This window comes from Leptodactylus fuscus, chromosome 10 (genome assembly GCF_031893055.1).
Source record: "Leptodactylus fuscus isolate aLepFus1 chromosome 10, aLepFus1.hap2, whole genome shotgun sequence".
Lineage (NCBI taxonomy): Eukaryota > Metazoa > Chordata > Amphibia > Anura > Leptodactylidae > Leptodactylus > Leptodactylus fuscus.
This window is the reverse complement of record NC_134274.1, coordinates 65,507,759-65,579,847: the sequence shown is the minus strand read 5'-3', so window position 1 is coordinate 65,579,847 and position 72,089 is coordinate 65,507,759. Positions and strand designations below refer to the sequence as shown.

At 44.7% G+C, this 72,089-nt stretch overlaps 1 protein-coding gene across 1 annotated transcript; it reads right to left on the bottom strand.

Annotated features, from left to right (window-relative positions):
• Positions 1 to 34,263: 34,263 nt before the first annotated feature.
• LOC142182744 (membrane-spanning 4-domains subfamily A member 4A-like) lies at positions 34,264 to 69,350 on the bottom strand. The gene is made up of 7 exons (XM_075257424.1): positions 69,323 to 69,350; positions 61,052 to 61,209; positions 52,023 to 52,139; positions 48,002 to 48,064; positions 46,314 to 46,424; positions 43,652 to 43,771; positions 34,264 to 35,140 (listed from the first exon to the last, which is right to left on the bottom strand). Exons 2-7 carry the CDS (start codon positions 61,187 to 61,189, stop codon positions 34,904 to 34,906), a joined length of 786 nt encoding a protein of 261 aa, XP_075113525.1. The 5' UTR covers positions 61,190 to 61,209; positions 69,323 to 69,350; the 3' UTR covers positions 34,264 to 34,903.
• Positions 69,351 to 72,089: the final 2,739 nt, after the last annotated feature.

The window sequence follows — 72,089 nt, the reverse complement described above, 5'->3', positions numbered from 1 at the left end:
CAATGGTGCTTGTATTAAAGCCCCTGTCATACTAATGTAATTCATGTAGATGTCACTTTTTTTTACTGATAGATTCCTTTTAAAAATATAAAGCTATATGTCCCATGCAACAAATGCTATTAAAAAACATGGAATTGTTGTTTCTGGTCACCTTGCTTCACCTCCAGAAAGGAACAAAAAAGTGATCAAAAGGTTGTTTGTACCAAAATGATATCAATAAAAACTACGGCTCAAGAAGTCCTTGCACATGGATAAAAAAATTACTGTTTTTTTTTTTTTTAAAATAAAAAAGGGTTTTCATAAAACATACCCAAATGAATATAAATTAGGTATTACCATAATCATAATGACCTGCTGTGAACATAGAATACCCCCCCCCCAAAAAAAAAATAATGACAGAATTGCAGATGTTTTTCATGTACCGTAATCTCCCCTAAAACATTAATAAAAGCTAAATAAAAATGATTCTATCTAAACATAAAACCTTTGTATGAAAAAAAGAGGAAGAAATAAGTAAATGGCTTTTGAATGAAAAAGAAACTAAAAAAATCCTGACATCCTTATGGACCATAGTACATCATTAAGGAGTTAAACAAAAGAAAAACTAACCGACAATGTATTGTGCGGTATACTCACAATGTGCTTTTGTTCTGCCTCTTGCTTTCTCATGTGCCAGGTATCTCCTAATGTCCACTTTTGTGCTGTAACCTGCCTTATCAGAAGAAGTGTCATTTTATGGTTGTTACACACCTATTAATATATAATCCTTAGCCACTGGTTTCCTGCAGTCTTCTCACCTGAAATATGAGCTTACATTTCCATAACCATCTAAACCGGCTCAGAACAATATTTCATGACTTCATAAAGTTTCTCTTTGATAAAGGAAAAATTAAAGTGATGTACAATACATGGAGGATGAAATAAAATGAATGTTCACCTCAAATCAAAGGTAATATGTCCAGACTAAGTGTGCTTTTAGCGAAGTTTCAATATTCGCCTAATTAAATTGCCAATTATTGTTTTATGATCATGTATCTAATCCTTATAGGGACTGCTTGACCATATACAGATTTGATAAATAACCAGGTCTATGGCATTGGTAGGCCAAAGCACCGACCATGACTCCTCTATTTTTCTGCAGCTCGACTCCAACTCCTTCATAAGGCTGACAGAATCTGCAAAGCTCCTCTAATCTCTCTATCTTATCAAAATTAATTCTTGTCTGTCTGTCTGTCTGTTCTTTATGCACAGCCAAACGACTGGACCTATCTTGACCAAATTTGGTACAGAGATACTTCAGGTATCCGGGAAGGTTTAAGATGAGACTTCAACATGCTTGGAAGTACCGTTGCTGAGATACAGCATTCCAAACACAATGCCCCCCTTAGCCAATACAAACCTGCAAGGCTTTCACTCATGTTCCAACTGCAATACACACGGTCACTCCACATGCACAATACAACACTGATATCCAAACTGAGATACATGCATCAGAGGATTAGATACACAGATCAGTACACAGAATCACAGCCATAGGATTAGATACACACGTCTGCACACAGTTCCACACACTGAAGGATTAGATACGTGCATCTGCACATAGTTCCACATGCCGAAGGATTAGATACACGCGTCTGCACACAATACCACATGCCGGGGGATTGGATACATGTGTCTGCACACAGTACCACATGCCAGAAGATTGGATACGCGCATCTGCACACAGTTCCAAACACCAGAGGATTAGATAGGCGCGTCTGCACACAGTTCCACATGCCAGAGGATTAGATACGCGTGTCTGCACACAGTTGTACACGCCATAGGATTAGATACACACATCTGCACACAGTTCCACACGCCATAGGATTAGATACACGCCTCTTCACACAATACCACACAGGGGAGGATTAGATACGTGCCTCTACACGCCAGAAGATTAGATATACGCGTCTGCACACAGTACCACATGCCATAGGATTAAATACGCGCGTCTACACACAGTTCCACATGCTGTAGGATTAGATATGCACCTCTTCACACAATACCACACAGGGAGGATTAGATACGTGCGTCTGCACACAGTACCACACGACCAAGGATTCAATATGTGCATCTGCACACAGTTCCACATGCTGAAGGATTAGATACGTGTATCTGCACAAAGTACTACACAGGGGAGGATTAGATACGCACCTCTTCACACAATACCACACAGGGGAGGATCAGATACGCACATCTGCACACAGTTCAAATCGCCAGAGGATTAGATACGCATGTCTTCACACAGTACCACATGCTATAGTATACACGCGCATCTACACACAGTTGTACAACGCCATAGGATTAGATACACGCGTCTACACACAGTTCCACACGCCGTAGGATTAGAGACACGCCTCTTCACACAATACCACACGGGGAGGATTACATACGTACATCTGCACACAGTATCGCGCTTTGGAGGATTAGATACATGCCTCTGCACACAGTACCACATGCCAGAGAATTAGATGCGCGTCTCAGCACACAGTACAACACAGGGGAGGATTAGATACGCGTGTCTACACACAGTACCACACGCCAGAGGATTAGATATACGCGTCTGCACACAGTTCTACACGCCATAGGATTAGAAACACGTGTCTGCACACAATCCCACATGCTGTAGTATTAGATACGCGCGTCTGCACACAGTACCACACGCCGGGGGATTGGATACATGCATCTGCACACAGTACCACATGCTGTAGGATTAGATACGTGTGTCTGCACACGTTTCCACATGCCAGAGGATTAAATACACGCGTCTGCACACAGTTGTGCACGCCATAGGATTAGATACACGCGTCTGCACACGGTACCACATGCCATAGGAGTAGATATGCGCATCTACACACAGTTCCACATGCTGTAGGATTAGATACGTGCCTCTTCACACAATACCACACGACAAAGGATTCAATATGTGCGTCTGCACACAGTTCCACACGCTGAAGGATTAGATACGCGACTCTTCACACAATACCACACAGGGGAGGATTTGATATGTGCGTCTGCACACAGTTCCACACAGTGGCGTAACTACCACTGAGGCAGCAGAGGCAGCTGCCACAGGGCCCGGCACGTCAGGGGGCCCGGGCCCCCGACGTGTCAATTTGAAATAATTTTTTTTTAACTTCTGCAAGCTCGGCCCCCCTCCCCTCCTCTCTGGTGGGTGGAGGGGGGGTTCTGGTCTTCCAGGCTGTACCATAGTGAATAGGTCATTAGCCTTTGCGGGGTGTTCGCTTTCCACCCCGCGCAGGCCTGAACAGCCTCATGGATTGGCTTCTCCTCAGCCAATCCATGAGGCTGTTCAGCACTGACACCAGCACGTGACGCTCTGTCACGTGCTGACGTCAGTGCTCTGTCAGGAGCGTGACGAGCATGACCTGCCCCGGTGTCTGTATTCCGCGTTGGAGGGTCCGGATGACCAAACAAAAAATGTAATATACCCGTGCGAAGCCGGGTACTCCTGCTAGTTCACAATAAAAGTTAATTGAATTCCTATGAAAGCATACAATACCAAAAATAATTAATAGTTTTATTTTGAAACTATTGTTTGACTCAGTAACTTTTTTTTTTTATTATTCTCATTCCTACTCTACCGAAAACTGGCCCCAATTCCACAATTCTGACTCCAGAGATCTGTTCATAATCTTTGGAGATTGATATCTAGAGATGTTTCATGTTATCAGTTTTGCTAGACCATTAAGCTCAAACAGCATGTTATTTTACACGATAGAGAGATTTCTTTTTCAAGACAGCTGGGTTATCAGGAATTGCTATCCAGCTTTGAACTGCTAGGATTGACTCATTTAACCCCTTCCCATCGCAGGCATTTTTCGATTTTCGTTTACAGTTTTTTACTTCCCCCCTTCCAAAGCCCATACCTTTTTTATTTTTCCATTTTCAGAGCCATATGAGGTCTTTATGTTTGCGGGACAAATTATTCTTCGTGATAGTACTATTAATTACTCTGTATAATATACTTGGAAGCTGGAAAAAAATTCTGAATGGGGTGGATTTGAAGAAAAGTAGATTTGTGCGACTTTCCTATGGGCTTCGTTTTTACTGTGTTCACTGTGCATTCAAAATGAAATGTCACCTATATTCTATGTTTTGGTACAATTCTGGGGATACCAAATTTATATGGTTTTATTTAAATTTTAACCCCTTAACAAAAATCTAAAATTGTGCCAAACTTTTTTTTTTCTAAAAGTCGCCATATTCTGACACCCATAAGTTTTTTTTATACTTCTGTTTACAGGACTGCATAGAGCATATGTTTTTGCGGGGCTGGGTTTACTTTTCAGTTCTACCATTTTGGAGAATTGTTATTGCTTTGATCGCTTTTTATTAAAATTTTTATCAGAGGCAAAACAGTGAAAAAATTTCGGTTTGGCACTTTTGGCTTTTTATTCCCACTATGGTGTTTACCATAAAAGCAAAACATAGCTTGGTATATAGATTTGTAGACCAAGTCTTTTTGGACATTGTAAAAATCTGGCATTTCTATTGCAGGCTACGGAGTGATGACACAAGGTAGGCGCAACATATTGGGCACTGAAACTGCATATTTCTTTAAAAATTTAAATTTTCACTTTGTACATTGATTTTTGGTAAGCACTCAGGCTCAAACTGATAATAACCCTTGAGGAATTCCTTGAGGGGTATAGTTTCTAAAAGGGGGTAACTTTTTGGGGGGCTTCCATTGTACTTGTACTTTAGGGACTCTACAAATGCAAACAACTATACCCGTGGGGCCTTAGCCCAAGGGTCCATTCACACAGAGGAAAAAGGTGCTGAATTTGGTGTGTAATTTTAGCGCCGAAAAAAAGACTCCCATTGACTTCAATGGCTTCCATTTTACGTGTGTAAATGAATTGTAATTTTTAACATTTTAGGCTTACACATAAGGTTGCATGCACAACGATGATTAAAAAATGGCAAATAAAAACAAATGAAACAGTGCACTTTTAATGTCTGTCTCGCATCGATGCAGCACCAGTTTTCATGGATCCCTCTTGTAGATCATGGGAAGTGTGTTTAAAAACAGTTTAAAAAAATGGACTCAAATGTGAACTCATCTCATAGTCTGTTATTGTTCTTGAAAAGAGATGCCACACAGCCATTTTTCATGTGCATGTAACAAACCTATGTCACACTAGCGTTCAGCTCTCCAAAAGATGCAAAGCTTGTCCACTTAAAAAGTGGTTACCAGTCGGGTCCATAGAGTCCTCCGGGTTTTCTGAAGATTTTATGCTGAAACTGGTGAAGAGAAAATTCCTCCTAGCCAATTCTAGGTGGAATATGTGAAGGAGTCTCCTAACGAAGGTCCAAGATGAACAAAGCCTTAGTTGACGGTTTACCCCTTTCTGGTAAGGATAGAATGACATAAGCAAATTGGCATAGATTTTTTTTGTGCGGTTTGATATAATAACATGTAAACTTTATTACGTACAATTACAGCAATGCCCAACATGTATAGGTTCCTTTTGGATTTACTACTGTTTCATTAAAGAAAAAACTTATTTAGAAGAAAAAAAATATTTGTTTCTGAGAAAACAATTAATGAATGTATTATTAGTCTGTGATCCTAATTTATGTATTTTCTATTGATGAAGCTATTTTTTTGGGATACAATGGGAGTCTTATTTTTACACGTGTATTTTGCCAAAATACACGCACGTTTACTCCGTGTGAAGGGGCCCTTTTAGATTAAGACAGGGACAAAGTGACTTGCACTGTGGAGTTTTTATTGATTGTATATATTAGATACTAGTGATACGGCACTTAGTTATTAAATGGAAATACTGTATATTTATGTAGTATTGCAGAACAATCTTTATGTCATTACATACTAAGCTTCTATCTTTACTATGCTGCTCTGCCTAGCCTTTTGCACTTTGATCACTTTATTGCTGTGCTAGAGGAATGAGTACATGTAATCTTACATATATATCATATACATCACTTATTTTTCCTCACCGGAAAATCTTAAAACCACCTACCAAGTCATAAATTCCACTAAGTAGGTGGACACTGAGTAATATTTAATAGTATAATGATAAGGACAGAAATACACGTGCAGTGCGATCTGTGTGAGGCTCCATTAACACAGAGTTTTTTGGTGAAGAAATAATCTGCTACAGGAATTAAGAAATGTTTTATCCCCCTACGCCCAACAGCAGCACAAGATTCCTACCCCTGTGTGCTCTTAGGACAGGCGGAACTTTTAATTAAACTAACCAATTTCCCCTTTAAGAGGCCGGAGAGACCTCCCCCCTGTGTTTTTTTCTGTTCTGTGTGACTGGACAGGTGGTGGAGGGGAAGAGGGTGTTTGTAAATCCTTCTTCCTCTTTCCCTTTTTCTTTCTTTCTGAGAGAAAGATTTAGGTTTTGTCTTACTTGCTCTCCAGGGTGTTCTGATTGTTCAGCTGTTACGGCTCATTCACTGCCCAGCAATAAGGTAAGCTGAGTCTCCAGCTTTTCCTCTGTGTTTAGTGCAGAAACTAAAAGCACTTAGACTACGTAAAAGCACTAATACCATACCTCCCAACCGTCCCGATTTCCGCGGGACAGTCATGATTTGGGTGACATGTCCCACGGTCCCGGTTGGAGGGAGGTATGTCCCGATTTCAACTCAGATCTGCGTCCAGAGGACGCAGATCTGAGTTGAACACATATGCGGCTGAAGCAAGGAGCTGATACAGGTCAGCTCCTCGCTTCGCCGCTGCCCGCCTCTCTTCCTGACACATGCGGCTGAAGCTGCTCGCGTGCTCGCTTCGCCGCTGCGTCTCTCTCTCGCTGACACATGCGGCTGAAGCGAGGAGCTGACCTGTGTCAGCTCCTTGCTTCGCTGCTGCCGCCGGCTCCTGGCTTGTAGACGCGATGTACAAGCCAGGAGCCGGCGGCAGCGGCGAAGCGAGGAGCTGACACAGGTCAGCTCCTCGCTTCAGCCGCATGTGTCAGCGATAGAGAGACGCAGCGGCGAAGCGAGCATGCGAGCAGCTTCAGCCGCATATGTCAGGGAGAGAGGCGGGCAGCGGCGAAGCGACGAGCTGACCTGTGTCAGCTCCTTCCTTCAGCCGCATGTGTCAGTGAGAGAGGCGGGCAGAGAGCGGCGAGGGAGCGGAGGAGAAGGTAAGTTTAATGTGGAGGTGGAACGTGAATCTGGGGGCAGATGAAGGAGAGGACGGCTTGACACTGGGGGCAGAGATGGAGAGGACGGCATGACACTGGGGGCAGAGATGTGGGACATGAATCTGGGGGCAGATATGGAGGGACATGAATCTGGGGGCAGAGATGGAGAGGACATGAAACTGGGGGCAGAGATGGGGGACATGAATCTGGGGGCAGAGATGGAGAGGACATGAATCTGAGGGCAGAGATGAGGGACATGAATCTGGGGGAAGAGATGGGGGACATGAATCTGGGGGCAGAGATGGAGAGGACATGAATTTGGGGGCAGAGATGGAGGGACATGAATCTGGGGGCAGAGATGGAGGGACATGAATCTGGGGGCAGAGATGGAGGGACATGAATCTGGGGGCAGAGATGTGGGGACATGAATCTGGGGGCAGAGATGTGGGGACATGAATCTGGGGCAGAGATGGAGAGGACATGAATCTGGGGGCAGAGATGGAGGGACATGAATCTGGGGGCAGAGATGTGGGGACATGAATCTGGGGGCAGAGATGTGGGGACATGAATCTGGGGCAGAGATGGAGAGGACATGAATCTGGGGGCAGAGATGGAGAGGACATGAATCTGAGGGCAGAGATGGGGGACATGAATCTGGGGGCAGAGATGGAGTGGACATGAAACTGGGGGCAGATATGGGGGACATGAATCTGGGGGCAGAGATGGGGGACATGAATCTGGGGGCAGAGATGGAGGGACATGAATCTGAGGGCAGAGATGTGGGACATGAATCTGGGGGCAGAGATGTGGGGACATGAATCTGGGGGCAGAGATGGGGAGACATGAATCTGGGGGCAAAGATGGAGGGACATGAATCTGGGGGCAGAGATGGAGAGGACATGAATCTGGGGGCAGAAATGGAGGGACATGAATCTGGGGGCAGAGATGGAAGAGGGACATGAAACTGGGGGCAGATGAAGGGTGTATATGAAACTGGGGGAGAGATAGAGGGGGGACATATAATTTACGGGTGACTGTAGGAGGATTATACTGTGTGCGGGCACATGAAAAATTAACGAGTGGGCGGAGTCAACACAAAATTGGGGGGGGGCTAAATTTGCCACGGCGCGCTAAGCGCGCCGCACATTTTGTCCCTCTTTCGGTTCTTCAAAAGTTGGGAGGTATGACTAATACCTATTACTATGGGCACATAGTAATACCTATTACTATGCTCACAATCTACAGTCCCTATCAGTATGTCTTTAGCGTGTGGGAGGAAACCGGAGTACCCGGAGGAAACCCACACAAACACGGGAAGAACATACAAACTCCTTGCAGATGTTGTCCTTGGCGGGATTCGAACCCAGGACTCCAGCGCTGCAAGGCTGCAGTGCTAACCACTAAGGGGATTATACTTGCTAGTTCCCCATCTTGTGCTGCTGTTGGACGTAGGGAGAATGGAGGATTATATAGATAATCTGTTTTCCCTTATCCCAAACAGCAGCACAAGGCTCCCTCCCATTACTATATTATTTGTTGTAATGTTTTTTCTGTAATATTTGTATTGCCTTTTTCATACTTTACGACTAACACAGGGGGGAGGTCTCTCTGGCCTCTTATAGAGGAAATTGGTTAGTTTAATTAAAAATTCCACCTGTCCTAACAGCACATAGGTGCAGGAATACCCCATCTTGTGCTTCTGTTTGGGCTAAGGGAAAACAGATTATCTATATAATCTTCCATTTCCTCCAGCACAGTGTATGTACCTTGAAAAAACCACTAGTGGTTTTTCCACACGGTTTTTACTAATTCCATGTGTATTTTCCGCCTTCCATTGAAACTCTATAGGAAGGCGTTTTTTCCACGTGGATTCTGATACGGATTCAATGCTAAAATCCTCGCCAAAAAACTCCATGTGAATGGACCCTGTATCGGGAGGAGTTGAGCAGATTGATATCTAGTTTCGTGTGAATAGATTCAGTATAACTTTATTCTGTATGTATATAATTCATATAACTCTTGTCACGGGGTGACTAATGCTATACAGTCTCAGAACACTTCTCACTGACAAGTGTGTGATGTGATAATAGCAGTGGTAAAAGGAGATGTTTCTGTAATGAAAAATTCTATTGTAGTAATTCTTTTTGACCACAAGATGCCGCTGTGTTAGGTAAAGGAAAAACCAGGAAGTGACGAGTTGAGGAAGTGGACTGCTGTAGTGGGGGAGAAGAAGCTGGCTGTGAGCAGTGAGAGAGCTGAGGGACAATCCATTGCCATCCGCTGCCCTGCAACGCTTGTTTCAGGCCAGGGCCAGCTCTGGAGAAGCCCGAACCTGTTGCTGGTTCCCATGTCAGGAGAGTTGGAGACGATTGCTGTGCAGACGCCGCGGAGCGGATGACAAGAAGGACCAGCCCTTGTGACACCGTGTTCCAGTTGCCTGGAGGCAAAGAAATTCCTGTTTCCTTCGGAAAGTCCATCTGACTGTTCGCCCCCTTGCTAACCCGGGTAAGCGGAGCTCCGATTCACCTTTCATAAGGGTGAATAGTGTATACACGCAGTAAATAGTTTTTTTTTTTTTGGCGCCAAAAACCTAGCATAGACTGGTTCCGGCCATTTTGCTTTAAAGCGAGTTCTATCCAAACGGAGATACAGCACGTGTTGTCCTGCTATTCAAAAGAGACACTATATCCTGGATTATAGTACCAGAAGTATGTCATAAGAGGAGTTATTTGTTTCACTAAGACTTGTGCAGCTAAGCACCAACTTCTGATAAAACAAAACCGGTTGCTGAAGTCTTCCCTGCAGGGTTGGGGTAGTGTGTTGAAATGTGGATATTGGGGAGTGGGTAAGTTAAATAGTAAACTGTGATATTGTTAACCCCAGTGTGACACCGCAGGTGATCTTCCTCTGCATACTTACATTGTTTTGTTAGCTTGGTATTAATAGGTAAATTGCAGCTGCTATATATATGTAGCCGCTAGTTAAAGGCATAGTTCACTAGTTCTGACATATTAGGTCACGGTGCAGTGTCACTCAGGGGTCTCAGCCCTCGGCTGAGTGTCTTGTAATTATTGATTTCATCAGGCCTGTTAGCCTGGAGTTCACCCCAAAAGGGTATAGAGTAAAATTTATATTTCTTACTTCGTGTCTGGTGTGGTTGTGCCTGTCCGTGGAACCGCTGTATCCTAAAAGTTCCTGCAAGAGCCCCGGTAGCCAGTCGGCTGCCGTGTCTTTCCCTTCCTCCTCCCCCCTTACATTTTTGGCGTAGTCGGCAGGATACGGTGCCACCATGGACATGGACAACGCATCTGGGGACGCGCCCTTGGTGGACGCGGACCGTGTGCCTAATGGCGGGGTGGCTGTAGGTGCTGTCCTCCCGCCTGTTGCACCTACCCTTGCACCGACAGCCCCAGTCAGGTGTTTACCAGCAGGTGCCATCTTAAACCAACTGACTAAATTTGACGGACATAACATGTTGCTGACCGATTGGACTGAACGACTGAGGAGTGCGATTAAACTGTGTAATCTAGCCCCCGAACTCCAACCGGAGGTAGCGATAAATGCTCTGGAAGGGAATGCCCGACGGACAATCACATTACTGCCAGAGTCCCAGAGGAGTACGGTGACAGACATAGTAAACAGGTTGGAGAAGGTTTACGGGAACCGTGCCCCGTCAGTTGATTTACTTGCCCGGTTTGTTAATCGGAGACAGAGGGAGGGGGAGACCGTCCCTGAGTATGCTAATGAACTACAGGGGTTGTTAGCTGATGTCCGGAGGGCCGAATCCCACGCCCAGCGTGCCCCTGAGGAAGATGACGAGCTGTTGAGGGACTATTTTATTCGGGGATTATGTTTGAGTACGGTGAGGCGGGAACTACAGAACCGCGTGCTGGCGGACAAGACCCTGACCTTTGTCCAGATTCTGGAGGAGACCATCGCCAGGACTCAAATGGAGGAGCCAGAGGTGGGTCAGGTCGCCATGCAGAGAGCTGGAAGGGTGATGACCAATGCTGTAGGGGGTGAGACAGAGGCCCAGATGAGAGAAATGCAGCGTACTATAGATGCGCTAACCCAACAATTGAGCCAGGTGCAGAGTAGGGTACAGACTCCTGCTGCTGGGAACCCGTTACCAACTCCCTCAGACGGGCCCCCATGTCAATGCTCAGCAAGACCCCCCATGTGGCAAACAGAGGAACCACAGGGAAGGCCATCTCCATCACGGCCGTGGTATCGCTCTCCTCCTGACCCCCAACTGCGACAAAGGCCACCACCTCGGGAGTGGGACTATAGCAATGTTCAATGTTGGCAATGTCAAGAGTTCGGGCATATCTCAAGGAACTGCCCAGGACCGAGAAGGGCCAGGCCCAGCAACTCCCCGCCGTTAAACAGGAGACCTCCGCGATAAGAGGGCGCACCGCGGGGGTATCAGGGGGCCCAAGTGCTCCAAAAAGCCCACATGATTTGATCGCAAAAAGCCCCGTGCTGGAAGTGAGTTTTGAGGGAAAGAAGGTCCCCTGCCTAGTGGATACGGGTTCTGAAGTGACAACAATGCCCTTAGACTATTTTGAACGGCATCATGGCCACCTTATGCGACCAAACACCGGAATGGTTATCCGACTGAGAGCGGCAGATAATGGAACTATCCCTGTACATGGGGTAGTCTGGATGCGGCTTCGGGCCTGTGGCCAAGAATTAGGAGTCAAGGGAGTTATCCTTGTCAAGTCTACCTACTTGCCGGAGGTCCTGGTGATTCTAGGCATGAATGTGTTGCGAGACCTGAACCACGTGCTTTTCACCAAGAAAGGACCGGAGTACTGGAAGCGGACTACGGCACATAGGCCAACACAGCAAGTTTTCCGGCAAATTGTCCAGACTTGCCGAATCCAGAAGGGACTCCCTGAAAACCACCGGCTGGGGGCGGTGTATACCCCGAATGGTGCGCCCGTAAAAATACCTCCCCGGCAGGAACGGACATTGATGTTGCCTGTGGGGACCAATCTGAATGTGGACGGATTGGATGTCGAGCTGGAACCGGTAGAGCGGTGTGAAGAGATAACTGGTGTGATGTTTGGGCGAGTGGTGGCCACAGTCCGAAACGGGCGAGTGCCGGTGCGGTGCGTGAATCTACAGGATCATGAAGTGACCCTACCAAGGAGAGTCAAGGTCGCCAGAGTCTTCCTACACCAGGGTGAGACAGCCCGGAGAAGACCCTTTACTCTTAGGGAAGAGAGAGGGGACGTTTGGACCTTGGCGGTACAGATGGATCAACCTGAAAAACCCACGCCCGAGTGGAATGGGAGGAAGATCCTGGAAATGATGGGAATAAACCGTCCCTCTTTGAGTCCAGACCAAGTACGGCTAGTGGAAGAGACCCTATGGGAGTTCCAAGCTGCATTTTCTAGGCATGACGAAGACTTTGGCTGTACGTCTGCTATCGAGCACCGAATACCGACCGGGAACACGGCCCCAATCCGTGAAAGGTATCGACAGATCCCACCAAACATGTACCAAGAAGTGAAGGAGATGTTACATCAAATGTTGGATAATGGCGTGGTACAACCAAGTCAGAGTCCGTGGGCTGCCCCGGTGGTGCTGGTCCGAAAAAAAGACGGCACCTTACGCTTCTGTGTCGACTACCGGAAGCTGAACGCAAAGACAGTGAGAGACTCTTATCCCTTGCCGCGGATCGAGGAATCCTTATCCGCATTGGGAAAGGCGAAATACTTCTCATCCCTAGACCTGGCGAGCGGATACTGGCAAGTGCCAATGGCAGCAGAAGACAGACAGAAAACAGCGTTCATCTTGCCGATGGGCTTGTATGAGTTCAGAAGGATGCCCTTTGGATTGTCCAATGCCCCCGGCACGTTCCAAAGACTCATGGAGTATTGTCTTGGTGACCTAAACTTTGAGTCAGTGCTCATCTATCTGGACGATATTGTGGTCTTCGGATCGTCCTTCGAACAACATCTTCAGAGGCTGAGACAAGTCCTGAAGCGCCTGATGGAGCATGGGCTCAAGGTCAAGCCCAAGAAGTGCCAGCTGTTCCAGACACAGATTGAGTACCTGGGGCATATTGTCTCTGCTGAGGGGGTGCAACCGGCAAGCAGCAAGGTGGAAGCGGTACAACGCTGGCCTGTCCCAAGAACCCTCAGGGAACTTCGCGCATTCTTGGGCCTAGCTGGATATTACCGGCGCTTCATAAGAAATTTTTCAAAGAAGGCAGGACCGCTGAACGAATTGCTGAGGGGGACCTCCCGGGGGCCAAAGAACCAGCCCATTCCATGGGGAGAGAAACAACAACAGGCGTTCGAGGAGTTGAAGGAAGCCCTGACGAGTGCACCAATACTCGCCTATGCGCAGTTTGACAAGCCCTTCATGTTATACACAGATGGGAGTCTCCATGGCCTAGGTGCGGTGCTCGCCCAAGAACAAGATGGCCGTGAGAGGGTCATAGCCTATGGAAGCCGGTCCCTGAGGGAGACAGAGAGGAACTTTGACAACTATAGTTCATTCAAGCTGGAACTACTGGCCCTAGTGTGGGCCATGACGGAGAAATTCTCAGAATACTTGACAGGAGCGGAAGTGACTGTTATGACCGACAACAATCCCTTGGCGCACCTAGACAATGCAAAGTTGGGTGCTTTGGAGCAGCGATGGATGGCCAGGTTGTCCAGGTACAAGTACAAGATCAAGTACCGATCCGGTAGAGAAAATGCAAATGCGGATGCCCTGTCTCGAGTGACGCCGGATGACTCCGGACGAGATAAGGATGGAGAGTTGGAAGACTCAGAGGTTCCCCACTTGGGTAGAATACCCTTGTTTGTGATACTGGCATGGACAAGTGGGGTGGTGACAGACCGACCAGTGTTGCTTGGGAAAACCCATGGAGATTGGGTATATGCTCAGAATGATGACGTGACCCTAAGAAAGATCAAGCAGTGGGTGATGGCAAAGGAGTGGCCTACCCCGATGGAGCGCAAACGCTTGCCACCTATGGGGGCAAGAGTAATGCAACAGTGGGATAGACTGAAGTGTGAGAATGGGTTACTGTACCGTAAAGTATATTTAGAGACTGAGTTGGAGGTGAGATGGCAACTAGTAATACCAAGTACCAGTGCCAGGGAAGTTGCCCGTGAGGCTCATGTGAGAGGGGCCCACTTTGGTCCTGATAAAACGTTCAAGTGGCTCCAGCGATTTGTCTATTGTCCTGGTCTTGAGCAGACAGTGCAGGACGTGTGCCAAGCCTGCAGGGCCTGTGAGCTCGCTAAACCCCCAGAACAAAGGGCCCCCACTCAGACGATTAGGACCACTGCGCCGTTGGAGGTGCTGATGATTGATTATGTCCTGATAGGACACTCCAACAGCGGACATCAGTACTGTTTGGTAATGACCGATCACTTTACCAAGTTTGCAGTAGCAGTAGCTACGAAAGATCAGACTGCCGAATCTGCCGCCAGGGCTGTGTGTAAGCACTTCATCCAAGTGTATGGGTGCCCCACTCGTATTCACTCAGATCAGGGGGCATGTTTTCAGGGGCGGCTCATGTCGGAGTTGTATCGGGTGTATGGTATCCACAGATCCCGGACGACTCCTTATCACCCAGAGGGGAATGGGGCCTGTGAGCGATTCAATCGCACCCTCCTTCAGATGTTGCGAACGTTGGAGAAAGATCAAAAAGCTCGGTGGCCAGAGAGCTTAGCTGAGTTGCTCTGGGCCTATAATAATCGGGTCCATAGTACCACCGGCTACACGCCATACCTGATGCTGTTTGGGCATCCCGGACGGGAGATTGAAGAATTGAACTTGACAAATCCTGAGAGAGAGGGCGCTCGCTCGCCCGATGACTGGGTAGAACTACACCGTCGAAAACTGCAGACCATACACCGATTGGTGATTGACAAAACCCGACTGTCCAGTCACCCAGACAAGACCCCGGTTCAACATGAACCCTTCCAACCTGGGGACAGGGTGTTAGTAAGGGCCAAGAGACCCTCGGGAAAGTTGGATGATCGGTGGGAGGCAATGCCATATCGAGTAAAACGAAGGGTCATCCCTGACGGACCAGTGTATGAGATAGAGCCTGAAAGGGGTGAAGGAGTTACCCGGACTCTTCACCGTAATATGCTCAGACCTTGTAATTCAGAGACTCCCACAACGGAGACTGAGGTGCATCGGTTGAATCCGACAGCCCCAACCTTCACACCTGCTGCACAGATTGATCCCGATGAGTGGTGGGATGTACCAGTTCCCATGTCTGAAACGGTTCCAGCCGTGGTGATCTTACCTCCACGGGAGGGGACGACACTAATGGCTGCTCCTGTACAGGAACCTGAGCCGACCTGTGGGAATGAAGTGACTGATGCCCCGACTTTACGCAGAACGCCAAGGTCTAATGCTGGGGTTCCCCCACAGCGATACGCCCAGGATGAGTTTGTCTGGGGAGGTCTGTCGAGGACGCCGACCTCTAGTGGGGTGGTGTGTCACGGGGTGACTAATGCTATACAGTCTCAGAACACTTCTCACTGACAAGTGTGTGATGTGATAATAGCAGTGGTAAAAGGAGATGTTTCTGTAATGAAAAATTCTATTGTAGTAATTCTTTTTGACCACAAGATGCCGCTGTGTTAGGTAAAGGAAAAACCAGGAAGTGACGAGTTGAGGAAGTGGACTGCTGTAGTGGGGGAGAAGAAGCTGGCTGTGAGCAGTGAGAGAGCTGAGGGACAATCCATTGCCATCCGCTGCCCTGCAACGCTTGTTTCAGGCCAGGGCCAGCTCTGGAGAAGCCCGAACCTGTTGCTGGTTCCCATGTCAGGAGAGTTGGAGACGATTGCTGTGCAGACGCCGCGGAGCGGATGACAAGAAGGACCAGCCCTTGTGACACCGTGTTCCAGTTGCCTGGAGGCAAAGAAATTCCTGTTTCCTTCGGAAAGTCCATCTGACTGTTCGCCCCCTTGCTAACCCGGGTAAGCGGAGCTCCGATTCACCTTTCATAAGGGTGAATAGTGTATACACGCAGTAAATAGTTTTTTTTTTTTTGGCGCCAAAAACCTAGCATAGACTGGTTCCGGCCATTTTGCTTTAAAGCGAGTTCTATCCAAACGGAGATACAGCACGTGTTATCCTGCTATTCAAAAGAGACACTATATCCTGGATTATAGTACCAGAAGTATGTCATAAGAGGAGTTATTTGTTTCACTAAGACTTGTGCAGCTAAGCACCAACTTCTGATAAAACAAAACCGGTTGCTGAAGTCTTCCCTGCAGGGTTGGGGTAGTGTGTTGAAATGTGGATATTGGGGAGTGGGTAAGTTAAATAGTAAACTGTGATATTGTTAACCCCAGTGTGACACCGCAGGTGATCTTCCTCTGCATACTTACATTGTTTTGTTAGCTTGGTATTAATAGGTAAATTGCAGCTGCTATATATATGTAGCCGCTAGTTAAAGGCATAGTTCACTAGTTCTGACATATTAGGTCACGGTGCAGTGTCACTCAGGGGTCTCAGCCCTCGGCTGAGTGTCTTGTAATTATTGATTTCATCAGGCCTGTTAGCCTGGAGTTCACCCCAAAAGGGTATAGAGTAAAATTTATATTTCTTACTTCGTGTCTGGTGTGGTTGTGCCTGTCCGTGGAACCGCTGTATCCTAAAAGTTCCTGCAAGAGCCCCGGTAGCCAGTCGGCTGCCGTGTCTTTCCCTTCCTCCTCCCCCCTTACACTCTCATAATACTCATTCTATCCCTAAGAGTCCAGTGGGCGGTCCTATCAATGACTGACAGCTATCTCTGTATGACCTACAAGAAAGGCCATCAATCACTGAAAAAACTGCCCAAAAGATTTATATGGTTAGAAAAAATAAGTATTTAACTGAATAATATACAAGTTACGCTAGGTTCACACCTGCGTTCAGGGTCTCCGTTCTATGGTTTCCGTCTTCTGCATGCCAGAAGACGGAAACCATAGACCGGGTCCGGCAGTGAGCGCCGGTGAGCGTTTTATGCTCTCCACCGCGAAACCGTTTTTTTTAATCCGGACACAGAGTACTGCATGTCCGACTCTGTGTCCGGATTATAAAACCCGGTTTCGTGGCGGAGAGCGTAAAATGCTCACTGCCGCTCACAGCCGAACATCTTTCTCACCCATTCAAATGAATGGGTGAGAAAGACTCCTGCAGGTTTCCGTCTCCTGCTCTGTTTTATGCAGGAAATGGAAACCTGAAGTACAGAGTGACGGCGCAGATGTGAACGAGCCCTTATGCTGTATTTGCACACTTGCTCCATTTTGCAGATGTGTCATGTTGGTGGTATTCACAGACAGCACCCTACCCCTCTGATTTGTGGATGGTGTGCTGTCTGTGGTTGATCAGTTATTCATGTATCAGTATCAGTGTAGAAAAAAACTAGCTTGCTTTAATTTTCCTTTGTAGACCTACCACCAGATGACCTGACCTCCACAGTCACCAGACCCGAACCCAATGGAGATGGTTTGAAGTGAGCTGGACTGCAGAGTGAAGATAAAAGGGCCAACAAGTGCTAAGCATCTCTGGAAACTCCTTCAAGACTGTTGGAAGACCATTTCCGGTGACTACCTCTTGAAGCTCATCAAGAGAATGCCAAGAGTATGCAAAGCAGTAATCAAAGCAAAAGGTGGCTACTTTGAATAACCTAGAATATAAGATATATATATATATATATATATATATATATATATATTCATTCCAATACACTGTACATGGTCATGGGTTGATGCTTGGCTGTCACATTTATTGTGTGGAATAGGCAGGAACTTAGATGTCCTCAGTACTGCAGTCCCATCTTATCTTCAGCCAACTATTAGTAAGATGAGGAAAGCTGACTCTCTTGCAGGAAACTGTCCATATTACTTAATCACTGATGATAAGCTCAAGGTCTTCTTAATGGACATCGTCCTACAACAAAATTATTTTGAAAATTACAATAATTTAATGCATAAAAGAGTTAAACACAATATGGAGTGATATATGTGACCTTAAAGAACTCCAACTTATAAAAAAAAAGTATAAAATTGGCCTCAAACTGCATTATGACCCCAAAATCTTCTATGTAAGGCCATCTTTAATTTTTTATCTGGGCTGGTCAGCTTATGACCAAGGCTAAGAATACTCTACTCTCTCTTCAGCAAAGACTCTCAAATCATGCAGTTGTTATACCCCTTGTATTGGTGTCCGCATACATATGGATATTACCATCAATTTTAAAAGTTGAATGTTTAGTCACTTTGAAATGGTTGGCAATGTGCTGTGTTCATCTTGGTTTAGAGTCTCTGGACTACTGGTCTGGAATTTATTAAAAAAAAGAGCATTTGACATCATATATAAGATGTACCTGATTAGTGTCTTCTTCTGTGTGCCTGTCTTCTACGTCTTCTTCTATTGGATGGAGAGGACTTGTATCTGTAGCTGTATCCAGAACCACAGCCGCTGCTGTACCTGCTTCTTCTGCTTCTTGCCATGTATCTGCGGCTAAACCTTTCCATACACATTTTTAGAGGAGGTTGGTAAGATGGATCCTGAGGTGGAAACTGATCCTGAAGGAGACTAAGACCTGACTGAACCTTCCTACAGCTTGCTCTAATAGAACCTTCTGTGACATCACTCAGAAGCCAGGGACTATGGTAACGTCATACAGAAACATGAAAAATGACTCCACATAGATTATTATTTTGTATATTAGTTTGAAAACTATTTTTTTTTAAATTACGTACAACATACAAAACAAAGGTGGCAATTCAACAGGCAAAGACGTTGTACAACATTTTGTATATAAGGCATAACGAAAAGTAATAACAGTTCTGGGGGAAAGGGTGGTGAGGGGGGAAGAGCGGTAGGAAATAACAACTTGGATGGGAGTGGGAAAGGGAAGGGGAGACGCAGTAGTGAACCTAGCCTTTCTGATGACAGAAAGACGCCCCCGCCGTACTGGATACCAGGGGGAGAGGGGTGCTAGTGGTAACATTACAGTGAATACAGTGCAGTAAAATTTTGTGGTGACTTACAGGAGGCGTCTCTGACTAGCCGCTCACATTTTCCATCTCTTTCCTCTGGACTGCCATGACCACTTATTCCAGCTGTGATTTGTCTCTGTAAAGTTTGCAACACAGACATCTTTGACTCCTCGCTTCTCCAGGCACCTGACCCATATTGTCCTCACCCACGGGCAACAGAGACACTGCACTTGAAATTACCAATCATTTTACTAGATGTTAAACCAAGGATCAGTGTATGTGGTCTAGTTTAGTGGCTGTGTAGAAAACGTTCATGAAGGTTACGACAACTCCAAAACTTCCGATTAGATGGTTCCTTTGCAGTTATTTTGTCTAAAGGTTGTGCTACCAAGTATTAGACTGAGGGTGCCAATACTTTTGTCCGGTCCAGTTTTGGAGTTTTGTGTAAAATGATCAATGATTTGACTTTTTTTCATTCTCTTTTGTGTTTTTTCATTGCAAGCAAATTAAATGAAGATATTAATACCAAAGAGTTTGTGCTTGCAATCATTTTCTGGAAAAACATGAGTATTATCTGACAGAATTGCAGGGGTGCCAATACTTTTGGCCAACACTGTATATACAGAAATCTAATTTTTTTATTGAAATATAAAAATGTTTTATTTTCATTTATTTATATTTTTTGATAGCACCAATGTATTTCAGGTTCTTGGTCCATTTTATTGATGGATTATCTGATCAATTTATATTCCATGAGGCTTTCATCAGCAGTTTGGAGCTGCAGTGATGCTCATGGAAACCGTTTCCATTTTATTGGCCCTATGACGTAAGTCACATGACTTGATCACAACTCGGTCCCATTGAAACCCCGTGCAGGAGGGATACAAATAAAGATCACATATAAAACCCCATAATGTACAGCATAATTTAACCCCTTAGTGACCAGCTTATTTTAGACCTTAATGACCAAGCCAAATTTTGGAAATTTGCTCTGTGTGACTTTATCAGTGAATAATTCTGTAACAGTATAGCGCATCCAAGCGATTCTGATATTGTTTTTTCGTGACATGTTGTACTTTACTGAGAAGGTAAAATTAGACTGATATAACTTGTGTAAATTTATTAAAAAACTTGCAAATGCTGAAAATTTTGAAATTTGAAAATTGAAATTTTTTCAATGTTTTCCATTTTCAGCTGCGATATCTCACATATGCACAATAATACAGGGCAAAAAAGTTACTAGTTATATATTTCCAAATGTTCCTTTTGTGTTTCAAGCATATTTGAAATAATTTTAGCATATTTGAGTAATTTAGACAATTTAGAAGTTTATCAAGTTTATAAGCAAATTTTGGAAATTTGGAGTATGTGATTTTTCCTGTACCAAGCTGTGTTTGCAGACAGGAATAGGTAGCATAATGACAGAACCTCCCATTAAATGACCCAATTTGTAAAACTAGACCCCTTCAGGTATTCTTTGAGGGGTATAGGGAGCATTTTGATCAAACAAATATTGTTTTGCAAGAATTATTACAAATGATGAAAAAAATTACATTTTCATTTTATTCAAATATGTGTCATTTTAAAGCCAGTTTTTTTGCACACAACACATCAAAAAGAAGAAACACACCCCAAAATATATCACCCCACTTCTCCCGTGTTAAAAAATGTACACTTTGTGGCCTTAGTCCTATATACGCACGTACAGTAGGGCCTAAGCGGTAGGGAAGGCCAAATGGATTTCAAAGCACAAATTTTGCTTGCAGATATTTTAGGCCCATTGCACATTCAAACAAGATTTCAGTTACCAAAGCAATTGAAAACCCCCATAAATGACCTCATTTTATAAACTAGACCCCTTAAGGTATTCATTGCGGGGTATAGTGAGTACTTTGACCTGATAAGTTTTTAGAAAATTTGCGTCAAACAAAAAAATGTCATTTTGTTACACAAAAGTGTCATTTTATAGGCATTTTTTTTGCACATAACACATGAAAATGAAGAAAAAACACTCCAAAATAGATGACTCCATTTCTCCTGTGTTCAAAAATGTACACTTTGTGGACTTAATTCTATGTACGGACGCACGGTAGGGCCCAAAAAGAAGGGAGCCCCAACTGGATTTCAAGACACAATTTTTGCTTCTAAATGTTTCAGGCCCATTGCACATTCAAGCAAGATTTGAGTTACCTAAACAATTGAAACCCCCCATAAATGACCGCATTTTATAAACTAGACCTCTTAAGGTATTCATTGAGGGGTATAGTGAGTATTTTGACCCCATAGGTTTTAAAAGAATTTGTGTCAAATAAAAAATTGTCATATTCTTTACACAAAAGAGTCATTTTAAAGGCAGTTTTTTTGCACACAAGGCATGAAAATAAAGAAAAACACCCCAAAATAGATGGCCCCATTTCTCCCGTGTTCAAAAATGTACACTTTGTGGCCTTAATCCTATGTACGGACGCACGGTAGGGCCCAAAAAGATGGGAGCACCAACTGGATTTCAAGACACAAATTTTGCTTGCAGATATTTTAGGCCCATTGCACATTCAAACAAGATTTACGTTACCAAAACAATTGAAACCCCCCATAAATGACCCCATTTTATGAACTAGACCCCTTTAAGGTATTAATTGAGGAGTATAGTGAGTAATTTGACCCTATAGCCTTTTCACAGATTTTACTAACCTTGGGATGTGTAGGTTAAAAATTACTAAAATGTCCCTTTATCCCCAAAGTTTTCATTTTCACAAGGGGTTAAAAGAGAAAAAGCCCCCACAGTTTGTTACACAATTTCTCCTGAACACGGCAATACCCCATATGTGGCCATAATCTGTTGTATGGGGACATGGTGGGGCTCAGAATGGAAAGGGCGCTATTTGGGTTTTGGAGAGCAGATTTTCCTGGAATAGTTTTCAGGTGCCATGTCGCATTAGCTGAGCCCCTAAAGTATCAATAGAATAGAAACCCCTCAAATGTGACCCCATTTTAAAAACTACACCCATCAAAGAATGTATCAAGGTGTATTATCACTCTGAGCCTAAAAATGCTTCCCAAAAATTAATGTACAAAATGAAAATTTTGAAAGAAATCTGCCATTTCGGTGCCCAATACATTGCACCCACTTTGTGTTGTCAGAGACCTGCACTCCTAAAACTATTAAGGGGCCATCCCGAGGGTCAAAAAATTATATATGTGGGTGTAAACTGCTGCTTGGGAACACAGCAGGGCTCAGAAGGGAAGGAGCAGTGCGCTTTTTAGTTTTTGGGGTACAGATTTAGAGGGACCCTCTGGGCGCCATGATGTTTTTGCAGAGCCCTGGAGGTTCCAGTAAACTGGAATTCCCCAATAAGTGACCCCATTTTGTAGGGGCAATTTTAGGGTCTCTGCAAATGTGACATGGTGTCCAAACACCAACAATCTAAATCTGCACTCCAAAAGCACATATCACTCCTTCACATCTGCGCCCTGCTGTGTACCCAAATGGCAGTGTATGCCCACATGTATGACACTGGTGTACCCCGGATAACGGACTCAATGCCATATGTGGGTAGAAAGGCTGTTTGGGCACAGCCGGGCACAGAAGGGAAGGAGCGCTATTTTGTTTTTTGGCGCACAGTTTGGTTTTTGGATGTCACTTTTGCAAAGACCCTGAATTGCCAATAAAGTGGAATCTGCAGACATGTCACCCCATTTTGGACACTACCCCACTGCTGGGATTTATCAAGTGGCGTAGCGAGCGCTTTTAACCCTTGAGGGTTGCATTTATTTAGTTTCCAGAAATGAAATCGCAACTGACAATGAGAAGTTAAAAATGAAATTTTTCCAGAGATTCGCCATTTTAGTGCCCGATATGTTGTGCCCAACTTATGTCAGCAGAGATATTCCAAAAACTGGTAAGCGGGTATCCCGGGCACAACAGCTGTCAGAGCGTTCATCTCTGATACAAGGCGGGCACAACATATTATGCACTGAAATGACGTATTCCTGGAAAAATTGTCATTTTCACTCCTCACAATCAGCTTCGTATTCATTTATGGATAATAAGTTATAGCAACACTTGGGGGTTAAAAATGCTCTCTGTACCCCTGGATAAATCCTTCAGGGGTGTAGTTTCCAAAATAAGGTCACATATCAGGGGATTCCACTTTACTGGCGTTTCAGCTCTGCAACAGTGTTATGGCATCCAAAAACAAAACCGTCTGTGCTCCAAAAACCCAATAACCCTTCTTCCCTTCTGTGTCCAGCTGTGCCCTAATATCAGTTTATACCCACATATGACATTACGTCCATTATCCCGGGTACACCAGTGTCATACCTGTGGCATAAACTGCAGTTTGGGCACACAGCAGGGGGCAGAAGGGAAGGAGCGCGATGAGGGTTTTGGAGTACAGATTCAGATGTTTGGTATCTGGACGCCATGTCATGTTTGTAGAGCCTATAACGTACCAGAAAACTGGATTCCCCAAAGGAGTGACCCCATTTTGAAAACTGCACCCCTCAAAGAATTTATCAGGGGGTGTAGTGAGTATTAGTATCCCGGACGTGACTGCACAGCGGATGGTGAAGAGGGAATATATAAGCTGTGCGGAGGACATTGCAGACACCAAATTCCCTACTATGTCCCAGTAGCTCCTATGATTGGTCGAGTCACTCTGGGGGTCACTTTGGGGGTCATTTCTGGTGTCCGTTCCCTCATAAGGTGTAAATATGGGGTGTCCCCTGATATTCGCTCACAGCCGCAGCCAGTTGTATTCTAATGATTTGGCGATTTTTGCGGGTTTTTGTCTTCACATTGCTGGATGCTATATTTTCTTAATTTTTCTGGTGACGTGGCCATATAAGGACTTGTTGTTTGCGGGATGAGGTGTATTTTGTAATGACACCATTTTTGGGTGCTTACAATCTATTGAGTAAATTTTATTAACTCTTTTTTTGCTGGATTTTTAAAAAAAATCAGTTCTGGCATTGAGTTTTCCCTTTTAAATTTTGCGCCATGCAGCGTACAGTATAAGTAACACGTGACCTTTATTCTGCGGGTCGGTACGGTTACGGCGTGCAGTGTACAGTATAAGTAACATGTGAACTTTATTCTGCGGGTCGGTACGGTTACTGCGTGCAGCGTACAGTATAAGTAACATGTTACCTTTATTCTGCAGGTCGGTACGGTTACGGCGTGCAGTGTACAGTATAAGTAACATGTTCCCTTTATTCTGCGGGTCGGTACGGTTACGGCGATACCTCATTTATAATATTTTTTTATGCGATACTAATTCTGCAGAACAAAAACACATTTGGGGACATAAATCAGTGATTTTTGCATCGCCATCTTCTGAGATGCGTAACATTTTTATTTTTCCGTGGACAGTGTTGGTTGGGGGCTTATTTTTTGCGAGACAACCTGCGCTTTTTATTGGTACTGTTGTCAGGTGTATATGACTTTTTGATTACTTTTTATAGCATATTTTCTAAGGTGAGATGGTGAAAAATCACTACTTCCGGCGGGTTTTTTTCCGTTTTTTTCCCCGACGTTTACCGTATACATTAAATATTATTTCAGTTTTATTGTACAGATTGTTACGGACGCGGCGATACCAAATATGTATTGTTTTTATTAATTTTTAGGTTTTTTTTACATAAATCATTTTCTATAGAAAAAAGGGGATTTTTGGGGCTTTATAACTTTATTCATTTTTTTTCAAAAGCTTTATTTATTTATTTTTTCACTTTTAATTTCACTTTTTTATGTGTCTCTTTTAGGACACTTGATTCAGCAATGATTTCATTGCTGAATCAGTATTACAGGCTGGAGACACAGGAGACACAGGCTGCACGTGTCTCCAGTCTGTAACAGGAAGCCAAGCGATGTAGACGCATCGCATGGCTTCCTGACAACGGGGGCAGGCTCAACCAGGTAACAGGGGGCTCAGGCAGTCTGGGGTCACTGGCCAGACCCCAGACTGCATGTTTTGAATATCGGCACCCTCCGATCTTGCCGCGGGGGGTGCCGATACCGCCGGCACCATCACGGAACCGCTTCAGTTCCGTGATCATGTTTGATCACGGAACTGAAGGGGTTAAACCCCCCCCATTGGAGACCCCTCCAATGGGGGGTTATGGAGCAAGGTCTTAGCTGTAAGATACAGCTAAGATCCGCTCCAATTACGTCGGCACTGACAGGGAATCCTTCCCTGACTGCCCGACGTAGTTTTCCTATAGGGCAGTCAGGAAGGACCTGTCACTGCCGACGTAGATTCCCTATGGGCCGGTCGTTAAGGGGTTAAGGTAAAAAAATTTAAAAGCCTGCAAAAGAAAGACCGAGGAGGAGGGGAAGACCCAAATAACAAGGAATGGGAATAGGAAGGGGATATGCAGGGGAAGGGAATTCTAGACCACATCACGTTAGAAGATTATATAGTTTATACTTAACTAGCTGGTACCCGCGACTTCGTCTGCGGTGATTGTAGAAGTGGGTATATACAGGCGTGGGTAAGGTTTTTGTAGTGTGTATAAGGGATGGGATATGAAATGTAAGTTTGTATCTTGTTTTTGTTATAATTCAGAGAATACGTGAGACTTTTGTGTTGAAGTTAACTTGTATTTGAGCTGCTATACGGTATCGTGAGAAACTTTACATAGTCACTTTGGGACAGAAGTATTTTAAGTTAACCCTTTCCCGCCGATGGCATTTTTTGATTTGACTCCTCTCCTTCCAAACCCCATAACTTTTTTATTTCTCCGCTCCCAGAGCCATATGAGGTCTTAATTTTTCCTGGGACAAATTTTTCTTCATGATGCCACCATTATTTATTCTATATCATGTACTGGGAAGCAGGGAAAAATTCAGAATGGGGTGGATTTGAAGAAAAAATGCATTTCTGCGATTTTCTTACGGGCTTTGGTTTTACCGTGTTCACTGTGCAACCAAAATGACATGTCCCCTGTATTCTGTGTTTCGTTACGATTCCGGGGATACTAAATTTATATGGTTTCATTTACATTTTGACCCCTTAAAAAAAATCCAAAACTGTGTTAAAATTTTTTTTTTTTGAAAAGTCGCCATAGTCCGACAGCCGTAACTTTTTTATACGTGCGTGTATGGGGATGTATAGGGCGTCTTTTTTTGCGGGGCCGGGTGTACTTTGTAGTTCTACCATTTTCGGGAAATGTTATTGCTTTGATCACTTTTTATTCAAATTTTTATCAGAATCAAAACAGTGAAAAAATGGCGGTTTGGCACTTTTGACCATTTTTCCCGCTACGGCGTTTACTGAACAGGAAAAAATATTTGTATAGCTTTGTAGAGCGGGCAATTTCGGATGTGGGGATACCTAACATGTATGTGTTTCACGGTATTTAACTACTTTTATATGTGTTCTAGGGAAAGGGGGGTGATCTGAATTTTTAATCCTTTTTAATTTTTTTTTATATTTTTTTTACTTTTTTAAAACTTTTTTTTTTGGATTTATTAGACCACCTAGGGGTATTGACATGGGTGGGCGGTGTCGCGGATTGTCAGAGCGGTGGGGGTCGGCAAACATGGCTGCTCCGGAGTGTTAAAGAGAGCCTCCTGGAGTATCGTTAAGGTGAGGGGTAAAGTGGTAAAGTATATGTATATGTGATTGTGTGGGGTTAGGGGCTAAGCTGTAGAGGGTAATAGGAATTTTGTGGCTTGCTATGGTCCAAAATGTGTGAGATTGCAGAGATGGTGGTGTGAGTTTGGGTTTTGTGGGGGTCCTGGCACAAACGTATGTGCGCTATTGTGACGAAAAGTAGCCTATTGCGCTATCGGGTGTATTAGCTATGTTTGTGGAAAATTTCAGCCAAATCGGTGGAGCGGGTTTTGCGTGATTAAGGAACAAACATCCGAACATCCAAAACTCACAAACCCACAAACTTTCACATTTATAATATTAATAGGATAATGGACATCTCATGGGGCCGGGGTAACAGCTAGTGTCAGATCCTGAGGGGCCGCGCCTACACTGCACTGGGATTGGTTGTTATTAGCAATAGGTCGATTCACACCTGCAATATTTCCATTGGGGGTCTCTGTCCCCTATTCCACTTGAAAAATGTGGAGAGAAAAATCATACAAACAGCACTTTTCTCTCCGCATGATTCGTGCGGAAAATACACAGAACCCATTATAGCCTGTGGGGTCCGTGTGGTTTCATTGCTCATCGCTTTTTAATGCGTTCAATATTCTGTTCAGAGGGCATCCCCATGCGGACTCCCCACATGGAATACTGAACACAGATGTGAACCAGCCTTAGCAAATGCATCATGGTACGTGTAGGCTGACTCGCACTATCTCCCTCTCTGTACCTCCCCCTCCGTCTCTCTAGCTATTCCGCCCACTACTAGACCTTCCCAACTAACTTAGCCCACCGCCCCATCATACTTGCCTCTCTCTTACTTCCAGAATTCCTCCGGCGAGACAGCTCCTCCCTCTTTTCTGACTCTGCCGCTGCTCTTTGCTCTGCAGTCGGCAATCCACCTCTACAACGCAGGCATGGGAGGCTATTGCTCCCACACCTGCATAGTAGAGGTGGATTGTCAGCAAAGAGGGAGGAGACATCCCGCAGGAGGAAGTTTAGAAGGAAGAGAGGTAAGTATGATGGGGGTGGAGGGAGTAGTACTAACGTTCTGTTTCCGGAAACAGAACGTCACCAGTAGCCAGAAAATGTCCCAGAGGCAGTCACATGACCGCCCCAGGGATAGGGGTAAATATATATTTTTGATAATTTATGTAATTTAGAAAGGAGTTGGGGGGGAGGGTGTTTATATTAGTATAGGAATTACATTTTATCCTGGACAACTCCTTTAATGTTTGTGGGACAAATTTGTTCTTCATAAAGGTGTTATTTTTTTAATCTGTACAATGTGCTGTGAAGCAGGAAAAAAAAATTCAGAAGTGGGTGGAATTTAAGAAAAACTGCATTTGTGCACTTTTTTACGGGCTTTGATTTAATGGTATTTATTCTGTAGCCAAAAATGACATGTCACCTGTATTCTATGTTTTGGTACAATTCCGGAGAAAACAAATTTATGTGGTTTTATTTACATTTTAACCCCTTAACAAAAATCCCAAACTGTGCCAAAATTTTTTTCTTCTTAAAGTCGCCATATTATGACACCCATAACTTTTTTTTTTCCTAATTCAGTGTATGGGCGTACATAGGGCATTTTTTTTGCAGACCCAGGTGTACCCCCTGGGGGTCTTGAACCCCAGGGAGTCTGATCCCTAATGTAATGCATTACAAAATATTGGCACTTCTACTGCAGGCTGCATACATGTAGAGGCAGAGTAAGAGCCATTATATAACATGTTGGTTGCTGTGGGGCCATTATATTACATGTGGGCACTGAAAGGGACATTCTCCTGAGTGTGGGGGCACTAAGGGGGCCATCAAATAACTTTTACTGAAGGCTCCAAACAAAGCCTTATTTTATAAACCTTTACAAGTGTTGCCTATTTGGAGGTGCCCGGTTAAGACATTTGATCACTAGGCGGCACTTCGCTTGGTCTAGAGCACTGGCACCTAATGATCTTGTAGTGGGGTCTTCACACCAGGTTTATATGAGATCTCATATAAACCTAGAAACAAACAAAAAACCTAGTTAAACATTGTTTTGAGGTTTATTTTTAGTCAAATATATATAAAAAAAAACCAGGAATTTGATGTGACAGCAGAGAAACAAGCCCCATGTAAAACAATGAATATCCCCCCCATATGTTAAGTGTTCCCTTAATGAGACTGACCCATTTATCACATATCCTGTCCCTCTGTCACCTCACACAGCCTGAACCCTGTTTGCCTTTCTCACACAGAGCTATACCCTTAAAGTACCCCTTTTATCACACAAGCTGCAACCCCAATTCTCCATCTTGGGCAGTCTGCACCCCCATCTCCTCTTTTTTCTCAAGCATCCTGTACATCCCCCTCTTTTTCTCACACAAAGTGCTCCCCATGCCCTCTTTTGCTCACACAGAGCCTGCAACCCCACTTACCCCGTGCTGTGTGTAAGCAAGAGGGGTCAGTGGGGGTGCAGGCTGTGTGTGATCAAGAGGGTGACATGGGGGTGCAAGTTGTGCGTGAGCAAGAGAGTGATGTGGAGGGTGTAGGCTGTGAGCAAAAAGAGGGAATGTGGGGTACAGGCTGTGTGAGCAAAAGGAGGGAATGGGGGTGCAAGCTGTGTGAGCAAGAGGGGGGAATGGGGGTGCAGGCTATGTGTGATCAAGAGGGTGACAGTGGTGCAAGTTGTGCGTGAGCAAGAGGGTGATGTGGAGGGTGTAGGCTGTGCGCAAAAAGAGGGAATGTGGGGTGCAGGCTGTGTGAGCAAAAAGAGGGAATGTGGGGTGCAGGCTGTGTGAGCAAAAGGAGGGAATGGGGGTGCAGGCTACGAGTGATCAAGAGGGTGACATGATGGTGCAAGTTGTGTGTGAGCAAGAGGGTGATGTGGAGGGTGCAGGCTGTGAGCAAGAAGATGGAATGTGGGGTGCAGGCTGTGAGTGAGCAAGAGGAGGAGTGGGGGTGCAGACTGTGTGAGCAAGAGGGTGACGTGGCAGTGCAGGCTGTGAGTGAGCAAGAGGGGGAATGGAGGGTGCACGCTGTGTGTGAGCAAGAGAAGGCAATGAGATTGCAGGCAGTGTGATCAAGAGAGTGACATGGGGGTGCTGGTTGCGTGTGAGCAAGAGGGTAACGTGGATGTGAGCAAGAAGAGGGAATGTGGGGTGCAAGCTGTGAGTGAGCAAGATGGATACTTGGGTGTACAGGCTGTGTGTGAGGAAGAGCGGCAGTGGGGGTGCAGGCTGTGAGTGAGCAATAGGTCTACATGGGTGTGCAGGCTGTGCATAAGCCAGAGGAGGGAATGGAGGTGCACCCTGTGTGAGCAAGAGAATGGGGGTACAGGCTGTACATGAGCAAGAGGTGGAGTTGGGGTGCCGGCTGTGCGCGAGCAAGACGGGTACATGTGGCTATAGACTGTTTGTGAGCAAAAGGGTGACGTAGAGGGGCGTAGGCTGAGCGTGACCAAGAAGGGTACATGGGGCAGCATACTGTGCGCGAGCAAGAGTGGGGAATAGGGGCGCAGGCTGTGTTTGGGCAAGAGGGGGGAATGAGGGTGAAGGCTGTGTGTGAGCAAGAGCATGCAACCGTGCATCACCCTCTTACTTATACACAGCCTGAACCCCTCATTCCCTCCTTCTTTTTCACACACAGCCTGCAACCCCATGTCACCCTCTTGCTAAAACACAGCTTACTCCCCCAATTTGCTCACACAAAGCCAGCACGCTCATTCCCCCATTTTGCTCACACAGCCTGAACCCCCCTATCATGCTAACACACGGCATGAACCTCCCTTTCCCCCTTCTTGCTTACACATGCTGTCTCTTCCCTCCATCTTACCTTCCAGTCTCCACTCACTGCAGCTTCCTTTTCCTGTGTAACTCGGCACTGTCCTGATAAGCTCCACCCACACCAGAGTCTGATCACATGGTCACGAAGTCCTTTAGCCCACTAGGATTTAGCATGTACCCTGCAGATACGTCAGTGGCCATTATGTGCAGGATTCATTGTGTCTTATAGAAGATGTCTGTTGTATCGAGGAGAGGAAGCTACAGTAAAGTGAAAGTAAAACACAGGTACCTGCTGGAGTTACTATTCCTTGTAATGTAAGGCATTTGGGGTTATTAATTTAGTTTCAGTAACTCCATGTGCCTCAGATTAATAGCAGTTAACCCCATCATGTCCCTCATATTAACCCCTGTGTGCCCCATATAAGGGTTACTAATATGTGAGACACATGAGGGTACTAATGAAGGACCTCAATTATGAAGATACCTAATTATTACCTCCATATGTCCCACATATCAGTAACTCTTATGTGAGGCACACAGGGGTTAATGTAAGGGACATGATGGGGTTAACTGCTATTACTATGAGGCCCATGGAGTTACTAAGCTGTAATGCACATGACCAGACATTAACTGCAATGGTGGATTTCAGCCCCTAGGCTTATACTCGAGTCAATAAGTTTTCCCAGTTTTTGAGGTAAAATTAGTAGCCTTGGCTTATATTCGGGTCGGCTTATACTCGAGTATATACGGTAAGTGTTACTAAGAGAGAACATTTAAAGGGATTCTACCATTAAAAATCTTTTTTCTGTGGTTAACACGTCGGAATAACCTTTAGAAAGGCTATTCGTCTCTTACCTTTAGATGGGATCTCCGCCGCGACGTTCCTTAGTAATACCGGTTTTTACCAGTATGTAAATGAGTTCTTTGGCAGCAATGGGGGCGGGCCCCAACGCTGAAAGTGCGATGAAGGCGTCCCCACCGCTGCCCGAGAACAGGATCCTGCGCCGCCTCTATCTTCTGCTGGATCCTCCCCTTCTTTCTTCGTCTTTCTTCGGCGGCTTCACCTCTGTCAGCTCTGACACTAGTAGAGCCGACTGCGCATGCGCGGCCATAGTGCCGAGGCCGCAATTGCGCGCAGTCGGCTCTACTAGTGTCTCAGTGGCAGAGCCAACTGCGCAGGCGTCAGAAGAAAGGCTATTCCGACGTGTTAGCCACAGAAAAATAGATTTTTAATGGTAGAATCCCTTTAACCTTTTTACATACTCTCTATATTGCCTTCTGTAGGTGTTTTTTCCTGCAGACGGCTAGTCTGAATGGCGTTTACTTTTATGAAAGGTGGACTAAAGAGTGGAGTTATTCTATTTATGCCGGTTTACTTGTGTATAGCCTGTGGCAGCATGTTCTTCTCCTACTCACTATACCATGTGTTTTGGATATCTTAATACTACTACACTGTGTTGGTGTTTTTAGCTACCTCAATAACATGGATGTCTTCATGACCAGACTTAGGCCGGGTTCACACGGGAACACAAGTTTTTTGACCGGATTCTGTGGCTGGTGCAGTGCACTGGCATCCAGTCACGGCATTCCGCTCCGGATAAGGCCCAAATGAATGGGCCTAGTCAGGAGGGAATGTCACAAGGTGGACATCCGCTTGAAGAGAGGGCAAGTTGCTTCTTTTTTCCGCTAGTGGGAAAAAAATGCTCGTGGAAAAAGGAATTGACTGGCTCCCATTGACTGGCTCCCAAGTGAATGGGAGGCGGTTTTTTGAGCAGGATTTTGACGCAGATTCCGCGTCAAAATCCTGGCCAAAAATTTCCTGTGTGAACTTATCCTTTATAAGATGTGAGCTTCTTATGCTGTATATCTTCTCTTCTATGAAGGACATCTGACAACAAATTGCCACTAAATCTTGATTATAACACACTCTATGAGTAGAGTGTGTTTTTTCTGTGAGTATAGTGTTTTTTTTTTATTTTTTTTGTTTTTTAGATTTTGAACCTTTTTGTTTTTATGCATTGATGTGTTGACTGTCTCCTGATGAACCAACATTATTTGTCAGAAATCTTTCATTTTAACTACCACCCAGAGGGACTAGTCAGACCGTATCTTATACTGAACGTTTGTAGTTCCTTCTGGAAGTTAAGGGTTATTTGATTTGTTTGCGTGGCTATATCTGGTCCTTTTCTGTGAAGTTTTGTGTTCATAGTTGCATGAGTTCTGCTTCGATGTGTGAGCGTGGCCCCTGTGTATTTTCTATAGTAGTTATAATGCGCAATACGTAGCTTGGGCTACAGAGAGAAAACTCCCAGGTGCTAATTTACATGTAGTCACTCTAATTAGCAATCAGATTTGCTGATCATAGCAGAAATTGCAACTCATCTGAAAGCTTTGGCTCCGTTCTCATGGAGTAACGCGCCGCTCATTTAGACACGTAAACACGTGTCAGAGTTGAGGCGCTTCAAAACAGATCCCGTTGACTTCAATGGGTGCCGGCTTACGCGCGCTACACATTGAAATCAATGTGTAGCGTGCGTAAGCCAGCACCCATTGAAGTCAATGGGATCTGTTTTGAAGTGCCTCAACTCTGACACATGTTTACATGTCTAAATGAGTGGCGCGTTACTCCGCGAAAACGGAGCCTTACTGATCAAAAGCCCTAGATTTCCCACAAGGAAAATTATATCTGCCCAGTCACAGGTGCAAAGTTTAGGAAAGTAAGTTGGGATGAGGAACCATGACCTCGTTGTCAGATCCTTTGGAGCCACACCTAGTGTGGGGTGTGTGCCTGTCCTTCTCATGCAGCGCTCCACCACCAGACTTAAACAAACAGATCTGTACGTTATACCATTTTTATTTTGCATTGTTTGTATGTATGTCTTTTATTATTACATCTTTTTATTGTTAAAGCACTGTACATTTTGTGTATATGAAATCTAACATTTGAGAATTTCCTTTGGCTCTAAATATTCCCACAATCCTGATGAGAGTAAATATTGCTGTAAGGGCCAGTTCACATGGAGTTAATGCGCCTGCATTCTGGCACGTGTCAGAATGTGAGCGCTCAAAACAGATCACATTCATTTCAATGGGTCATTACGGGCATATAACGTGCATAATTTTGCACGAGTAATTTTGCGGCCACAATTTTTTTTTTAATCGGATACTAAGTCGGGTATGCCGGACTTTGTGTCCGGTAAAATAAACGGTTTCGCCATGGAGAGCACAAAACACTCACAGGCACTCACGGCCAGACACTGTCTGCCAGGTTTTCGTCTTCTGTCGGCAAAAGAGGGAAACCTGAAAGCGGAGACCGGGGCGCAGAGGTGAACCCGCCGTTTGTGTCCGTTTTTGACTAATCCATTTTTTCCCCCTTCTTCATGCTGAGCAAACGCAGAAGGCAAAAAAAAAAAAAGGATTGCAAAACAGACACAAACTGATTTCTATCAGGGCTCGTTCACATCTGCGCTGGCACTCCGTACTTCAGGTTTCCGTTTCCTGCATAAAACAGAGCAGGAGACGGAAACCTGCAGGAGTCTTTCTCACCCATTCATTTGAATGGGTGAGAAAGCTGTCCAGCCGTGAGCGGCGGTGAGCGTTTTATGCTCTCCGCCGCGAAACCGGGTTTCATAATCCAGATACAGAGTCGGACATGCAGTACTCTGTGTCCGGATTAAAAAAAACGGTTTCGCGGCGGAGAGCATAAAACGCTCACCGCCGCTCACGGCCGGACCCGGTCTGAGCTTTCCGACTTCTGGCATGCAGAAGACGGAAACCGCTGAACGCAGGTGTGAACCTAGCATCAGTCTGTATTCCGTTTTCCATAGACCTCAATGTTAATAAAAACTGGAATCCTTATTTTTAGCATGTAGATTACTATTAAAACCCATTGAAATCAAAGGGTTTTAATCTGGACAGTTCAAAATCAGTTTTTGAAGATTTCAAAAACTGATTTCGAACAGTTTTGCCGAAAGCAGATGTGAACTGGGCCTGAGAAAAGCTCCATCAGAATCTCCCAATAATCTTTTAAATCTGTGAAATATTTTGAATTACTGATTTTTGCAACAAAATGATTTGTTCCTCGGATAACTGAGTGAATAAAAAGACTAATACAGACGATGAAACCTGACACAATGTTGTTGCTGCTCCAATAATGACTATAAATTCTTTTGTTGAATCCCATTGAAATTATTCATGAGAAAGCGGTGATTGGAAATATGACAAGAATTTGGCTCTTAGTATGGGCGACAGGTATCTGTAGACTACTTTGATTCTCCGTCCTGCAGTTTATTTCAAAGATTTATTTTCCAGTGCCAGTGTTTTACTTTGATGTGACGCTCTTAGTTGTTCCATATATTATTGGTCACCACAACATGCCATTATTGCCGGTAGTCAGGGTTTGATAACACGTACTGTGTGGAACTTCTCATGGGTAAAGGTGTGACTTGTGATGGTTCCACCTGGAATCCTCTTATGTCCATTTGGTAAGAATCGTGGGGAAATCTGGTTTCAGCACTCCATAAATGTGATCTTGCTGGCTGAAATGACTGTTGAGAAGCTGAATTTGCCATGACATCAATGTATGGATTGGGGACGACAAACACGTCTGACAAGGTCTGAAAAGAATAAACAATATTAGTAAATGTTTAAAGGAGTCTATCACCCATGCCATCCATTAAGCTATGGGAGCTACAGGGGGCATTCACTTTTCTAGTCATTGGCAAGTACACCCATCTATTGCTGGTGCCCGTCCCCTCTTCATTCACCATTCTTCATGTAGCTCAGCACTGAAATCTCGTGCTCCTGTGCTTAAAAGCGTATGCAAAATACAGGAGAGATTTCCGTGCTCAGCTACGTTGTTATCAGTGATGTGGGTGTGGTAGTGGCCTTTATTTGTTGTTTTTTTTGTTTGTTTTTACACATTGAGCATATATAAGGTCATAATAGACCTTGGAGGTGGTGGGGGGCTTTTAAACTTTTTTTTAATATATATTTCTTATTTCTCCTGGGGGGTAAAATGCAGCCTTACAGCTATTACTATTATCTGATCTAAGTCCTCTGAGACTAGGTCACATGACTGTGCGACCATTATGTATACAGTGATCAGGAAGGCAGAAAAGCTGGTTCCCCCTACGCCAAACAGCGGCACAATATGGGGTATTCCTGCCCCTGTGTACTGTTTAGGACAGGTGGAAAGAATTTAATAAACTAACGGAGTCCCCTCCCCCTCCCCTATAAGAGGCCAGAAAGACCTCCCCCCCCTCGTGTTTTTTTCTGTCCTGTGGACAGTGACAGGTGGGGGGGGAGAGCTTTCTGTCTCTCCCCTCCTAGTTTGCGTATTTTTACCTACCTGGGTGGTAGGTGTTGGGGAGAATAGGCGTCCTTTCTCTCCCTGCTGTGGGCGCACGGCGTCCTCTGCATTTCCTAGGAGCCCTTTGTCCGGCTCCCTGGGTGAAGTGGAACCTTTGTTCCACACCTTCATTTCCGGCGGAGGCTTCCGCCGGACTCACTCCGGCTCGGGCTGTCGCGCATGCGCCGTCCCGTCTTCAGGCTCGCGCGGCCGGCCCAAAATCTCGGGCAGACGAGCTTGTATCTGCTCGGGGGGGGGGGCATGGATCTGCTCCCCCCGGCTGCTATGACACCCCCCCCCTGGTTTTTCTCCTCTGGGGGGGGGGACCTGTATGGGGGGACTTGTATTGGGGGCGGGTGGAATTCAGAGGGGAGTCCCTCCCCTTCCTCCTCCTCCTCTCCGCCCCCTCTCTTATTTAAACAGGCAGGACCTTTTAGTCAGTGCTTGTCTGCAACCTGCATGCAAGCTCTGACTTCTCACAGTGTACTTGGGTTCTGTCTAAGCTCCCTGTTCACCTGCAAGGTTTGAAGGGCATGACTGATGTGGGGTGGGGGCACTGCTGTTGGGGGGAAAGGATTAATTTTGTCCTCCTTTCCTCTCCTAGATGTCATCTTCCTCCTCCACCCGGGAGTCCCCCAGGAAGAAAGCCACGTCCAAACGCTGACACCTGGCATGCAGAAAATGCGAAATCCCTCTACCCGACGGCTATGAGTACCAGTGCTGCCGCGGGTGCAGAGCCCCCCCGTCGGAAGAAACTTCTGTTCGGGACGTGGTGGGCTGGGTCAAGGAGTTCGTGGAGGACTCCATGAAGGAGATGAGAGCTTCCATCTCACAATTGGTTAAAAGACCGCGGCTGGAGTCTCCCCAGCTCTCCCAGCCCTCCCTCCCCCCTTTGGAGGAGTTGCAAATTATTGATGAGGTTTCTTCGGATGAGGAACCTGAGGAGCCTGTAAAGGCATTATTCCCGGTGGAGAAAATTCCCAAGCTCCTGAAGATCATACGGGCCAGAGATCCAAGTTCTGAGCCCACAGCGGAAAGCCCCACAGGATCCCTAAAATCCTTCAGGGCAGATCCGGAAATGACCAAAAGAATGGAAGCAGAGTGGAAGCGCCCAGAAAGAGCATTTAATGCCTCTAGAAGATTCAGGGCGTTGTTTCCAATTTCCGAGGCACAGCACAGCACCTGGGGTCTTCCGCCCAGAGTAGATATGGCAGTGGCCAAGCTGTCCAAATGCATAGCTGTACCTGCCGAGGATGGCTCCAATCTACAAGATCCTTTGGATCGTAGAACCGAGGGTTCCTTGAGACGGATCTACTCTGCCTCCTCGGCCCAGGCTTCGGTGGGCATAGCAGCTACGGAAGTGGTTACCAAGCTCCATTCCAGTGTAGCAGCCTTACACAGAGATACTGATGCTGGAGTCCACCGAGATGATTTACTGGGCTCCATCTCTGACATCGGGTTGATGGTAGATTTTTTGGCGGAGGCAGCATTCTACCAAGGCAAGCTGGCCGCCAGAGCAATGGCATTATCAACAGCGCTAGGCGTCCATTGTGGTTAAAACCTTGGCGTGTAGACAACGCCTCAAAATTTAACCTCTGCTCTCTTCCCTTTGAGCCGGGCAGGCTATTTGGTTCAGAATTGGACCGCATCATGGAAGGGCTCGCCGATTCCAAAGGGAAAAATCTCCCTCAACCCGCAGGAAGGGGACAACGGCCCTTTCGAGGCTATCGTCCATCCAGAGGAGCTACAAGAGGCCAGTTCCGCAGACACTCCGGTGACCAGGCAAGGAGCAGCGGTCGGGGCTCCTCCCAGGAAGCCAAGAAGGGTTTCTGACTATCCAGGCACTCCGCCCCGCGGGCCCGCGGTGGTAGGAGGTCGCTTTTCACTATTTTTTCCAGCTTGGTCTCAGCACATCAGAGACCCTTGGGTCCTTCAGATAGTACGTACTGGGTACAGAATAAGTTTTTCCAGCCACCCGCCAGACAAGTACGTGAGGACCCGCCCTCTTCAGGGCACAAAGCAACTTCATCTGGAAGAATCCGTACAGGAGTACGTGGACAAGGCTGCATTGGAACCGGTACCTACAAACGAACAGGGTCAGGGTGTTTATTCCCCTGTGTTCTTGGTCCCAAAATCTTCCGGAGGTTGGCGGATGATCATAGACCTCAGGTATCTAAACCAGTATATCTGCAGAGTCCGGTTCCGTATGGAGACCATCAGGTCAGTACTCCCCTTTCTGCAGCCAGGAGAGTTGTTCGTCACCCTAGACCTAAGGGACGCCTATCTCCATGTACCTATCTATGGCCCTCACAGAAGGTACCTCAGAATTGCTGTATACCTAAGCGGAAAGTTGTTTCATTTCCAATTCACGGCTCTCCCATTCGGTATATCCTCGGCCCCCCACACCTTCACCAAGGTAGTGGCCCCGGTCGTAGCCGCCCTGCGTCTCCAAGGGATATTCATTGTTCCTTATCTAGACGACTGGCTTTTAAAAGCTCAGTCAAGGGAGACTCTTGCCACACAGTTGGACATCACCGTGGCTTTCCTAACCAAGCTGGGCTGGCTAGTAAACTGGCAAAAGTCAGTGGTGGTTCCTTCCACTCAGATTCAATTTCTGGGGTTCAATTTAGATTCTCTCAGCATGATGATCTCCCTGCCCCCTCCTCGCAAGGAGAAGATTGGTCGAGCGGTAGATCACCTTACCCGAACCCGGAAGGTCACCATAAGGACGGCGATGAAGGTCCTAGGGCTCATGGCCGCGACCATCGAGGCAGTACCGTGGGCATTATGGCATATGCGCCCCCTACAGGCCGAGATCCTGAGAGAATGGAACCACAGTCCCTCGGGAATACAGAAGCCAATCCAGTTATCCATCAGGACCCGTCGATCACTGAATTGGTGGTCTTTTCTCAAGGACGGGAGGTCCACGGCCCAGACTTCCTGGACCCTGTTGACCACAGATGCCTCCCTCTCAGGCTGGGGAGCGCATCTGGGGGAGACCCTAGTCCAAGGAACTTGGAACCCGCTAGAAAGAGCCCACTCTTCCAACTGGCGCGAGCTGACGGCAATACATCGAGCACTCTTAGCCCTCGCCCCCAACCTGAGAGGAAAGGCTGTGAGAGTAAGGTCAGACAATCTGACTGCAGTACACTATATAAACAAGCAGGGAGGAACCAGATCCCCCTCGCTCATGGAAGTAACAGATCTGATCTTCAGCTGGGCAGAAGACAACATACCTCAACTGTCGGCTGTACACATCAGAGGTCATCTGAACATTCTAGCGGACCAGCTAAGCAGAGGCTTAGTGACGACAGGAGAATGGTCTTTGAACCCAGAGATATTTCTTCAACTTACCAAGAGATAGGGTCTCCCCGAGGTGGACCTGATGGCCACCCAATACAACGCCAAGGTGAAGGTATTCTGCTCCCTTTACCGGGAGGACAATCCCTTGGCGATCGATGCCCTGTCAATACCATGGAAATTCAAGCTGGCTTACATATTTCCTCCAATCCCGATGATCCCGAGGGTATTGGTGAAATTCAGGCAGGACCAGACTTCGGCAATTGTGATCATGCCGTTCTGGCCAAAAAGGGCATGGTTTACCCACCTCATGTCAATGAGTCGAGGGACCTACTGGAGGCTTCCACAAGTTCACAACCTGGTAACTCTAAATGGTCAGCTCTGCCAGGACCTGAACCGGTTCAACCTCACTGCCTGGAGGTTGACCGCACCGTATGTGGAGACAGAGGATTATCACAGGCCGTCTTAAGGACTTTGGCCAACTCCAGAGCGGACTCGACTAACCGAAGTTATCAGAGAATCTTTCGGGTGTTTCAGGACTGGTGCGGGGAAAAACAGATTGAGAGTCCCTCCACTGAGGCGGTCCTGGAATTCCTACAAGGTGGTCTGGAGAAGGGATTGACAACTGCCACCCTAAGGGTGCATGTCTCGGCGTTATCCGCTCACCTGGGAACACGTTTATCTCAGAATCCTCTGGTTAAGCAATTTCTGAAAGGGGCCTCTCGGCTCCGCCCTCCAATTCAGGCCCCAGTTCCACAGTGGGACTTAGCCTCGGTCCTACAGGGGCTATGTGATCCCCCCTTTGAGCCTTTGGATGAGGTGGACTTGAGATACCTCTCACTCAAGGTGACCTTTTTATTGGCTATCACATCTGCCAAGAGGGTCGGGGAATTACAGGCTCTGGCAGCCTCGGAACCTTATATTTTATTTTTTCCGGACAGGGTACAACTCAGATTTGTCCGTGGGTTCCTACCCAAGGTACCCACGCCGGGAAACATTAATCAGGTAATATCCCTACCAGCTTTTTTTCCGGCCCCATCCTCCGATTATGAAGAGAGGATGCACAGATTGGATCTGGTGAGAGCCTTGCGCACATATCTGGATCGGACAAGCGCTTTTCGCAGATCAGAGAATCTGCTTATAAACATCTTTGGTCACACCAAGGGTATTAAAGCTTCCAAAGTCACACTATCCAGATGGATAAGAGAGGCCATCTCTCTCTCTCTACAGGCTCAGGGGTTACCGGTCCCTGAGTTCTTGCGTGCCCATGCAACGAGGGCAGTGGCAGCCTCCTGGGCGGAGAGGCAGTCACTTTCAGTGGACCAAATATGCAGTGCGGCCTCCTGGAGCTCGCATTCCACGTTTGCAAAACATTACAGACTAGACTGGCGCACCTCTGAAGCGGTGGCATTTGGGCGTTCCGTCTTGTCTTCAGTCTGCCAGGATCACCCTCCCTAGCGGATAATTTACTTGCTAAATCCCCATATTGTGTCGCTGTTTGGCGTAGGGGGAACATGGGATTATGTAGATAATCTGTTTTCCCTTAGCCCAAACAGCAGCACAAGCTACCCTCCCTGAATGTATGGTAATGTGTTGGATTGCCTATAGAAATTATTATACTCTTTTGCTAACACGAGGGGGGGGGGGGGGGTGTTTCTGGCCTCTTATAGGGGAGGGGGAGGGGACTCCGTTAGTTTATTAAATTCTTTCCACCTGTCCTAAACAGTACACAGGGGCAGGAATACCCCATATTGTGCCGCTGTTTGGGCTAAGGGAAAACAGATTATCTACATAATCCCATGTTCTGCAGATTCATGATTTTTGTCCAGCTACTTAACATATATAACATCCTTGCAGTGATAACACTTAAGAGTATACACAGTAATGATGTCACTCATCTTAGAGTTATTTCTACATATAATTCTCATTGGCATGAAATACGTGATGTCTTGCAAAAATATTGAGCAGTTTTGATGGTGATATTGTCTCTTATTTTATGGAATTCCCTAGCATTACCTGGAGGTGATCTTGGAATCCTAAGGTAAGTTCACACAGAGATTTTTGGTCAGGGGAGCCACTGAGGAGCTCCACTCCACTAATCCGGAGCGGAGTGCGTGGCTGTGTACCGGCTTTCAGTCGCGGCTACCTGGTTTTTGGTCCGGAACCTGAGGCGGCCTCCATCTCAGGTTCCGGACCAAAAAACTCCGTCTGAACTTACCCTGAAGGGTGGACAGGGCCTAGTCCTGAGGAGGGTTTGTCTTCAGGCCGAATCGCGAGGCGAAACGGCCTGAAGAATGAGCATCTCGCTTCTTTTTTCCGGGAGCCGTTTCTTCCAACCTGATCAGCTCCCTTTGAAATCAAGGAGCCGCCATTTTGGTCAGGATTTTGAGGCGGATACGGCCTCAAAATCCTGACCAAAAATCTCCATGTGAACTTACTCTTAGGGATAAGTTGACCATTATATCTCTAAACCATTGAAGAACATTTTTTTTTTAGTAGAATTGGCCCTATAAAGGGGGCTTCTACCCATGTGGAAAATGTAATTAGTATGTGTTACTACATAGTTCAATATATTTCCATGACTCCTCAAGTATAAGAAATGTCAGAAAATTGCATGATATAACCTGCAGTACACAGGCAATGATCTATTATGCTACCTACCCATGTAATTGTATTTACATTAGCAGAGCCCTTAAAGGGCTTATGTAAATTGAAGACTTTTCCTAAATATATTGCTTTAGAAATGCTGCTGTGTTTTCCTGCTATATGAACTTATACCTCCCATTGTTTACACAGCGTTTCCATAAACATGGACCTGTGTGATAGGACAAGTGACGTCACTCACTTCTCTAAAGTCCATTCACACGGAGGAAAATGGCGCTTTATTTGGCGCTGAATTTTCAGTGATGAAAAAAAAAAAGCCTCCTATTGATTTCAATGGGTTCTGCTAGTTTTTTATTCCACTAGCGGAATTTTCTGCTAGCAGTATTTTCCACACTGATTTTTCCACGCTGAAAAAAAAGCCTCCCATTGATTTCATTGGGTTCTGCTAGCTGTTTTTTCCACTAGTGAAATTTTCCGCTAGTGGAAAAAAAAGCTAGAGGCACCCATTGAAGTCAATGGGAGGCTTTTTTTTTTTCAGCGCTGAAAATTCAGTGACAAATAAAGCGCCATTTTCTTCCGTGTGAATGAACCCTTAGGGCTAGTTCACACGGGGACATGGAGGAGGATTTTGACAGCGGAAACTACATCATAATCCTCTTCCATACAATGGAGCCCTATGTGAACAGCTAGCGTTTTTTTTTTCTGCTAGCTTTTTTTTCTGCTAGCAGGAAAAGAAGCGACATGACCTTTCTTCAGGCGTTTTCCGCCTGAAGAAAGCAATTGAAGTGAATGGGAGGCGAAAATCGCACGTTTTTTTCCGCCGCGAAAACGCGACGCGGTTTTTTCAGCCCATTCACTTTACAGGAGAGGAAAACAGCCTGGCTTTTTTTTTAAAGCTGTTTTTACCAAAAATAATTAGGAATTCTTAGGCTTCCTAATTAGGAAGCTTTTTTTCCAGTGCCAAAATAGATTTCCAAGATTTGGAAACAAGAATTGTAAAGTAACATCAGCTTCAACTCTACTTTGCTGTACAAAGGCAAGTGATCATTTTTTGAAGCTGTCAGCTATTGCAACTGGTGTAGGCTATCACACAGAGTCACAGTCCTTACAGTGAAGAAGCCTTGTCATCTTTGGAGGTTTATTATTTATTTATTAGGCTTACTTATATAGCGCCATCATATTCCACAGCGCTTTACAGATATTGTCAGTCACTGTCCCATATAGGGCTCACAATCTACATTCCCTATCAGTATGTCTTTGGGAGGAAACCAGAGTACCAGGAGGAAACCCACGCAAACACGAGGAAACCATATAAACTCCTTGCAGATGTTGCCCTTGGCAGGATTTGAACCTAGGACTCCAGCGCTGCAAGGCTGCAGTGCTAACCATTGAGCCACCTTGCAATTCCCTAATATAATGGCTTTTAAAACACATAAGGCAACACTTACCCATCAGTTGTGAGACATCATAGCAAAAACTGTATTTAGGCTATGTTCACACTTGTTCTGGGCTCTCCCTCATTCGGGTCCCCTGGCAGGCAGAGAGCCTATCTGCTAAAACACCTACAAACCCCATAGATTATCAGGGTGCATTCATATGGAGGAAAATGGTGCTGAATTTGATGTGGAATCTGTCTCAGATTCAGTGCTAAAAAAAAAAAGCCTCCCATTGAAGTCAGTGCTGAATCTGAGATGGATTTCACCCCAAATTCAGCACCATTTTCCTCCGTGTGAATGTACCCATGATAAAGTCCTCAGTGCAGGACTTTTCTTTCTGACGATTTTCTACAGCATGGATGTGAACCTAGCTTCAGTGGATATTTATGCAACATGAACAATTATGTAAAATAATCTAAAACATTTCTATCCCATACCTTTTGAGCTGAGGCAGACATGACAGCCAAAGAGCGAGTTCCAAATGTAGCAAGAGAAACTGTTATGCTAAATTGCAGGAGATTTGTAAGAGATAGAAATATAAGGATGGTGGTATAGCGCTGTAGGAACAGAAATCATAATAGAGTCAATCTAGAGTAAATTTAAGGGGCTGTGACACTTATGTACAGTAAGAAGTATCCAAATCTATACTGGACAGTACCCATTGACTTTTATTGTATTCTAAATTACTTATTTAGAACTAGAAAATAAAATTGAGCTGTCAGTTTTTTTTCTTGTTTAATGTCTTTTAGGCCGGGGCCCCATGGGCCAGAAATGCTGCGATTTGGCCTTGGCGGAAACACCACGAGAAAAATCACGGCATCTTACAGTACAGGCAAAGTGGATGGGATTCAAGTGAACCGCATGCCCACTTTGCAGTAAAAACTGCCGTGCAAGCACACCCCGATTTCCAAAACCGGTGCAGCTTTGGAAATCACAGCATGTCAATTATATCTACGGATACACCGGCGGTTTCCCCATAGATATAATGGTAATGGAAAGTCCGCGGAGGAAAACTCTGAACTTTCTGTTTGAAGCTCTACTTGAAAACCACAATGTGTTCCCACTGCGTTTTTCCCCGCAGCGCTTTATTGCTATGGGATGTCCTGTCAGGCCTTAGCCTAACAGGTCTGCACTATTCTAGGTTTTGCTTAATCGCAGACAAGCCCCCCTGTTTGTACCATTTCGAATGCAGCAATAACAATGTTATGTTCATTGTTAGGGCGAATTTACACAGAGTAAAGTGGAACGCAATCTGGCACGTATATGGCGTGTCAGAGTTTGCGCGTTCAAAAAGATCCCATTGAATTCAATGGGAGTTACGATCGTATACGCCGCGTAATTTTGCGCCCATAATTTTGCGGCTGTATACAGTTGTAATTCCTCAGCTTTTCCAGATCATATATAAACCAAAAACAAATTCTGATCTGACAGTGGGTCATATGACCTGACTAGCTGGTACCCGCGACTTCGTCTGCGGTGATTGTAGAAGTGGGTATATACAGGCGCGGGTAAGGTTTTCGTACTGTGTATAAGGTATGGGATATGAAATGTAACTTTGTATCTTGTTTTTGCAGTAATTCTGAGAATACGTGAGACTTTTGTGTTGAATGTAACTTGTATTTCAGCTGCTATACGGTGTTGTTATAAACTGTACATAGTGTCTTTGGGACAGAGGTATTTCAGGTTAATATACTTCGATATACGACATTGTATGATTTGCTATTTTCCGCCAGTACATGTAAGTTTTGGGCACAGGATACTCTCGAGCAAGCAACATAAAGTCTATCCCTGTGCATGACAGTTTAGTAACTCCATGCGCCTCTTATTAATAGCAATTAACCCCATAATGTCCCTCACATTAACCCCTGTGTAAGAGTTACTGATATGTGAGAGACTTGGAGGTAATAATTAAGTATCTTCATTATTGAGGTCTTTTATTAGTAGCTCCATATGTCTCACATAGTAGTAACCTTTATATGAGGCACACAGGGGTTAATATGAGGGACATGATGGGGTTTATTCCGATTAATGTGAGGCACACAGGGGTTAATATGAGGGACATGATGGGGTTTATTCCTATCAATGTGAGGCACACAGGGGTTAATATGAGGGACATGATGGGGGTTATTCCTATTAATATGAGGCACACAGGGGTTAATATGAGGGACATGATGGGGTTTATTCCTATCAATGTGAGGCACACAGGGGTTAATATGAGGGACATGATGGGGTTTATTCCTATTAATGTGAGGCACATGGAGTTACTAACACTAAACTAATAACCCCAAATGCCTGACATTAATGAGAACAGTAATCCTATGTACCTGCGTGTTTTTCAGTTTCACTTTGCTAGCAGCTTCCTCTTCTCCTCAGGGAATTTTTGCAGGGTGCAGACCACTATAGCAGGCACAGACCTGAGCGATTAAGCTCCACCCCCTGGGTTTCCTGCACCCCTCTCAAAGGGGAGTGTCCTTATGCCTCAGCTCTAGCACAGCACTGAAGAGATTCGGACTTCATTTAACTCTTGCAGGTCCTGTGCTGCTGGTGTGCCAGTGAAATATGGCAGGAGTGCCACTCTTGGCATGTGTGCCAGGGGTTGCTGACCTCTGCTGTAGAGGGTAATATGAATTTTGTGGCTTGCTATGGTCCAAAGTGTGTGAGATTGCAGTGATAATGATGTGAGTTTGGGTTTTGTGGGGGTCCTGGGAAAAACGTATGTGTGCTATTGTGACGAAAAGTAGCCTATTGCGCAATCGAGTGTAGTGACTATGTTTGTGGAAAATTTCAGCCAAATCGGTGGAGCGGGTTTTGCGTGATTGAGGAACAAACATCCAAACATCCGAACATCCAAACATCCAAACACACAAACCCTCAAACATCCAAACTCACAAACTTTCACCTTTATAATATTAATAGGATTGTTAATGTCATAGGAATCAGATGATGTAAGTTTAGATCATTAAAGCTAAAGTCAGAATTGGATTTGCAGCTATAATATAGTCTATAAAATCCACATTACGGTAAAATGCAGGAGACCATAAGCTGATTGTTTAACTTTAAATGGTTAATAATTTTTGCTTTGTATTTCTGTGTACTTACTTTAGGCAATGAGGAGTAGTATTCACAACGATAAATGTCATAACAGAAGACACCGATTGTTGCTAATGACTCAATTGCACTTAGAATATTCATTGCTATAAAGGATCTGACCTAGAAAGTAAAACATACATTTAATATAACCCAATAATCTTCAATATGAAAAATAATAAAATATATACTATTTAGGAATTAACATGTTGAAAGCTTTCCTTAAAGGGGTTGTCCATGAATTTCAGGACTCAGGGAGTATGCTGGAGATGATGAAAAAAAAATGTACTCACCTGTCCCTAGCACTCCACTGTCTGCCACAGTGTGATCCAGCATGCACTATTGCAAAAGTCCTGCACCATACATGACATCAGCGGCCACAGGAAGGGAACCGGTGGTGTCATCTGGCCGCTTTCTTTTCTGTGACAGATGAATTTTATTTTTCCACCTTCCCCGGGCTTCTCCATGAGCCCTGATTCATGAATCACCCTTTAGGTGAATGGCAACTTTACACGTAACTCTACGCTTATGTACTGTTAATGACTATGGAACTAAATTTCGGCAGTTTCTTTGCAGCTCCTCTATATTAACCACTTCTGGACCGCCCATAGAGTATAAACGTCCGGGAAGTGGTTGCCTAGTTCTGACAGGACGTACCCGTACATCCAGTCAGAACACAGCAGCTGCACGGAGATCGTGCAGCTGCTGAAGCTGGGAGTCGGCTGTAACTTCAGCCGGAGCTCCCAGAGAGATGGCAGGAAAGGTTTATTCCCTTCCCTACCTTCTCGATTGCTGTGTATACAGTGCTCAATGAGCGCTGTATACACGCTATGGGCGCCGCCATGATGCAGCCGGCCTCTAACCCGGCGGTCACATGATCCACCGGGCTCAGTGTCTTACAAGAGCTGCTGGGTCCTACAGGACCCAGATCAGCTCTGTAAGTGTAAAGAACAGTGTGCAGGAGGCTGGATTCCTCCTCTGAGGCTAAATGTACCAGCCTCAGTTATAGGGGAAATCAGCCTCCCTAACACAAAAAAAAGTGATCAGATGTCCCTAAAGGTCTCTTATGACCTTATGGGGACACAATCTGAAAATAAAATATAATAAAAAAGTTAAAAAAATGAAAATAAAATAATTAAAATAAATAAATAAAATTATACACTATTTTATTAAGTTTTTTTTAGTAGCCTTTGTATTAAATAAAAAAAAATAAATAAAGTGAAAATCAGACACAATTTCCCTCCTATTATGATTATATTCTCCCAGATATAAAAAAAATTAAAACACATTAGAAATAAAAACAACATAAAAATAAAGCCCTAGGTGTCCACGAAAAAAAGACGCAAAAATTAGTTGAATGCGACGTACGAGAAAAATGTTACAGCCCTCAAAACTGCACATACAAAAAAAAACGAAAATGTGTCTGGTCCTGGAGCACAAATTGGCCTGGTACTGAAGTGGTTAACATATTGACTTGAACAGGGTTGAGTTGAGGTTGACTGCCCAGTGCCTGTTCATGGTGACCCTAATATGCTGCATCCTCCCTCTCCGCTCTAGAAATCGGCGGTGGCCTCACACAATCAGTAAGTGATATGATGTGACCCTTATTGATTGGATATCTATTTCCATTGAAAGGAAGTAAATTGAGGTATTGGGGTAACTTATTGGAGGATTGCAGAATTTCATCATTATCAACTTACCAAAGAGACAGATGACTTTGACTTTTTTTCAACAACAATTGACAAACTGCCAGAAATAATGAACTGTGAAAGACAAGGTATAATTGTTACCAGAAAACACTCAATGATGGTCAACTTTTTTTTTTAAGTAAAAAATGTATACATGTAATACATTTACTGTATTATCAGAAGTTACATTTAGACATGAGCAAACCGGCTCAGAATAAGCAAGTTTTAGCCTTAACTTTCCAAAAATTTGCAGTTCAAATGAACCTGGACTTCTTTGTGGTTTGGAAACCAACTACAGTAAAATGACAGCCTTCCTTTAAAAGGATGGAGAAAGCAGAGAAGACCTGACCTCAGGCTGCAAGCAACCTTCATGACAGGAGACAATCATGATGGAATAGGTTAGGCAGTAATAAACATCAAGACAGAAGGAGAAGATATACATTTTGTGGGGAGAGATTAAAGAGATACAATCTAAGACAGCCAGGCTGAGGATAATATATATACATTCATATAGATAGGATAATATATACCTCCCAACTTTCAACAGACAGAAAAACATACAGAATGTGCGGCACACATACACACGTGGACAAAATTGTTGGTCCCCCTTGTGTAATGAAAGAAAGCCCCACAATGGTCACAGAAATACCGTATTTTTCGGACTATAAGACGCACTTTTTTTCCCCAAAATTTTTGGGGAAAAGAAGGGTGCGTCTTATAGTCTGAAGGTGGCGCCTGGCATCCGCTGTAATAGAGAGGCGGAAGCCGGCAAGTGATAGACGCCATTACAGGTGTCGGGGCCTGAGACATCGCTGCGCTCCTCTGACCTTCATGAAGCCAGCAGCGGCAGGGGCTCCTCCGTCCCCCCGCTGCTGGCTTCATGAAGGGCAGAGGATCGTAGCGATGTCTCAGGCCCCGGCGTCTATCCCTCCCCGGCATCCGCCTCTCTAGTACAGCGGATGCCGGGTCAGTATCGGTCAGTATCGGTGACCATCTAACTTAACTGAACTTGAATTGTTTGTCCAAAATACCTTTATCCAGGATCCAGGAACTGATTAAAAGCTACAGGAAGCGACTAGAGGCTGTTATCTTTGCAAAAGGAGGATCTACTAAATATTAATGTCACTTTTCTGTTGAGGTGCCCATACTTTTGCACCGGTCAAATTTTGGTTTAATGCATATTGCACATTTTCTGTTAGTACAATAAACCTCATTTCAATCCTGAAATATTACTGTGTCCATCAGTTATTAGATATATCAAACTGAAATGGCTGTTGCAAATACCAAAATATTTAGAATTAAAAATGATTAAGATTAATAGGGGTGCCCAAACTTTTTCATAGGACTGTATATGTCATGGGGCGGATCCAGGGCCGGGCGAGCCTTAGCGGGGCCCCGCGGCGCAGCCCGGACCTAACAAAATGGTCCCAGTCGGCATGTCCCGATTTCAACTCATCGGCGTCCTACGGATGCTGATGAGCTGAATACATAGGCGTTTAAAGCAGGAGCTGTCAGCTCCTGCTTTAACGCTGAGCTCCGGCATTTGTAGCCGCGATGTGATGACGTCACATCGCGGCTACAATATGTGTATGAGGGAGAGAGCTGCGGGGGAACGAGGAATGGTGAGTGTGTGTGTGTGAGAACAGCATGACACTGGGGCAGATGGAGGGGGGAGAACGGCATGACACTGGGGCAGATGGAGGGGGGGAGAACAGCATGACACTGGGGCAGATGGAGGGGGGAGAACCGCATGACACTGGGGTAGATGAAGGGGGGGAGAACGGCATGACACTGGGGCAAATGAAGGGGGAGAGAACAGCATGACACTAGGGCAGATGACGGGGGGGAGAATGGCATGACACTGGGGCAGATGAAGGGGGAGAGAACAGCATTACACTGGGGCAAATGAAAGGGGGGAGAACGGGATGACACTGAGGCAAATGAAGGGGGGAGAATGGCATGACACTGGGGCAGATGAAGGGGGGAGAATGGCATGACACTGGGGCAGATGGAGGGGGGAGAACAGCATGACACTGGAGCAGATGAAGGGGGAGTGAATGGCATGACGCTGGGGCAAATGAAGGGGGGGACGGCATGACACTGAAGCAGATGAAGGGGGGAGAATGGCATGATACTGGGGCAGATGAATGGGGGGATGGCATGACACTGGGGCAGATGAAAGGAGGGAGAATGGCATGACATTGGGGCAGATGGAGGGGGGGAGAACGGCATGACACTGGGGAAGATGAAGGCAAGAGAACGGCATGAAACTGGGGCAAATGAAGGGGGGAGAACGGCATGACACTGGGTCAGATGAAGGGGGGAGAGTGGCATGACTTTGGGGGCAGAGACGGGGGGGACATGAAACTGTGGGCAGATAAAGGGGGAGAATGGCATGAAACTGGGGACAGAGATAGAGGGGGGGACATGAAACTAGGGGTAGATGAAGGGTGTATATGAAAATGGGGGAGAGATGGAGGGGGGACATATAATTTACGGGTGACTGTAGGAGGATTATACTGTGTGGAATCACATGAAAATTGAATGAGAATGGACGGAGTCAACATAAAAGTGGGCGGGGCCTAATTTGCTGCGGCGCACACAGCGCGCCGCACGTTTTATTCTCTCTTTCTAGTCTTTAACAGTTGGGAAGTACAGGTTAGAAGTGCGAGACCCCCCAGTAAGTAGGGCCCCGCCAAAGTCAATTGCCCAGGGCCCCGCAAACCCTGGATCCGCCACTGTATATGTCAGTGTCTAGTTGTCAGTGTTTAACACTAGTCTGTGCTAGTGTTACTGTACAGAAGCTATGACTTTTGGAGGGAAGGGAGTAAAAGACAAAAACATAAAGAGGAAGAATGGCAATGGTGGGAATGGTTAAAAGTCGCCTGAACACACCTTTAAATTATAGGATTGTTTCTGTTGGCACTACGGGAGCGATCTATCTCCTGATTCATCATCATTATTATTATTATTCATTCCAGTGGTAGCTGTATAAAATCCTTTGCAGTGTGCTCCCTCTAGTGGTAGGTACAGGCAGACATAATTTTATAATTTAAAGGGGTTATCAACCTTTTCAGAAGTTATGGCCTATACTTAAGCTAGGTCACCAATTTTAGATCAATGAGATCTGACAGGACTCCTGGAGATCAGCTTTTTATCCAGACATGTAGTTCCATGCTTTGTTTATATGTTGGACGCTGTTCTCCTAACTCTCCTAATATTATGGATAGTGGTGGCTATGGGTTATGCAGTGAAGCCTTATTCAAGTCTATGGCAAAAGAGCAGCACAACATCCAGCTTGTAGACCATTTGTGAGCTGCTAAACTGGGGGAACAACTGATCTTGAGGGATCACAATGGTCTCCTCTATCTAAAATGTCTGGTCTATGGTCTAAATATATGGTCTATCTTATTATTATCTCATCAACCTTTAACTGGTTGAGCAAACACTTTCATTATTTTTCCAAATATACCAGAAAAACCTTCACACGAACTTGGGAGCCGATTCCACACAGATTCTGTCCACCATTGTCTGCGATTGCAGGGTTTTTATTATTGGCACATCTATCTGTTTCAGATTCCCAGATTCAGCGAAAAGTCCAAGTCTGGTGAAGGCATCTGAGGGTCTATTTTGGCTCACAGACGTATGCTAGTTTTAGATAGCTGTCTCTACTGCTCGAAGTTATCAGCCAAGCTCTTGTTATTGCTTTTGTAAGTCTCTGCAACTAAATCATATCATTTTTGTTTTCATTGACGTCCTGCATGAACAACTGTTACAAAAGTAAAGAAACATGATGGAAGAAAGCTTCCATTGTGTTATTTACATTGCAGTGAATGGGAATGGACACAGATGGAGAGGCATTAACCTCCTATGATAGATAACAACAAAGAGCATTAACAACGGTAGTGTGAACCCATCCTTAGTAATCCCTTTTAAAGAATCCTGCTGTTATTTCATATTGATTTATTCCTCCTATCATAAACACTTAGCAGATTTATGTAACTTACAATGGACAGTTTTAGTTTGTACTTACAAATGGTATTCCGTAGAGGCTGATGCCGTAGTACGCTGTATATGTAATATACGAGTCCCACTGTATAAAGATTGCCCCCAATGCAACATGTATGAAAACAATAACCAGCTGTATTGCCTGTAAAAACAAATTAGGTAATGAAACTTGTCTTATGTTATTCAATTACATAGTTACATAGTAGATGAGGTTGGATGAAGATATCAGTCCATCAAGTCCAACCCTACAATTTCCTACAGTGATGATCCAGGGGAAGGCAAAAAACCCCATGAGGCTCATGCCAATTGCCCCATTTCAGGGGAAAAAAAATCCTTCCCAACTATAAGAAAGTTTAAAGAATGGAAGCAATTGAGATACAGTTGTAAAAAAAAAGTGAACCCTTTGGAGTTACTTGGATTTTCATATTGATTACTAATAAAATGCAATATGATTTTTATCTGAATCAGAAATTAAATACACTAATAAGACACAAACAGTTTGTTTTCTAAATGTAGATTGTAAGCCCCATACAGGGATCACAATGTACATTTTTTTTCTCATTTAAGTATGTCTTTGTAGAATGGGAGGAAATCCATTCAAACACGGGGAGAACATACAAACTCCTTGCAGATGTTGCTCCTGGCGGGATTCGAACCCAGGACACAAGTGCTGCAAGGCTGCAGTGCGCACCACTGAGCCACCGTGTTGCCCCGAGACACAAACAGTTATACTGTTCACGTTTTATTGAGTACATTGAGTAAATATAGGTATTATTAGATAATCCTGGGTTCCCCAATATGTTAGCAGTGTTTGTAGGATTCCTGAAGATGTCTCACGCAAACACTGTAGTCTCAACAGAACTGTGGTGGTCCCTGGTCTCAACCCTCTACCAATCACATATTAATTCTAAGGATAGGTCATTAATATTTAAGTCCTGGAAAACCTTTTTTAGGTTGGGGCCCTCATGGTGTATTCCCATCCACATATTGGTAAAAATATGTGCAGCGGAGACGCTGCGATTTCCAAAACCATTGGGGTTTTGGAAATTGCAACATATTAATTATACCTACGGTAATGTTGGTGGTTTCCCTATAGATATAATGGAAGAAGAAAGTCAGCAGAGACTTTCTGTGAAAAGCGCTGTGGGAAAAGCCGTGATACGTTTCTGCCATAGTTTCCCCTATGCCGCTTTGTTTCTGTAGTCAAATACAGGAATGGATTGAGAAGGAAGGAGAAATATAATTGCTTCCTTTTTCCTTTTCCATTCATTTAGTAGCTACTCCTGTGTTTGGCTCAAAAAAATTGCTGCAAAAAAAGTAACTTGTCCACAATCGGGGGCGTTAATCAAAAATGTGGTATGGATTTCCAGAAGGATTTAAGAATATAAATCAAATTTATATGTTGGGGGTTTCATTACATCACTATATGCTATTTTTATTTATCTCTGCAATCTGTATCTAGCTATCTAAATAGGAGGACTTTGCATGCTAACTGGAGATGAGCGAGTAGTACTCGATCGAGTAGGTATTCGATCGAATACTACGGTATTCAAAATACTCGTACTCGATCAAGTACCACTCGCTATTCGAATGTAAAAGTTCGATGCAGAACCAGCATTGATTGATCGAATGCTATACAGTCGGCCAATCAACGCTGGTTCTTTTCCTACCTTTAGAAGTCTTCTCCGTGCAGCTTCCCCGCGGTGTCTTCCGGCTCTGAATTCACTCTGCCAGGCATCGGGCCTGGGCAGAGCCAACTGCGCATGTCCGCTTGTAGTGCAGGCATGCACAGTCGGCTCTGCCCAGGCCTGATGCCTGGCAGAGTGAATTCAGAGCTGGAAGATGCTGCGGGGACGCTGCAAAGAGAAGACTTCTCGGAGGATCCAGCCCGACCCTCACTCGTGGACTTGGTAAGTATAATTTGATCGAACGTTGCCTACCCCTGAAACGAGCATTTTCCCCCCATAGACTATAATAGGGTTCGATATTTGATTCGAGTAGTCGAATATTGAGGGGCTACTCGAAACGAATATCGAATCTCGAACATTTTACTGTTCGCTCATCTCTAATGCTAACCATTCTCCAGAAGGAGTCTTGTGGAGGCGAAACCCTACTTCAGGTGCAGGAATGTACACACCATTATTAATCTCTTCGTGTGTTTACCTCTCTGAGTATTTGATTAAACAACTTTTACTATACACATGGAGCCAGATATTAGCAGTATGCAGTATGTCTTCTCTTCTTTATTGTGTAATGGGGACTTGTGGTGTAGCAGTCGCCTCTGCTACAAGTGCACTAATTCAGAGAGTGAGATTATTTTGGGCCCCCAAGAAGAGACCTTTCTGGTGTTGGAATAGCGTGATCAATCTATTCAATAAAATTCTTTGAAACCATTTCCGGCCTCTTTCAGCCCTGCAATTATGTGCAAAAATCTTTATATTGAATGTGGGGATTCACTCAGAAAGCTGCCTGTTAATCCTCTATCAATACAATTGTTATCTAGTAATCTATATCTCAGGATATGTGATATGTGTTGGAGTAGCATACATTTTTAATGCATACGTAATAAATTTATTATGTTTTAATTTTTTACACTTCCCATTTTTCTCAATGCTTTCACTTGTAGGGAAATTACCAACCATGGTCGGATCATAGTAAGGGTGAAACGTGTGATTGCCTGGAGCCCGAGGCTACAAGGTGAGGGGGCAAGTATTTGCCCTATTATAATCCGACCTTGTAATCAACAATATCCATTTCTGCCAATGCAGCTGTTTACTGTGGCGGGGCACTGGAGTCTTCTAGAACCTATATGGAGTCCTTTGGGCAAACTTTGGGACATTCGTCTAGTGAATATTTGCAAAGTTTGCTCAGCAGTTTTATTCAGATAGAACACATCTGTACTGGAACTGCCATTATTATATTCTGGGCTCTTTTCAGCTATAATGAGCTGAGGCCCAAGAGAAGTGCGTAAACATAAGAGTGTTACTCACCTCCCCTGGTCTTTGGTGAGTTCTCTTCGGGCCTCTTCCAGACTCCTGAATGATGTCAGGGAGAGTTGAGGCCTGTGATTGGGTCTCAATGTTCATGTGGGTCATGCCAGCATAATTACACACAGACACAAGTGTAGTTAAGCTGCCATGATCCACGTGATCCCTTAGGCCCAATCACAGGCTTCAAGGGTCCCTGACATCATTCAAGAGGCTAGAAGAGGCCAAAATGGATGGGGAACTGCACATTAGAGCCCAGGGGAGGTGAATAATACTGTTATGTTTACTCAATTAATAAAAGTAGACGTGACACATGATACTGTGTGGAGGGGCTACTGTGAGACATTATACTGTGTTGTTGGACCACTATTACATATTATACTGTGTGAAAGGGCCACTATGGGACACTATACTTTGTGGAGTTGCCGCTATAGGACATTATTCTGTCAGAGATCTTTGGTGTGAATGGTTAGGGGTCCCAGTCTTTCTGGACAGTCTGAGACCCATGGTATCCTTAATCCGCCCCTACTAGAAACAGAACTGAATTTTTTCCCTTGTAGTAAAATAGTCATACCTCATATTAAAGCGTAAGTGTCACATTGTTAGGGAAATTTTTAGAGTCTGTTTTAGACTGAAGGAAACTAAACAGATTAAAGGGGTTATGCCACAAAAATATTTATCTTCTATCTGTAGTATAGATGATAAATTGCTGATGCGAGGAGGTCTGACTTTTACTTACATGACAACCAGACATTCATGGTATTACTTTACATCTGTTTGTATTTTCGAATTCTTTTGCCAGTAAAACTGCGTACATTGCTTTTCCTCTTGTACGATTTTTCTGGTTGGTCTCGATGTAGTGACCAGCAGTAGTCTCCCATCATTGCAATGTTCCAACGACCCTGATATCTTTTCTCCATCACCTTGACATACTGATGGAAGCGTTCACCTTGTTCTTCACTAACTGCTCCAAGATTTTCAGGGAAAAATCCCACATGTGAATTCAAAAAGTGAAATTTGAGGCTCATCAGACATCCAAGATTTTGAAATTTTTGCAGCATATTTTGAGTGATTTTTTCGTAGTCTGGATCTTTGTGATTTCCAAGAAACTTGGTTACCATATCTTTGAATGCTTTCCATGCCTCCTTTTCATCTTCTGTCATTGTCACTTCAAAGTTAACGTCAAACACCAGATTTCGGATATCAGGCCCAACGACAACACCTTCTTTAAGTTTTGCTTCTGAGAGGTGAGGAAATTTTTAACACAAATATGTGAAACATGGTCCAGTCTTAGGTAAGGCTTTCGCAAATTGTTTCATAATGCCTAATTTGATGTGAAGAGGAGGGAGCTAAATTTTTTTCGGATCAACCAAGCTCCTCTACAGAACATTTTTCTCTCCATGAGTAAGGGATTGACGAACAGGCCATTCTTTTTTTATCCAATGAAGGTCACAATCTCTACTGTCCCACTCACACAAAAACATGGGAATTTAGTAAATCCTGACTGCTGACCTAGTAGCATGCACAGCACCTTTAAATCTCCACAGCGCACCCATTCATGTTCTGGATACTTTATCTTGTCTAGGATTAGTTGAAGATTTTCTTTAAGGCACATAGAATGAGCAACAGGAACAGAAGCATATTGGTTGCCATTATTGAGCAGAACAGCTTTCAAGCTTCTTTTGGAGGAATCAATGAAGAGTAGGGATGAGCTGATCTTGACTTTTCAGGATCAATTTTGAAATACGATTTCTGATCATTTTCCATTCGAACCCGATCTGGATCCCAATTCCGATCCTAATGCAAGTCTATGGGATTTTTTTTTCTAAGATCGTTTTTTAAAAGCTAAAAAAAGTTACCCCAAAACACATACAAGTTCTTAGAATGCATAGAAAGAGCAAGGGAACACTTAAATGGCCATAAAACATTGTTTTTTAATCACTACACAGCATGGAGTCCAAAAATTGAAGCACATGAGCCTCAGTCACATGAACAACCTCTTTAAAAGTAAGCATAGCCGGTAAAATATATTTTCATGACTACACAGCGTGGAGACCAAAAATTTAAGCAAATGAGCCTCAGTCATATGAGTGACCTCTCCCCAAGGAAGCACAGGCCTTAAAATAAGTGGAATATGGAACTGAAATGAAGTTTCAGAATTTGTTGAAGGGAAAGTTGGAACCCCCAATGACTTATGAACGACCCTCCTTGGTGTTGGAAAAAACGGACGACAAACTGCCGTCAACATTTTGACAAGGGTCAAACATGTTGACCCAATGTGCGGTCAGAGATAGGTAGTGGCCCTGCCATGCTGGCTAGTCCATGTGTCCGTTGTGAAATACACACATCCACTAACAGATTGCTTTAGGGCATGCTTGATCTGTTGCTTGACATGCTCCTGCAAGTCAGGGACTGCCTTTCGTGAAAAGTAATAGCGGCTGGGTACAACATATTGGGGCACAGCATGGGCCATGAGGGAGCGAAAAGCCTTTCATTCGACAAAACAGAAAAGGGACCATTTCAAAAGCCAGTAGTTTTGAAATGCTGGAGGTAAGCAGCTTAACATGCCCATGTTTGGCTGGATAGGTTTTTTTTCCTTTCCAATACTTGTTGGAGGGTGGGCTGAATATTCGAGCCAGAAAGAGAGGAACATGTTGGAGCAATTGGCATGCGAAATTTAGACGTGGCTCTTTGGCCAGTGGTTCCTGTAATTGTTTTCAGCCAATTGCTTGACTGTTGTCCAGCACTGCTGCCTGGCGCACATGAAGTTGGTGTGTAAGTGGCACTGGCATTGGACAAGTAGGTTGAAGAACTAGCCAAAGCTCGTGTTGGATCAACTTTCACAGGCACATCCCTCTCTTCACTTTCTTGTTGTTTAAATATTTTTAAAAAGTGCCGGGTGTACAGATTTCAAATACATAGGCATAGCATTTGTATTGAGGTGCCTAGTGTCCTTTCCTCGGCTAAGTGACTGCTTGCAAGTCTTGCATATCACCCTCGTCGGGTCATTTTCATCTTTGGTGAAATATAACCAAACAGTTTGTTTGGAGCCTTTCTTTTTGGATTAGCACTTTTAGGTGCTTTGGGTCGAGCAATGCCAGCGGGAGTAGCGTTTGCTGGTGTGCGTGTTATAACTGGGATTTGTGCATTAATTGGATGATGTTTTGGTGGCACTGGCAAACGAACTTGAACCTCATCATCAGAACTAGTTCCCTGATCCTCCACGTGGAGACCAAGTTTTGTCAACATAGTCATCATCCACTGGCTCTTGTGAACAATCTTCCACACTATCGCATGGACTGGCCTGGATGATGGTGAAGTCAGCCGCATCTGGAATTTGTGTTTCATCATCGTCAGATGACAGCAGTATGTCTGTGAACTTGGACATTGAATGATCAAATAATAAGTTAATAACGATCAATAATAGATATACGTTTTTTAAAAAAAAGGTGAATATTGTTTGACGACAGAGCTGTCTATTGGATGCCTTTCTGTGAAAGGTATATATATATCTGAGGACAGAACTGCCTATTGGATTATAGACAGCCACTGGTTGTCAGAAATGAACGGATGTTTTTTGTGAAAGGTATATACAGTCTGAGCACTATAACACCCTCACTAGCACAGCTAAACATCTGCCTACACTGACCCTAGCTACAACTGAGCTCCTCTCCCTAGCTAGTATGTGAAGCAAAAATGGTGGCATCAGCATCATCACCGCCCTTATATAGAGGGGTGTGATGATGTAGCTGTTCCCACAATGCTTGGCCAGTAGCCAAGCATTGTCGGAACATAACCTCCGACCTCGATCCCGCCGGAAAAGATCGTGTTCGGAATTCCGATCGCGATCGTGAAATTTACTTGATCGCCGATCGGAATCCGATCTTTTCCAAAACCGATTGCTCGACCCTAATGAAGAACTTCCATGCATCTGCTTCGTACTGTATACTAAAAGCAGTCATCAATCCAGGGACATCATGACAAAACACCAAGTTTTCTTCCTGTTGAAAATAAGGAGTTAACTTGAGTTCTCTCTTTCTATAAAAATACACTGACGTTCCTTCGACCAATAGATTTTTTTCTTGTAAACGTGAAACCAGTAGTTCTGAATTTTCTTTCCTAAATCCAAGATCCCTCACTAGGTCATTCAGCTCATCTTGGGAGAACAACTGGGGCTGAGCGCTCGAACCACATTCAAACTCTGGATCCGTTTCACCTTTCTGTCCATCACTTTCGGGAGAATCTGTATCCACAGGCATCTCTAACAATACAGAGGGTCGAGGCACAGGAATTTCTTCGCTCTGAGGCACTGGACAAATGGCAGATGGAAGGTTTGGGTACAAAATATTCTTTTTGTTCTTGGAATTGTAACCACTAACGTCAGTGCAGCAGAAGGAGCAATCATTAAGGTGATCTCTCTGTTCCCTCCAAATCATCAGGATGCCAAATTTGAAAGCTTTCTCACAAAAATACATGGAAATAGCCTATTATTCAAGAAAACATTTTTTGGTCGTTGGCCTTATGACCACGTCTCTTTCAATCACCACATTCCCCCTTTTTTTTTTTTTTTTTTTTTATTCACATGGACACAAAATATGTTGACCACGACCGTTTTTCAAGACATGACAAGCACAAATGACCACAACACTAATGAAGGTCAGCTAATGAAGGTACATCCACTAATGGTGGATGTAGGACCAATGAGATGTGCCAGGAGATTTTCCTGCTGTTCTGGGAGTCCAGAATGCCACCCCTTTTCTCAGAATACTCCTGGACATTCTGGGAGAGTTAAAAGATTTACTAGTTATATATTGGTACAAGATTAGAATTTCTTAGTTGTTCTTTTTTTTTTTTTTTTTATATAAATTCTTTATTTATAAACACAAATACATAGAAAGAAAAACCATCTGCAATAACAGGTAAATGAATACCAGAACAGCAAAGGGCCCATACAAACAACAAAGGCCCGAGGTACAAAACAGGACAAGAAATATGGAAGCGGGGCCCCTCAACGACCAAGGGACGAGGAGAGGCGCCAGCATAGTACGAAAGTATCAAGGGGAAGGGGGGAGCAGAGCAAACAAGAGGTAAGGGGGGACAAAGGGGAGAGGAAGGAAGGGAGGGGGGGGGCGAGAGGGAGGAGAAGAGAACAGAAGAAGGGGGGGGTCCGGACCCAGAACCAGACCTCAAGCCTGTGAAGCGGAAGACTCGAGAAAGAGCCCTCCATAGAGATCCATTGTTTGAAGGGGGAGTGGAGGCACCAGTCTATAACTCTTTGTAAGAGAGCAGCCTCATAATAGCGGCGGGGGTCAGGTAGGCCCAGGCCACCCCACAACTTCGGGAGAGTCAAAATGGAACGGGCCAACCTAGCCCGTTTACCCTGCCAGACAAAGCGGACAAGATCAGTGTAGAGCAACCTGAAGAAACTAGGAGGAATGTGAATCGGTAGAGTCTGGAGTAGGTAGAGAAATCTAGGCATCACATTCATCTTATAGATGGCACACCGGCCAAACCATGTATAGGTGCCTCTGGACCATCTCTTCAAAGCCAGTCGGACAGTTTTGAGAAGGGGCAAGTAATTTTTAGCAAAAAGCTCACGCAGATCACTAGGGATCCAAACACCCAGATACTTAATCACCGAACGAGACCAGTGAAAGGGAAAAGTGAGAGCTAAGGAAGATCCAAGCCCTGGTGGTAAGGAAACGTCAAGTGCTTCAGATTTCTGATAGTTAATTTTAAAGTTGGCAAGGCGGTGGAACTCGTCCAGTTCGGACATCAAAGCAGGGAGCGAGGTGGACGGGTCACCTTGGTTGTTCTTTACAAGGCAACCACATGTCTTGTAATGTCTTCTGTAACCACCGTGGGTAGAGAACCCAGCCTTAGGCCTTCTATGGGAAAATACTGATAATGCTATAGTAGGAATAAAAGACTGTGTTTTTTAAGGCTCTACCTGAGTCAACATGGAAATGCTCTGTCCTGTCCAGAAATGACTTTTCTGTGTAAGTTAACTACAGTATTGACCAAGTAGTAATCTGTAATTTTATTTCTGAATCACAAACATACTCACTCCCAAGACTTTTGGCTCTCCTTTAAGCAAAACGTTTCGGAAATCTGATGCATTCTGAATTCCTTCATTGACTGTGGCATCTTGATGTCGGCCATGGGGTTGTGCCATCATCACAAATTGTTGTTCTGTATTATTCATGTTTGAGTTTATGATTGGACCTGTAGATAAAAAACATGAGTGAAAATCTCATTTATATCCCTGAAACCTTTGGCTCTTAGCCAAAATTTATCTTCCCTGTATTCTAAGCAACAGGCAGTATTCCTATAAATGTAGCTGTTGATGTTATTGGACTATAAGATGTTACAATCAGGTAAATATTATATCATTAGGGGGCAACACGGTGGCTCAGTGGTTAGCACTGCAGCCTTGCAGCTCTGGGGTCCTGGTGTTCAAATCCTGTCAAGGGCAAAAAAACACCTGCAAGGAGTTTGTATGTTCTCCCTGTGTTTGCATGGATTTCCATCCCATATTCCAAAAAAGACATACTAAAAGGGGGAAAAAAATGTACATTGTGAGCCTTATGTGGGGCTCACAATCTACATTAAAAAGAAAAAAAACTATATAACTACCACGGAGGCAGCAGAGGCAGCTGCCACAGGGCCGGGGACATTAGGGGCCTGGTGACAGCTGCTACCGCTGCTATCATTATTCTCGGAGGTCCCTTCAGACCCCCGAGTATAATGATCGGGTCCCCTGTTGGTGGAATACTTTCCACCAACAGGGGGCCCTGAAGCTGCAGCAACGGCTGACACACAGGAGCTGCAGCTGTGGCTCCTCTCAGCGCTTCAGGACGTTCCCCCTCTCTCCCCCCTCCCTTTCTCTGTCTGTCCCCTGCCCACCAATGAGAGGACTGAGGAGAGCCCAGGAGGTGGGGCTTATCCCTGCCGAGCTCCTGCTGTCCTGCACACAAGAGAAGAAGAAGAAAGGAAGAAGGAAAATGAAACTAAACAAAGAAAACAGGTCCACAGGACATGCTGGGATTACTAGGCTTATTAATATCAGGCATTTGGGGTGATTACTTTTGTTTTAGTAACTCCATGTGCCTCATATTAATAGCAGTTAACCCTTTCATGTCCCTCACATTAACCCCTGTGTGCCTCACCATAAGAGTTACTGATATGTGAGACATATGGGGGTAATAGTAATGAAGATACTTTATTATTACCTCCATGTCTCTCACATATCAGTAACTCTTATGTGAGGTACACAAGGGTTAATGTGAGGGACATGATGGGGTTAACTGCTATTAATATGAGGCACATGGACTTACTAAATTGTAATGCACATGACCAGATTTTTTATCCACAATTGTCCTGGTATAGCGGTCAGCGGGTGACGTGACAGTATTTAGTCCTGAAGGGGCCACTATGGGACATAATAGTGTGTGCAGGGGCCACTAAGGGACATAATACTGTGTACAGGGGCCACTAAGGGACATAATACTGTGTGCAGGGGCCACTAAGGAACATAATACTGTGTGCAGGGGCCACTATGGGACATAATACTGTGTGCAGGGGACACTATTGGTCATAATAGAGCGCGCAGGAATGCGTAGGAGGGACTCGGTCGAGATCTTCGGTGTCGGGGGGGGCCCATGTCAAAGGTTCGCCACGGGGCCCCGCCATTCCTAGTTACGCCACTGGAGCTGTGCTTACTTGTAAGTGCCAGATATACTACACATTTATCAAATCACAAAAGGGACCAATGATAACTCAGATCACACGTATTTAATCCACAAGTTTAGACAGTGTGAAATTTTCACACTGTTCCAACCAGACCTCCCGAAACACAGTGTCTGAGGGAGTTTGGGTCTAACAGTGGTCCCAAAGTCTGCCATCTTAGTACAGTTGTTAGACCCTGCCAGAGATATGTTGCCTGTCAGTGTTAAGCTGACATGCATATAGATGTCTGTAAATGTTACACAGACAGGCCTAATATACTGCAATTCCACATTGTATTATATCAGCAATCAAGTTCCATAGTTGTCAATAATAATACTGTGTACTGGGGCCAGTATGGGGACATAATACTGTGTACTGGGGCCAGTATGGGGACATAATACTGTGTACTGGGGCCAGTATGGGGACATAATACTGTGTACTGGGGTCAGTATGGGAACATAATACTGTGTGCAGGGGCCAATATGGGGACATAATACTGTGTACTGGGGCCAGTATGGGGACATAATACTGTGTACATAATACTGTATAGCATTCGGCAAATCAGCGCTGGTTCTGAAGCTAATCTTTACTGCGAATAGCGATAGTATTCAAACGAGTACTCGATCGAATACTACTCGATCATCTCTAGTTGTAACCACGAAACGTTGTAACCTGAGACCATCGTAACCCGAGGACTACCTGTATGCTGCTTATAGTGAGATTATTCTGTGCAGCTATACTCACTCAGTAAGGGCTTACCCCAGGTTCACACTAGTGTTACATCTCCGTTGTTTGGGTCTTCTCAGGAATACGAACAATGTCTCCATTGCAGACCACTAAAACGGCAGTTACACACGGAGCCCGGCCGACCCTATTAACTATAAATGGGTGTCTGCCTTTTTTAAAGTGAAATCAGCAGAGGAAAAAGTCCAACTTTAACAGAGGCATTCATACATCTGTTCTTTTTCCATGGACCAACGATCTATTCACAATGATTTTTATACATTAGTGGATGTTAGTGGATGTTAATCCTATATAGTACTTTTATTTTTGATCATTAAAAGTTATGTTTTAATATTCTTAAATAAACAAACTCAGTAAACATACTCGCAACCTGATTGATTTCCTACTGGTGGTGGCCAAGTCTGTCATACCCAGACCATGGAAATCAGTTTCCCTCCAACTGACTGGCTTCTGGAGCTCCTATACATAAGATGTATGGAGGACCTTGTCACAGAATTTAAAGGTTTTTTTCAGGCAAAAAAAAACATAAAAAGGTATTTTAGTGCTATGGGTTTATAATTGCACCAAAATACATTTAGCAGTGTTTTGAGTGATTTCGGGCTTTCTATGGGAGCTCCTGGAATTCTGTGCATTTGTTTACATGCTTCCTCAGCTTCTTGCTGTCTTAGCCTACAACTCCCATGATGAAGACAGGCAAGTATGATGGTGAAGGGGGTATTGGTGACACTTCATTTGCGGAAACGGAACGTCAACAGATCATCCACATAACCACCCCAGGTATATAGGTAAATATAGTTTTTTTAAAAAAAAAAAATTAAGTCAATTAGAAGTTAGGCGGGGGGAGGTCGTTTAGTTTAGGGAATAATTTACAATTTATCCTGGACAACCTCTTTAAGCCAGATGATAGTACTCATCAGAAAATCTGGTCTTTGGGTGCAGTGACTTCTACATCTGCACCCCTGTAGCTACAACCCTGTTACCCCTAGGTAAGCCCCAGCCCAGTAAAAGTGCCTCCTTATTGGCCCTCAGCTACTAACAAAGATCCTGAAAAAAACCCAATGGTTTACTCTTCTATTAACTGTGTCAGGGTCTGGGGTTGCTAGGTGGGGTGGCATAGACAGAAAAGTCCAGTTTCTTTAGTCCAAAACAAAGGTAGAGTTTATTTTCACTCAAAACGGTAGTGCAGCAACAAAAGGAAACAATACAAAAATAAATACCTGCCCGGCTGGGCTCTAACTAAACATAGAATAGGTTACCTCACCTAGAATAACAGAAATCAAAAGCCAGTAGAATCACTCAGGACACAGCTCCAAAAATATGACCTCTCTGTTTGCTCTTCACCCAATCTCTGCCCCCAGTCTGCTGCTGGAGCTGACTTCTTAAGCCTCCTTGACGAGGAGACTCTCAACAGCTGAGTCGCTGCCGGAACATCTCCAAAGTGTGGACTGGAGGGGGGTGGAATTACAGGTTCCAATACCAACCTACCTGTCATTCCTAAAAATCCAGCCCAATACTGAGCATTTACCAAAATGCACAGCAGACGAAAGTTATACGCTGAGAACAAACATTCCTTCTGGAGTTTTCTCATCTCACCCACCTGAGTAGTCTGGGTGAGATGTACACCCCCTCCGTTACCTGACCAGCCATCGGCTTACAACTGATACATTACCCAAATGTCCATGTGACAGATTTAGTGGATGGGCAAATAATTTTATAAAAATCATTATAATTTCATATAGTAGTAAGGCTACATTCAGACAACTGAGGTTCAAAATGGTTGTAATAAAACGTCCATTTTTCACGTCCAAGGGGCACCCGTTTTCATGGATCCCCTATACATTTAAGTGTACAGAGGGATCCATGAAAACAGACAAAACTAGGATGTGATAACGGAGCTAAAATTACAGTCATGTGAATAGCCCCCATTCACTGATATTAACTTTAATACTGCCATGTGACGTTCATTGAAAAAAAACCAGACATTACCCGACCATTAATCTCTGTTGTGTGAATGTAGTTTAAGGGATATTATTTAATGAAACCACATTAGATTACATTAAATCTAACACGAAGCACTTAGGACACAATACTTTATCTATTGGAAAACTGATGAACCTTGCTCAAGCCAGAAATTTCTATCTTCATCTACAGATATTGTAAAAGCAGCTCATGGTTATCTGAGTGCATAGGTCAGTGGGGGAGCAATGACCAGAAGCGGGCAGCCTCAGACTCTGTCTTCCCAATAATCTCTAGCAGTCTTTTTTGTCGTACATATTTCCCTCCCCCCATCTCATGTACAAATATACAGCTTTTTACCACATATTTCTTTGTAATATGGTTCTCTCCCTAGCTCCCCAGACTCTATACATTACCTGAACAAACCACATATAACACTAAAATATTTTTTAAAAAACATAAAACTTAAAAAGAATATATCCTATTAATATTATAAAGGTGAAAGTTTGTAAGTTTGTTGTTCCTCAATCACAGTCAAACGGCTGAATGGATTTTGGGGAAATTTCACACACACACACACACACACATATTGCCCAGGAAAAGGTAATAGGCTACTTTAAATGTGGGTCACTCACCCCAAATCGCCACCGTGACCCTCCAAAGAATCCTCTGGCATGGCTGTAGCAGCTGGCATTCCGCCAGTGCTGGTCTGTGCACACACCTCCTATTGGTGCATGGCACACTGTGGGCGGGCTCTGGAGCCAGGGCTGCGGCACCATAGGTTGAGGGCTGAAGGTGGGCGTGCCGATTCAGCAGGGACACAGTGAGCAAGATGGCGGCAGCCCACATGGTCCCAGCGCCGCAGCTATCCCAGGCCACCTACACATTTCATGGATGGCTAAGGAGGAGGCTGCTGCACCCGACACACCACATAACAGGTCAGTGCAGCGGGTACAGGGGGTTGGGGAGGGGGTGTCCCGGGGGGGGGGTGTCCCTAGGTCGGTGTCCCCAGGGATCAACCACATTCCCCAGCTTCATTTCCCCCCCCCCCCTACATCGGCCCCAGTGTAGTTGGACTCACCTTGCCAGGCTCCCCCACTGCTCTCCCGCTCGGTCACTGCACATAGGTGTCGGGCAGCTGGGTGCGTATGGCAGGTAGACTGCAATAGAGGCGCCGGTATTCTGCAACGCACTACACAGTACCGGCGCCTCTATTGCAGTCTACTTGCCTAGGCTGAAAGACTGACAGGCCAGGGAGGCAGCGCAAGGCTTCCGGCTGTCATAGCAACCTGACGCCGGCCCCCGCTCTGCCTCATATATGCCAAACGCAGCCAGCCGCCCGACAACTATGTGCAGTGAGCGAGCGGAGAGTGGCGGAGGAGCGTGGCAATGTGAGTCCAACTGCACTGGGGCCGATGTAGGGGGGGGGATATGAAGCTGGGAGCAGAGATGGGGGGACAAGAAACTGGGGCAGAGATGGGGGGACAAGAAACTGGAGGCAGAGATGGGGGGACAAGAAACTGGAGGCAGAGATGGGGGGACAAGAAACTGGGGGAAGAGATGGGGAGACAAGAAATATGAGCGGTTCAGTGCCACCGCCAACCCGCAGACGAAGTCACGTGTAACTGCTAGTATTGTATAGAAGCACAAAAAATGTGGTATCTGTAACCACAGGGTTAGGGTTGAGCTGATCTTGAGATTTCAGGATCGTTTTTAAAATCCGATTTCCGATCATTTTCCATTCGAACCCGATCCCAATTCCGATCCTAATGCAAGTCAATGGGATTTTTTTTAATGATCAAAGATCAGATTTTAAAAACGATCCTATTCACTACACAGCATGGAGTCCAAAAATTGAACACTTTAATTTTTGGTCTCCACGCTGTGTAGTGATTAAAAAAAAAAATCCCCCGGCTACTTAGTCCCCTTCACTTACCTGCACAGATCCGCTGCCGGTCCCCGTTCTTCTCGCTCCTCTTCTCTCTCCTTTACAGGCCTTCAGAGCTCCATGTGCGCCCCGGCCTCCCTAGGCTAGTGTTAGGGATGCTAGGAGTAGGCGGGGCTTGTTGTGGCTTAGGAGAGTGTGGGCGGAGACTCATGTCTCCCCTCCCAGTACCCACCCACACTCTCCTAAGCCACAAGCCCTGTATGGCAAGTAAACAGCAGGGCTCCTGGAAATGTTACCAGTACCTGTAGTCGCACTGTCCTAAAAAAGCAGTTCTGGCTGTTATACCCCCTCAGATATAATATTAACGGTCTATCCTCAGGACTGGCTATCAATAATAGAAACATGGATTAAAGAGCTTGTCCAGGAATTGGAGAAATCCATGTGGCGAGCAGGAGGTGTAAACTAAAAAAAAATAAACAAGAAGCATACTCACCTGTCCCCAGCACTCCACTGTCCACCATCAGTGTCCATTCAGTCTCGTGTTGGCGCCTTCTTGCTGGGAGCCCTGCACCTCATGTGACCGCTGAGACTAATTACATAGAGGATTTCAAGAAATGAGGCATCACCATGAGACAGAACAGACACTGGTGAGTATGCTTTAGACAACCTCTTCAAAGGGGCTGTCTGGTCCCAATTTATTTATGGGGAACAGTGATGGGGTCATTATATTTTGTGGGGACACCGATGGGGGCTAAAAACCCCAGGGGGAAGGTGGGGGACATTAAATTGTGTGGGGCATATTAAAGGGGTTGTCCAGGCTTAATTATTTTAATGGCGTATCCTCAGGATAGGCCATAAATACCTTATCCCTAGGGGGCTGACACGTGGTACCATCAACCATACGGAATCACTTCCGGCGCCCGGAAGTGATTGCGGTGTTTTACAGTATCTGCAAAGTGGATGGGATTCATGCGAATCCCATGCCCGCTTTGTGTTTAAAACCGCAACGCGAACACGCTACGATTTCCAAAACCGGCGCGGTTTTGGAAATCACAGCATGCCAATTATATCTACGGATTTCCTGTAGATATAATGGTAACAGAAAGTCTGTGGAGGAAAACTGTGAACTTTCTGTTCAAAGCGCTGTGGGAAGAACCTTGATGCATTCCCGCCACGGTTGTTCCTGCAGCGTTTTAGCGTGGCGTTTCCGGCCTGTGGGGCCTTAGCCTTCAAAAGCAACTTTCAACCATCTCCACCAACTCCAACTCTGTAGTCTTTAATAGGTAAAACTTCACTGATTCTGGCACAATAAGAGGAACTTCAGCTCCCCTTATAAAAAAAAAACAAAACCCCTTCATGCAGCTTCTGTGGTGACAGCTCATATTCATGGTGGAGCAATGGATTGGGCATTGAAATTGAACATGTCTGATGATTCTGTACCCCGACATCACGTGATACGGAAATATGGAAGACCCCTATTAATATTAGATAGTTGGGGGTTTCATAACCTTATACTGTATACTAATATGCATGATGTCTTAAGTGACATAAGCTAAACTTATCACACAACATCTAATATATTGCTAAGTATCACAGTTTTATGACTCAGTCTATAGACAGCTCATAACAAAACAGGGCACCAATTACTCCGCAGTGTACTTGTGTGACCATCACATGACCATGACGTGTCCACCCCGTGACCATTAGCTGTACACCACACAACCATGGACTCATTTTTATCCACTGGAAGTAAACAAAGAATCACAGCGAGCGAGATCTAGAAAACTGTGAGGAATTGATGCAGAAAGTAAAATAGAAAATCGAATAACTTTTCATTGTATAACAATATTATTTATTTGCTGAAACTGGACAACCCCTGTAATATTTTATACAGCACATTACATTTTCTTACATGGAGTCTAGTAAGTTAGTCCCAAACACTGAGGTTCAATATTGAGGTAAAGTCAAAATCAAAAATAATGTATAATTAATGTGATTTTTAAAGAAAGGCTACGGTCTTACCTGCTGTTTTCTATGCACGTCGCTGAGGTTATAAATGATTATTACTACTCATGTCTTTCAGTATTATCAGCTCTCGTTTTATGGCTATGGCAATTGGTTTGATAATTAAGCTCACATCCATGTATGTTTATGGCAGGGTTTATGCAAGGTGCCTGACAGATCATTTCACTCTGTGCTAGGATAAGAAACCTTAAAGGGGTATTCCCATGTACATAATCATATCTATATTTGTAGATAATTAAAAAGTGAAACATTTTTGCAAATATGAGTAACTAAAAATTCTGCAATGTTTTAAAGATTTTCTCTAACTTTCTTAGTGGTGGCAGTCTGTGATCTTGATCAGTTGCCAGTGGTTATGACCATCATTGTACAAATTTTCTATGGTCGGGGACTTGTCAGGAACCCAGCTATGATTTTCTTATTGTAGCTGAGTTATCAGACAGGGACACTACATATATCAGAAGATATCCCGGCTACAATAAAGAAATCATGGCTGATTTTCTGAGCTTAGAAAGTTCCTGCATTCATGGTCGTAGCCACTGGCAACCAATCAAGATAACAGACTGTGACCACAAGATATTTAGAGAAAATCTTTAAAACTCTGCAAAATGTTTCATTACTTATATTTGCAAAGATGTTTAACTTTTAATTATCTACAAATTTAAAAATAATTATGTACATGGGAATACCCCTTTAAGGCTAAGGCCCCACGTAGCAAAATGCAGCAAAAAAATGCTGCAGAATAAAGCATAGTGCAAAGTATAATAATGACTTTCTGCCCTTATTATACCTATATGGAAATGCAGCTTTTCCAGTGCGGATTTTTTCTGCATTGTGTGGTTGGGATTATCCAGAATCCTATTCACTTTGCAGGTTCTGTAAATCACTGCATTTACTCAATGTGAGACTTCAGCTACAGGTTTCAACAGCAATCTCAAGCTTGGTTAACCATTAAAAATACACACACGTTATCTATGTTAATAGCAATGAATAACATGATGGAGAACTAAGCAGTGCTGACATGTAACAGACACTTCATACTGTAAGTTTGTTGGCCACTTGATGGCTTGGGAAAATCACATGCACACCGGAAGTTTACAACCGTAGGTCAATCTGTGAAAGGTAGTCATGTAACACATGGACACATGGAGGTGCAGAACAACATCTTTGCTCTCAAGATTCATTTAATTTGAGGTTTGGGTCCCAGATTCGTTTTGGGTCAAACAAATTTAGTATGGACCACAACTTTTAGGAGCTCTATCATTGGGAAAAGTAATCTTTAGCTAAGCACATACTTGCACAGCTTTTAGAAAGGCTGTTAAATATCCGGTATTTAGGGTGGAACTTGTGACCATGTGTTGTGAGGCCTTAAAGGGATTCTACCATTAAAGCAACTTTTTTTCTAATTACCACGTTGGAATAGCCTTAAGAAAGGCTATTCGTCTCCTACCTTTATGTAATGTCCCGGTACTGCAGTCCCTTTAATAGTCCTTGCAGACCGAGATGGTATGGACATTTGCATATAAGGTAAAGAGGTTCCTCCCCCATTCCTTCTATATTAACGGTATTTCTATTTCACCAGAGCCAGCACTCAGGGGGGTCTATTAATGCACCATCTTGTGGATGTTTTGTGAACTGCACCTGCCTATACTTTGCATTGTAATTTTTGTCAAGGAGTGTCCAGTGTGAGCAGGTGACCTTCAGAACCAATCAAGCTCCCTTGATTGGCCTGGAGGAGGAGTTGAGGTACAGCCCCCTCTAGAGAGTGGGGGTTGGAAACCCGGAGTTCTTTGTCTTTTGTGTGGAGAGGACTAGACATGTGGAGCTGAAAATGGCAGCCAAGACTCAGGGCACTCCAAACAGAGATGGCTTTTCCTCTGTACTCAAGATCCTTCTCAGAGAGTATTTTCCTCTGAAGCTCCAAGCCTACAAGCACTAAAGTTTACGGACCTGCTTATTAGAGATGAGCGAACAGTGTTCTATCGAACTCATGTTCGATCGGATATTAGGCTGTTCGGCATGTTCGAATCGAATCGAACACCGCGTGGTAAAGTGCGCCATTACTCGATTCCCCTCCCACCTTCCCTGGCGCCTTTTTTGCTCCAATAACAGCGCAGGGTAGGTGGGACAGGAACTACGACACCGGTGACGTTGAAAAAAGTAGGCAAAACCCATTGGCTGCCGAAAACATGTGACCTCTAATTTAAAAGAACAGCGCCGCCCAGGTTCGCGTCATTCTGAGCTTGCAATTCACCGAGGACGGAGGTTTCCGTCCAGCTAGCTAGGGCTTAGATTCTGGGTAGGCAGGGACAGGCTAGGATAGGAAGGAGAAGACAACCAACAGCTCTTGTAAGAGCTAAATTCCAGGGAGAAGCTTGTCAGTGTAACGTGGCACTGACGGGCTCAATCGCCGCAACCCAGCTTTCCCAGGATCCTGAATGGAATACACTGTCAGTGTATTCCCGTATACCCGATATATACCCCGATACCCGTTCCAACGGTGTGCCCCCCCACCTTCACCCCAGAAATACCCTGCAAGTCCCCTAGCAATAGAATTGGGGCTATATACACCCACAATTTTTACTACTGGTATACAGTGCCATTGTCTGACTGGGAATTCAAAGAATATATTGGGAATACAAATACCCTCATTTCTTGCTACTGCCATATAGTGCCAGTGTCTGACTGGGAATTCAAAGAATATATTGGGGTTACGTGCACCCACAATTTTTACTACTGGTATACAGTGCCATTGTCTGACTGGGAA

Bases quoted from the DNA above. Each gene is read 5' to 3' on its own strand.
- LOC142182744 (XM_075257424.1), bottom strand. From the start codon at position 61,189: ATGAATAATACAGAACAACAATTTGTGATGATGGCACAACCCCATGGC. The intron at 52,140-61,051 runs GTGAGTATGTTT...TTGTTTTTACAG, and splicing joins GAGAGCCAAAAGTCTTGGGA to GCAATACAGCTGGTTATTGT. The intron at 35,141-43,651 runs GTATGGGATAGA...TATTCTTTTCAG, and splicing joins TGTCTGCCTCAGCTCAAAAG to ACCTTGTCAGACGTGTTTGT.